The following is a 68,217-nucleotide window of genomic DNA, read 5'->3' as shown; positions in this document are numbered from 1 at the left end:
TAATTTGAAGAGGTTAAGGAGTGCAACTTTATCAAGTTTGTTGAACTCTTGTATGAATCTTGAGAAATATCTTGAACATGATGTGCTTTTGGACATCGGTGGAGATGATTTATGTTCATAGTTACAAGTTTTGAATATTTATTTACCAAATGAAGCAACAAGAGCAATTGAAGTGCTACACTATTTGAAGACATTGAATGTTTGTTTCTCAAATGCTTATATTGCTTACAAAAATGTTAATCATACCGGTTATAGTTGCATTTGTGGAAAGAAGTTTCTCGAAATTGAAGTTGATCAAAACCTATCTCCGATCAACTATGTCACAAGAAAAATTAAACGGGTTGGCTATGTTATCAATAGAAAAAGAAATGGTTGAGCAGCTAAGTTATTCAAATTTGATTGATGTTTTTGCCTTTAAAACTACAGGACGAATAGTATTTAACTAATTGTTTGAAATTTTTGGTTTGATGATTTATAATATAAATCGTTTCTATAATATATTTCGTTGTTGTTTTAATGTTAGTTTTTTAAATTAGCAATGAGTCGCTTAATACAATTTTGAATTTTGTCGCTGGGGAGCCTAATTTTCATCGTTCGCCTCAGGGCTCATCAAATACAGGACCGGCTCTGCCTTCAGGTAGTTCCTCTTTTATACCTATTGCTTCTCTAGAAGGAAATCTAATTACCCATATAAAGTTAACATTACAAAGCTCTAATCCGAGCACCTTCTCTTCAATCTGCTCCTTGGAACTTTCACTACCAAAGGAAATAAACACAGTCAAGAACTGATTTTTCTTGCTTAGCCACTGCATGATCTCTGAATAATCTTCTTCACTGTTACAAGATCATTTGAACTTTGAAGTTCCCGAAAGAAAATCTGCATCTTTAATTTTTGACTGAAACTTCCTATTCATTCTTTCATAGTTCTGTAGATATATTGCCTCATTTGGGAAAGTACATTTCAACATTTGAACTCATGATGGTAAAAAATACATTGTTGCTCCTTCAGTGGAAAATGCACTGCAAGAATACCTAGTGAAGGAGCAATTGTGTCTGACCATGGTTGGAAACAAAAAATCATATAATAGCAAATCAAGTTGCAGAGTACTGATAATGTCTGAAAGCTGGAGCTTGACATTTGAAAGGCCTCCAGGAGCTTTATCGAAAGATCAAGCCACGATGTTAAATGGAGTTGTGCTAGTTGTATTGACATGTCTGTGAAAGTTTCTTGGTTAATTCAAGAAACGGAAATATATTACCATGAGTCCAACCGTAACATCTGAATTCTTAGATGACTAGGTAGTCCCTCATTGAACGGAAATATGAAATCCCTTACTCTCTAGTCTCTACACTCTCATTCCCTCTGTGAAGAAAACTGAAAAAGGCAGACCAGTTATTCAAAAACTCAAGAAAGACCCACATATAAAAGGAGATGTAGTTCACATGCGTTAATTACTTAATTAATCAATCAATGTTTAATTTGTTTTCTCTGTGATTGAAATGGCTGACTTTTACAATTTATGTGCTTCACGACTTTTTTTATTTCTAATGACAGCTAGCTCCATCAGTATGTAGTGATTTTCCCTGCAAAAAGGTTAGCGTACTTGGTGCGATCCAATCCCTTATAAATCCATCATCTATCCCATATTTAATTGATATGGGACTTTGTTAGCACTTTCCCATCAACCTCGTTCGAACGAAGTACCATTACCAATATATAGTGACGCAAGAGGAGAGGAAGAAAATATGTTTTTTGGCAAAGTACGACTTTAGGCTTAAACGGAAAAACATGTTTAAAAGGACAGCCATTACTCACAGCTGGATCAGGTGGGTGAATCAGCCCTTTGATCTGGAATATAAAAGGAGTTGAGCCTCAACAATTACGGCTAACTCTCAACTATTCACTCTCTCTGTCACTGATTGCACGATTCATGCTAGCCCTATATATCTTGTTATGCATGATGCTCTTTCCAACTTGAAATATGATCATGCGTGAAACTAACACTATGAAGCTGCGAAACCGTCTAAAATTCCATCTGCTCTTCATAGGCTGTGATTTATAAGCTAGATTCAATTTTTCATTAAAAGCATGACACGTGCACCAAGACTTTTTTGCACACTTAGCAATTTCTTTTGGTGCAGGATGGGGGAAAAAATCAATAGCATAATAAATTGCATCTATACTTTGTCTGGTAAAATGCAATATAAATATAGCACAACAGAGATTATTCATTTTGCTTGTTGAAAATGATTCACTTATTCTAGGATAAGCCAAGATAAGTATCACAGCTTCTGCTTAAACTTGACGCAAAGCTGAAATAGTTGCTCTGAAGTTTCATTTAAGGCTGCTGCTTCTTCTTCTTTCATCTTATTTCTCAATTCATTAGCCTTCGACCTCATGCCTTCTCCCGTCTTCTCCACAATCACCTTATGTATTGAGTTTGCCACTCCTTCTCTATTGAATTGTCCAATGTCATCTCTTGGAACCTCCACACAGACACCAGCCTCGACCAATAGCCTAGAATTTAGAGGCTGATCATATTTCAAAGGAATGGCTATTACAGGTACACCAAAATAAATACTTTCCATTATAGAACTCCAACCACAATGACTCAAGAAACCGCCAGTACTGGGATGTGCCAAAATTTTAGCCTGCGGAGCCCATCCCTGCACAATCACACCCTTTCCTTGCACCCTCTCAAGGAATCCCTCTGGTAGTGCTTCTTTTAGACCAGTTGCCTCTCCTCCAGGAAATCTAATTACCCATATAAAGTTAACATCACAAAGCTCTAACCCTTGTGCCATCTCTTCCATCTGCTCCCTGGACAAGTAGTTTTCACTGCCCAAAGAGATAAACACAGTCGAGAACTGATTTTTCTTGCTTAGCCACTGCATGATCTCTGAATAGTCTTCTTCACTGTCAGTTTGCGTAACAAGTGGTCCAACACTTACCATTTTTCTCTGGCAGAAGACAGATAATAAATCGAGATACTTCCCCTCAATTCCCCAGCAGCTCTTTATCAAAACAATTTCACAAGATCGTTTGAAGCTACCGAAAGGGAAGTCTTCACCTGCTTCTTCAATTTTGTGTAGAACTTCCAGATTTATTCTTTCATAATTATGTAAATAAATTGTCTGATAAGGGAAAGTAGCATTCCCATATGTCCGGTAATGATAGTAAAAAGACATCGTTGCTGCTCCTGAAGAGGCAAAATAAACGGCAGGAATACCTAGTGATGAAGCGAGTGTTGCAGCCCATGGTTGGAAGAAATCATATATGACTAAGTCAGGCTTTACAGTTTTGATGATCTCTGCAAAGCTAGAGCGTGACAATTGGAAAGCCTCATGGAGTTTTGGCATAAGATCAGACGGCACGTTTTTGGTTGTGTGGTAATGGGGAGGAAGTTCAGGCCACGAGGGTAAATGGAGTTCGACTAGTTGTACAGAGAAATCACAGGAATTATTTTCAATGGATTTACTGATAGAAGTTAGATTGATTGATGTGGAACAGAAATATATTTGGAAGTTTTTCTGTGATAGTTTCTTAGCTAGCTCAAAATAGGGGAATATATGACCATGAGCCAACCATGGGAACATTAGAATTCTAATTAGACTGGTTTGTTGCGTCTCCATGAATGAAGGCTGCAGAATCTCAAGAATTCAGAAAAAGGGATGTTATGGGTTATAGATGTAGATGATAAAATTCTCCACTGTTATTGATCATTAAGTAGAAAGAGTCGAAAAAATCAAGAAAGATAGGTTCGTATTTTGTTGACGAGTGATTTGGTGGTATCACAAGACATTTCTTGTTGGTGAGTGGGTTATTTGAAGTCTCGAAGGTCCATTTCAGAGAATAACAAAACATCAATTTCAAATATAAGCATAAACTGGCAGATTCCAACGAAGAAAAAACAATCCCTTTCACAATTTTGTCCAAGCCAAACTCATGATTGATTTACATAATAATTATTTTATGTTTCTTTATTGATTTTCATAAGCATTATTATTATTATTTTTTATTTTTTTTATTTTTTTATGTTTCTTGGCTGTTTTTATTCATAAATGTACATAAGGTAAAGACAAGATTGGAGATTGTAGTGGTTTGCTTCTTAGGTTTTGCAGGAAAATTTATTTATGCAACTACATCTTGTTTGAACTAAACCACGCATGCACGTATAGATTGATTGCCACCGGAAACGTTGGGCAGAATAGGGAGTTTCACAAGCACAGACACACTGATGAATTCTCCATCTTAGGAATCCATCTATAGAATAAGAGGTGCTTTTGTTGGGTTTTTGATAACCAATAAATTCGGGGTTATGATATTAACGTGGGTTAATATTATTTCATAGACATAAGTCGATGAATGAAATAAGTCTATCAAGTCCATGAGCTACACCCGACCCAATTATATTCTCTCTTAGATAGTTTGAATCTTAACCCCTTTACTTCTTTAAAGGTTCTGTTTGGTTTTTGATACTCAATAAATTCCGGGCTATGATATTAACGTGGGTTAATATTATTTCATAGGCATAGGCCGATGAATGAAATAAGTCCAACAACCAAGTCCATGAGCTACACCCGACCCAATTGTATTTCCTTATGGAAGACTTGAATCTTGACCCGTTTACCCTTTAATGGCTCAACTTAAAGCCTAACCCTAAAGTATTTATTTGGTTATAACCCTAGCCACTTTCTAATGATGATTGTGTGATTTTGAGAGAATATGAAGTGAATCTCGGCTGCCCCCTTTGTGTGAGAAAAAAGGTGTCTAGAAGTGTCCAGAACGCTTGTATAATGTGTGTAATTGGTGATTCCTTCATAGTATACCTTTGTGGTGTCTTCTCCTAACCTTTGTGGCCACAAATCATCATCCTTTCTTGTCCTACGTGGATAAGATTGAATAGCAACCAAGGTGAATCAATTGATTGTGGTTTGGAGCCAATTGAATTGGTTGTTGGTTGAAAAATGTGCGTTGGACTGAGCCCGAAAATCATCGATTTGAAGATCTTTCAAGAGTGTTTCCGCAACAATTGGTATCAGAGCTTGTGTTGTTGATAAATCTGTGATTTTTGGGGCTAAAATGGGCTGGAAGTGATTAGAAACGGATCTGGAAATCAGAGGCAGAAACTATCCAGTTTTTCAAATTTCTGTCGGATCTGTTCTGGCATTTTCTGGTGAAACCAAAAGGAGTTTGGCGAAACGGGCACCACCGGTGGACTGTGCAGGCAGAGAAGAAGCTAGAAGGGTGACAGGTCGCCGGCGCGTGAGAACTCTGGCTAGGCGCGTGTGAGAGCGTGAGACGGAATCTGGCGATGGTGTCTTCAGACAGAATGTTGCTGGAGATGAAACGGAGCCTGCAATGTTGGATTTCAGTTTGGAGCAATATAGTGAAAGTTGGACGATTTTGCCCTTAGACGTTCGGGTGCCGGTTGCTGTTTTCGTGTTGCTGTGGTTGCTGGTGACTTTAGGATGAATAGTGATAGCTCCGAAGTGGTGAATTCGCGTCTCTCGATATTTACGGACCTTCAGATATGGTCCGCTCGGTATCGTATTCTTTGCTTTTTATAATTACAGTTGAAATAAATGTGTAGAGTAATTTATTTTTTACATTAGAGGTCATCGTGTGGGGTGACATTAGGTTTGGGGTTTCCATGAAGGGGTAACCATTGCCTATTGCTAGATCTAGGAATTATTTGTTAATTATTTGCCTTAAATTCTTTGTGAATTTGTTGTCAATTTTTCTACATTATTAGAATTGCATATGGCCTTAGGAAATGTTATTGAACTATTCTATGTGAATTATGTTCATACTTTACTTGTGGTCATTATTTGACATTGGTGGCAAATGTAGGTCTAAGGTAAGTGCGAAAAATAACATATATTTTAACTGTAGTAAAATTTGGATATAGTTGAAAGATATTGTTCTAGGATGATAATAAAAGGAAAGATAAGGATAGAGACAAGGCAAATGTGACTTTAGGGTCGAGTAGTGATCCTAGTGAGGTTTATTGAGAGAATAAACCTAGTTCTTGCATTGCATCTATGTGTAATCTTTTCTGCATGTATATGATCACTTAATTATGTTGCAATGTTGATGTTACACTTTCAATATGTTTGATGTGTGTAATTGTATGAATTAGAGTAACTTATTACCTTGTGTAATATGTTTACATGCATAGTGGGTTAAGTTTTGTGGCGTACTCTATTTGCTCTGTGAGTGCTGTGACAGTGTGGTAGTGAGAAGAAAGTTGAGCAGCTGTTTCTCTCCTTTATCTTTGTAAGCCTGTATGGTTTTGTGAGATTATGTGAGGCGGCCATGTTAGGGTTACCTTCTTTATCTTTGTGAGCTTCATTTGTGAGTATTGTGAAGTAACCGACTCTTTCTTCGATTTTTCTTTGTGAGTGCCACCTTCGCTATTTTCTTTGTGGATTTTTGGAGCTTTGGTGATTGGAGAACCTTTGTGGTCACCGAAAGGTGTTGTTTTGCCACAGTAAGTTTGTGATACATTAGCAGTAAGTTGGATGTCTTTTGATAAGGTGGAGTATAGATGCCTAGGGGTACATGGTGGTTTGTACCGGGGATGTGGAGTGTGACATTTGGATCACGAGTGAAGATATGATCAAATGTGTAGAATCCTTTATCTGTGAAAGAGACCCTGATCAGGTGGAGTGTGAGCGAGACACTTCTATCACTTCTATAAGGTGGAGTCCCATTATCCACGTAGGTTGGGAGAAGTGATATGGTGATAGAGGATTATCCCGAGAGCTTAGGATCTATTGTGACTTGCTAGTTAGACATGAGTTGAGTGATCTGTTTAGTGAGCATGATGGGTGATGAGAGGAGATATGTGTTCTCGAGGTGTGAGCAACACGGAATGGGATAGGATAAGTGTGGTGAGATCTTTTCTTAGGGTCATTTATGCATGTGTTGCATATGTGGTTAACCGTGGTTTGATTGACTCCAAGTTAATCTATGGTTCTATGTGAACGTGTTTATGAAAAGATCTATATATGTTATCCTATAGTATATCATCATCACATGTGTATTTGCTCTTGATGGTTTACTGTTAAATACTTGCTTCTACTTGGGTTTTTTGACCTTAGCCCCAATGACTACATGGAGCAGGTATGGTATGTGTTTCAAGTTGGAAACACGAGGTAAGGTCTGTGATCCAATTTTATTGGTTACCTTGATTATGCAAGTGCTAATTGTGTGTTTTGACTGCTTGCAGATTTATTGGGCATCAAGGTGGAGATTTGTTGGGTTTTTTATACCAATAAATCCCGGGATATGATGTTAACGTGGGTTAATATTATTTTATAGACATAGGCCGATGAATGAAATAAGTCTAACAACCAAGTCCATGAGCTACACCCGGCCCAATTGTATTTCCTTATGGATGGCTTGAATCTTGGCCCGTTTACCCCTTTAATGACCCAACTTAAAGCCTAACCATAAAGTATTTATTTGGTTATAACTCTAGCCACTTTCTAATGATGATTGTGTGATTTTGAGATAAGATGAAGTGAATCCCGGCTGCCCCCCTTTGTGTGAGAAAAAAGGTGTCCAGAACTCTTGTATAACGTGTGCAATTGGTGGTTCCTTCATAGTATACCTTTGTGGTGTCTTCTCCTAGCCTTTATGGCCACAAATCATCATCCTTTCTTGTCCTACGTGGGTAAGATTGAATAGCAACTAAGGTGAATCAATTGGTTGTGGTTTGGAGCCGATTGGATTGGTTGTCGGTTGAGAAAGTTGCGTTGGACTGAGCCCGAAAATCACCGATTTGAAGATCTTTCAAGAGAGCTTTCGCAAGAGGTTCAACTTAAAGCCTAACCCTAAAGTACATATATGGCTATAACCCTAGCCACATTTTGTGATGTTTTATGTGGTTTTGTGAGAGAAATCAAGGAATCTCGGCTGTCCCTTTTGTGTGTGAAAAAAAGCCCTCTAGAAGTGCCCAAAACGCTTGTTTAACGTGTGCAATTGGTGGTTCCTTCATAGTATACCTTTGTGATGTCTTATCCTAACCTTTGTGGCCACAAATCATCATCTTTTCTTATCCTACGTGGGTAAGATTGGATAGCAATTGAGGTGAATTAGATTGTTTGTGGTTTGGAACCGATTAAATTAGTTTTTGGTTGAAAAATGTACATTGGATTGAGCCCGAAAATCACCGATTTGAAGATTTTTCAAGAAAGCTTCCGCAATATTTGGTATTAGAGCTTCAAGGTGGTGGTCTTGGCTCGTGAAACATACCAAAAAGGTCCAAAAATCGCAGCAGAAATCAGATTGAAGAAGTTATCCTAAAACAGTTAAAATCAACCTCCGTTTTTCGCATTTTCTGATCAATCCAAAAGGAGTTTTGGGAAACGGAGACCACTAGCGTGACGTGCAAGTGGAGGCGAACCCTGCAGGGTGGCGCATAAAGCCCACGCTTAGAGAGTCTCCCAAGTCGAGATTGTCTCTTTAGGCAGTTTGTTTCTCACATTATTTTTGACATTTTTCGTGTTGAAAGTTTTCTATTTCAGGGTCTGTAGTAGAATCTGGACAGCGTTGTTCTTCGGACATTCGAAATTCGATCGTGGTTCGTTGGTTGCTTGTAATACCTTAATTTAATAAAATAATAAAAAGATAAAAACTATAAACAATTAAAAGAAAACGGCAGGTGGTGGATATATATATATCCACCACCAAAGTCTTGCAAAACCCAAGACCCCATTTCATTTCACAATTCAGAGAAAGAAAAAACGAGAGCGGGGAAAGAAAAAGAAAGAGAAAAGAGAAAGGAAAAAAAAATAGAAAAATTTCTCCAACGTGTTAGGAATTAAATGCTCTATACTATTATGCTTGAATTCCTCAATTATGTAAGGTAAGTAAAAAGTTACTTATTGTTAAGTTATGTTTAATTTTATAGTTGTTAGATTATTAGATTAAATTCAGTTTTATTGAAGGGGTTAAGTATAATAAACTATGAAATTGAGAAAAATGAAAGAAAAATTAGTTTTAGTAATTAAAGAGACTTTAGAAATCGCCTAAACGTGAAATAATTAAATTTGAGTATCGCCTATTTAATTATTGAAATCACTGAAAATAGTTAATTGTTGATTTAAAAATTATATTATGTTCCAGGCGGCGATATGGACATCACGACACTTTACCGACCGAGTTAATTTTGGCGTATATAACTGTGAGTGGAAAAATATATATATAGTTTTAAAGTATTTATAAATTAAATATATTATCAAAGTGTGTACATTTATATGCAATTATGTATTCGATTATATGATTATTATGAAAATCTCTTTTATTATGATACATGTGGAATCTCAAAGATTATTTATTGCACATTTATTGTTTGGTATGCGAGAAATGTGATATTGAGATTGACCAAAAAAGTACTCATGATTATATACTTCTTCTAGTTTACAGAGGGGCATTGGCCATGTTCTATCCTACACGGAGGGGTCCTGACCGGATATTGGTCTTGACCGTGTACATATAGTTCACAGAGGGGTCTTGACCGTGTTCTAGAATTGATTATGAGAGGTCTTTGAAACCTACTTTCATTTACGGAGGGGGCCAAATGCCCGTGGTGAAAGTTCCTAGTTTCATGGGCGGATCATAGATTTCAGTCAGATGGTACATTTTTGGTAGATTTTTCAGGATATTGGATATGATAAGATTATCGTACAGTTATCAATTGATGTTTATGGATTGAATTTGAGAGGATATTTTATGATTCTATGTGAATGTCTCACGTTTGGCTATAACTATATGATGCTATCTTGTGAATTATTCAATGATATGAATTCGATTTTCGATTAAAATATAAAATAGAAAAAAGTATATATTTTTGAACTTCTTCACTCACTGAACTATCAATTCATATTTTCCCACATTTTTCTTATCAGGCAACAGTTCAGTTTCTAGGCATCTTTTGGAGTTGAACCTTTGATTTTGGAGTCAGAGCCACACGACAGAGATTGTTAGTATGACTCACTTTGTAGAGCATGTAGTCAGTATTTTGGGACGCATGTTCATATTTAGATGTGATTTTGCATCACTTGTAAATGATTAGGGGGCTCACTATGTATTTTGTATCTACATGTATATCTCATTTTATTTCTTGGTAAAAGTTGAGATTTCGACTTATCTTTATTGTGTTGTGCTATAGTTTGGAATTTGTGTGAAACTGATCACAGGTTGGTTAATCCTATTTACAGGGGAGATAACGTCGAAATTTCGTTAGAAAAATGATATATAAAAAGTGATATATTGTATTTGTAGTAGTCTTAATGGTGGATCCGACTTTTAATTGGTATCTATCATCGGTGCATGCCACGTCCGGACCTAGTGATGTTACACGGGGCGAGGTGTGTCAGTTTGGTATCAGAGCATGCATTAGAGTCCATAGGTTTGCATTGTATATACATACATTCTAATGTTTAGCATATCATGCATAACTGTAAGTGAGTCATGCCTCGTGGTGGCAAAACTCGAAGGCTCCAAGATATGTTGCCCCTGTCTCACATTGCTCCTCATAGAAATGAACCTAGAGAGTTCGAGAGGGTAGAAAAATCAGTTCACCAGCCTCTTGAACAACGAGGACAGGGAAATGTGATTGGAACCAATCCTATGGCTGTTGAAAGAATTGCGATTGCTGTTGCATCTGCTATGCATAATACTGACAGAGATTTTAGTATTGAGAGGGCTACAAAATTAGGGGCTAAAGTTTTCACTGGCACAGTTGATCCTGCAGTTGCACAGGCATGGATGACTAAGATAGAGACAGTATTTGATGTTATGGGTTGCTCAGATGATCGGAAGTTGTGTCTTGCCACTTTCTTGTTAGAGGAGTGTGCATATGATTGGTGGCAATCGGTACGGAGCACATATCTAGAACCTTCCATCATCACTTGGACAGATTTTCGTCATATCTTTTACGATGCCTATTACCCTCGATCCTATAAAGATGTAAAGTAGGAGGAATTTCTGAAACTAGTACAAGGCCAGATGACTATTGTAGAATATCAGGTGAAATTTATTAAACTTTCAAAGTATGCCCAAGTTCTGGTAAGTAACGAAATGGATAAATGTAGACGATTTGAAAATAGGTTAAGGGAAGAAATTCGGTTAGTAGTAATAGCTGCAGGTTGGAATGAATTTGGTAAATTGGTGGAATCAGCCTTGAGAGTAGAAAAGAGCATTTCTAATAGGCCAAGTGGTAGAGAACAAACAATGTTCAGAGCAAGCAGTAGTCAGACAATGGCAAGTGCTTCTAGCTATAGACCACCACGGAGGGACAGTAGAGGATTTCGACCTGGTGTGTCCAATTCAGGTCAATCCAAATCTCAATTCCGAGGAAGTCAGGGTCCTAGATTCAGTTCCAGTACTGTACAGCAGCCATTGGCCAATCGTAATTATACTCAAGGTTCTTTCCAGAGATCATTTACTCCGAGATAAGGAGAGAGTTCTACTAGTGTCAGATTTTCTTCTTGCCAGTTATGTGGAAGATCTCATCCTGGAGAGTGTTTAAAGTTCAAGGGAGTTGGTGTTTGTTATCACTGTGGCCAAGAAGGACATTTGAAAAGGAACGACCCAGTTGTATTCCAAGAGAGTGGCATGGCACAGAGGATGTTTCCATAGGAGAGTGCTGGTAGTACAAGACAGAATCAGACTCAAAGAGATGATTCAGCTAACAGAGCGGGTGCAAACAATGTGGCCCAGTCTAATATCGCAAGCGGTAGTGGTACAAAATCAAAAGGGCAGGCAGGATGACCGAAGACCCAGGGCAAAGTTTTTGCTATTACTCAGCAGGCAGCAGAGAAGTCGTCAGATGTTATCATGGGTATGTTGTCTATTTTTGATAAAAATACTCGTATTTTGATTGATCCTGGATCTACACATTCTTTTATGTCATTTGCATTTGCTTTATGTGAGAATCAAAGGTCAGAACCTCTAGGCAGTTGTTTGGTAGTGAATACACCAGTAGGAGAATCACTATTAGCAAATAATAAATATCGAGATTGTGGGATTAAGGTAAAGGAGAACGAGTTGAAGGCAAATTTAATACCTCTAGACATACATGATTTCGATGTTATCTTGGGTATGGACCTTCTGGCAACAAATCAAGCTTCAGTTGATTGCTTTCGAAGGGAGGTTGTGTTTAGACAGCCAGGACAGCTTGAAGTTATATTCAATGGACAGCGCAGAATTTTACCGTGTTGTGTGATATCTGCTATTGACGCTAGAAGATTATTCAACAAATGCTGCCATGCATATTTGGCTCATGTGATTGATACGAGTGCTAGAAAATTAAAACTTGAAGACATCCCAGTGGTCAAAGACTTTCTTGATGTATTTCCAAAAGAATTACCGGGCTTACCACCAGACAGAGATATGGAGTTTACTATAGATCCGATTCCAAGAATTGTACCTATTTCACGGGCACCATATAGAATGGCACCAGCAGAATTGAAAGGATCAGTTGCAAGAGTTGGTAGACAAGGGTTTCATTAGACCTAGTGTATATCCGTGGGGAGCACCAATTTTGTTTGTGAAAAATGAATTTTGATGATTTGTTTGATCAGCTTCAAGGTGCTGCATTATTTTCAAAGATTGATTTGCGTTCTGGATATCATCAACTTAAAATCAGGGACAGTAATGTGCCAAAAACTACTTTTAGGACAATGTATGGTCATTTTGAATTTCTTGTGATGCCATTTGGGCAGACCAACGCACCAGTAGCATTTATGGATATGATGAATAGAGTGTTTCTCCTGTATTTAGACAGATTTGTGATTTTATTCATTAATGATATTCTAGTGTACTCTCGAAATCATGATGAGCAGAAAGAGCAACTCAGAATCATTTTTCAGATGCTACGTGATAAGCAATTGTACGCTAAACTCGGTAAATGTGAATTTTGGCTTGATAAAGTTATATTTTTGGGATATGTCATATCAGCAGAGGGAATTTATGTTGTCCAGCAGAAATTTGAGGCTGTGATAAAATGGGAAAGGCCTACTAATGTGACAAAAATACGACGTTTTCTTGGTTTAGCAGGTTATTCTAAAATTGCTCTTCCTTTGAGCAATTTGACTAGAAAGAATGCTAAATTTGTTTGGAATAAAGATTGTGAAAGAAGTTTCCTCGAATTAGAGAATCGATTAGTGTCAGCTCCATTTCTTACCTTTCTATCTCTCGGTGAAGAGTTTGTGATATATAATGATGCTTCACGCCAGGGTCTTGGTTGTGTTTTGATGCAGACTAGGAAAGTTATAGTGTATGCTTCCAGGCAGTTGAAGAAACATGAACTGAGTTATCCTACACATGACTTAGAGCTAGCTGCAGTTATCCTAGCCTTTAAATTTTAGAGACATTACTTGTATGGCGAGAAATACCAGATATATATAGATCATAAAAGTTTAAAGTATATTTTCGACCAAAAAGAGTTAAACTTGAGGCAAAGAAGATGGTTAGAGCTAATAAAAGATTACGACTGCAAGATTGATTATCATCCAGGGAAGGCTAATGTAGCTGCTGATGCTCTCAGTCAGAAAATATCAAGTCCTATGACCCAGACTAATGCAGTATGTTCACTTTGTTTGGTGAGTTCAGAGCTTCACACGTCCAATTATTAGTTACCAATCTAGGAGCATTGTTTTCCAATTTTCAAGTGAGGCCTACTTTGATTAACACAGTTAGAGAAGCTCAAACTCAAGACCCATTATTGAGCAAAATGAAAGAAGAAGTTAGTAAAGGTAAGCATACAGATTATACCATTCGAGATAACAGAGCTTTAGTTATGGAAAACAGATTATGTGTTCCAGATGATTCGAAATTGAAAGTAGAAATTCTAGAAGAGGCACATAGTTCAGCTTACGCGATGCATCCAGGTAGTACAAAAATGTATCATGTACTCAAAGAACATTATTGGTGGCATGGAATGAAGAGAGAAATAGCTGAGTTTTTATCTAGAAGTCTCATTTGCCAGTAAAATCAGATCATCAGAAAACAGCAGGGTTGTTACAAACGTTGCCTATTCCTGAGTGAAAATGGGAACACATTACTATGGATTTTCTATTTGGACTTCCACGGACTCAGAGTGGACATGACGGCATATGGGTCATTGTAGACAGATTGACAAAAACTACCAAATTTTTGCCTATTAAAGTTACCTACTCGCTAGGTAAATTGGCAAAAATATATGTTAATGAGATAATCAGTTTGTATAGGGCACTAGTATCTATTGTTTCAGATAGAGATTCTCGTTTCATTTCTAAATTTTGGCCCAGTTTGCAGAAAGCTATGGGTACTAAACTTCATTTCAGTACAGCTTTTCATCCACAAACAAATGGTCAGGCAAAAAGAACTATTCAGACTTTGGAAGATATGTTACGAGCTTGTGTACTACAGTTCAAAAGGAATTGGGATACTCATATTCCTTTGATGGAGTTTGCTTACAATAACAGTTATCATTCGAGTATAGAAATAGCTCCTTTTGAAGCGTTGTATGATAGGAAATGCAGAACTCCAGTATGTTGGGATGAAGTTGGCAAAAGAAAGTTACTGGGTCCCGAATATATCCAGATTACTACTGAGAAAGTAAAGATAATTAAAGAAAAGTTAAAGACGGCCCAAGATAGGCAGAAGAACTATGCAGATAAACGTAGAAAAAACCTTGAATTTGATGTTGGGGATAGAGTTTTCCTGCGATTGTCGTCATGGAAAGGTGTTATCAGATTTGGTAAACAAGGTAAATTGAGTCCGAGGTATATTAGCCCATATGAGATTGTTGAGTGCATCGGTCTAGTTGCGTGTCGATTGGCTTTGTGAACAGAATTGTCCAGAATTCATGATCTATTTCATGTTTCTATGCTTCGTAAGTATATTCCAGATCCGTCTCATGTTTTGGAATCACGACCAGTAGAGCTGAAGGAAAATCTTACCTATGAAGAAGAACCAATTCAGATATTGGACAGGAAGGAACATGTCTTGCTTAGTAAGACTATTCCCTTGGTTAAAGTCTTATGGAGAAATCATGCTGTAGAAGAAGCGACATGGGAAAGTGAAGAGCAGATACATTCTCTATATCCACGACTTTATCATACTTGATCAACCGAATTTCGAGGACGAAATTCTTTTAAAGGGGTGAGTTTTGTAATACCTTAATTTAGTAAACAAATAAAAATAAACAATTAAAAGAAAACGACAGGCGGTATATATAACCCAATTCCACCCAAAACCAAATTAATAACATATAACATACACAACACACACACAAAAGGTACAGAGAAAGAGAGAAAGAGAAGAGAGAAAAGAGAGTGCTCTATACTATTAGACTTGAATTCCTCAATTTTGAAAGGTAAGTAAAAAGTTACTTGTTGTTAAGTTATGTCTAATTTTATAGTTGTTAGATTAAATTCAATTTTATTGAAGGAGTTAAGTGTAATAAACTATGAAATTGAGAAAAATGAAAGAAAATTAGTTTTAGTAATTAAAGAGACTTTAAAAATCACCTAAACGTAAAATAATTAAGTTTGGGTATCGCCTATTTAATTATTGAAATCACTTAAAATAGTTAATTATTGATTTAAAAATTATTTTATGTTTCAGGTGGCGATACGGACATCGGGACAATTTACCAATCGAGTTGATTTTGGTGTATATAGTTTTGTGAGTGAAAAAATATAAATATTTTTAAAGTATTTATAAATCAAGTCTATTATCAAAGTGTGTGCATTTATCTGCAATTATGTGTTCGATTATACGATTATTATGAAAATCTTTTTTATTATGATACATGTAGAATCTCAAAGATTATTTATAACACATTTATTGTTTGGTATGTGAGACATGTGATATTGAGATCGACCAGAAAAGTACCCATGATTATATATTTCTTCTAGTTCACATAGGGACCTTGGCCATGTTCTATCCTACACAGAGGGGTCTTGATCGTGTACATATAGTTCACAAAGGGGCATTGACCGTGTTCTAAAATTAATTATGAAAAGTCTTTGAGATCGACTTTCGTTCACGGAGTGGGCCAAAGGCCTGTGGCGAAAGTTCCTAACTCGAGGAGTGGATTATAGATTTCAGTCAGATGGTACATTTTTTGGTGGATTTTTCAGGATATTGGATATGATGAGATTATAGTACAGTTATCAGTTAATGTTTATGGCTTGAATTTGAGAGGATATTTTATGACGCTATGTGAATGTCTCACGTTTGGCTATGATTATATGATGTTATCTTGTGAATTATTCAGTGATATGAATTCGATTTTCGATAAAAATATAAAATAGAAAAAATATATTTATTTTTGAATTTCTCCACTCACTGAGCCATCAACTCATATATTTTTCCACATTTTTCTTATCAGGTAGCAGTTGAGTTTCTGAGTATCTTTTGTAGTTAAACCTTTGATTTTTGGAGCCAAAGCCACACGACAGAGGTTGTTACTATAACTCACTTTGTATAGCATGTAGTCAGTATTTTGGAACGCATATTCATGTCCAGATGTGATTTTGCATTACTTGTAAATGGTTAGAGGGCTCATTATGTATTTTGTATCTACATGTATATCTCATGTTATTTCTTGGCAAAAGTTGAGGTTTCGGCTTATCTTTATTGTGTTGTGCTATAGTTTGGGATTTATGTGAAATTGATCACGGGTTGGTTAATCCTATTTACAAGGGAGATAATGCCAAAATTTCGTTAGAAAAATGATGTATAAAAAGTGATATATTGTATTTGTAGTAGCCTTGATGGTGGATCCGACTTTTAGTTGGTATCTATTATCGGCGCATGCCACGTTCGGATCCAGTGGTGTTACATGGGGTGGTGTGTGTCATTGCTACAGTTGGTAGAGGCTTTAGGACGAATAGTGGTGGTCTTAAAGTGTTAAATTCGCGTGCCTCATAATTTAAGGGCTCAGATTGGTCCGCTCTGGTAGATTGGCTGAAACTTTTACATTATCGCACTATCAGATTATCGTGTGGGGTGATCATTAGGATTGAGAGTTGTCATTGCTTGGTAACCATTGCTTGTGCTAGAAAATTTAGGAATTATTTTCTCTATTTTGAAGTGTTGAACTTTGATTGCAAGTTGGTAGTTGATTTTGTGTTTTATCTGTCATATAGTCACTGTGTGAGACTTGTTGCTTGAAAAGTTGATTTATGTTTATATATCTTCGTGTTTGTATTAATTATCCCATTAGAATACCTGGACTTGACCCATTCAAACATTCCCTTGATCTAAGATCGTGAATCTTAGAAAACTCTAAGAATCTAAAACGGTGTATATTGCGACCTTAGGATTACTCTGTGAACTATTTGTGATTTGGTTGTTCTGTTTTTCTTAAAAATGTCTTCGCACTTTGAAATTGGAATTTTTAATGGAAAATGAGATTTTTCTATTTGGCAACAAAAGATGAAAGTATTTTGGTCCAACAAAAAGTTTCAAAAACCATAGATGACAAATTTTCTGTAAATTTAACAGAAGCACAAAAAGAAGAATATGATGAATTTGCATACACTTCAATTATTTCACATCTGTCTGACACTGTTTTGAGAAAAGTAGAAAAACTGGATTCTTCAAAATAACTTTGGAAAAAGTTGGATGAATTATATTTTTTTAAGTCTACTCCTAATAAACTGTACTTGTTTGAAAGATTTTTCAACTTTGAAATGGATCCTTCAAAGGATTTTGATGACAATCTAAATATCTTTAACAAGTTAGTTCAGGACATCGTTAATTGTGATGAAAAGGTATCAAACCTATAAGGCTATTATCTTGCTTAATTTCATGCCTGATTTTTATAGGGAAGTTAAGAACGCAATTAAATACGGTAGGGAAACCTTAACACTCGAGATTGTCATAAACTTACTTAAGAGTAAGGAGATGGAGATTAATGCTGAAAAAGAGGATAATGAGAGTGCCGAGTTACATATGTTGAGGAGTAGGATGAAGTTTAAGCAAATTAATTTGGGTAGAACTCAAGACGTAGTGATTCGAGTAGTGACTCGAGTGATGAGGGTAGTAAGAAAAAGGACAAGTCTAGTGGTAGAAGGTGTTACAATTTTGGTAAGTCTGTACCCTTTATTAGAGATTGTCCTAAAAAGAAAGATAAGCAAAAGGGTAATTTGAGAGGTGAAATGAATGTGGTTGAGGGGTCGAGTTATGACCTTAGTGAGGTTTATTGAAAATAAACATAGTTACTGCATATGCATCTGTGTGCGATCCTTTTTGCATGTGTGTGATTGTCTAAATTTTGTTGTATGATTATCTACTACATTTCAATGTTTGATATGTTCATTTGCATGAATTTGAGACAATAGGATTACTTTGTGTAATTGATTTCATGCATAGTAGGTTAGGATCCATTAGCAACGTGTTGTATGTCTTTTGGTGAGGTGGAGTGTAGATGCCTAGGAGTACATTGAGGTTTGTACCGGGGATGTGGAGTGTGACATTTGGATCATGAGTGATGTGATAAAATGTCTAGAATCATTTATCTATAAAGAGACCCTGATCAAGTGAAGTGTGGGAGAGGCACTTCTATCGCTTTTGTTAGGTGGAGACCCATTATCCACGTAGGTTGGGAGAAGTGATGAGGAGATAGAGGATTATCCCGTGGATTTAGGATCTATTGTGACCTACCAGTTAGACATGAGTTGGGTGATCCGTCTAGTGAGCTTGGTGGGCGATAAGAGGAGATACATGTTCTCGAGGTGTGAGCAACATGGAATGGGATATGATAAGTGTGGTGAGATCTTTTCGTAGGGTCATTTATGCATGCGTTACATATGTGATTGACCGTGGTTTGATTGACTCCAAGTTAATCTATGGTTCTATGCGAACGTATTTCTGAAAAGATCTATGTATGTTATCCTATAGTATATCGTCATCGCATGTGTATTTGCTCTTAATTGTTTACTGTTAAATATTTACTTCTACTTGGGTGTTTTTGACCTTAGCCCCAATGAGTACATGAAACAGGTAAAATATGTGTTTCGGGTTGGAAACACGAGGTAAGGTCTGTGATCTGATTTTATTGGCTACCTTGATTATGCAAATACTAACTATGTGTTTTGATAGCTTGCAGATTTATTGGGAATCAAGGTGGAGATTTGTTGGATTTTTGATATCCAATAAATCCCATGCTATGATGTTAACGTGAGTTAATATTATTTTATAGGCATAAGCCGATGAATGAAATAAGTCCAACAACCAAGTCTAGAACTACACCCAGCCCAATTACATTCCCTCTTGGATGGCTTGAATCTTGGCTCATTTACATTTTTAAAGGTCCAACTTAAAACTTAAGCCTAGAGTATATATATGGCTATAACCCTAGCCACTTTCTTGTGATGTTTTGTGTGGTTTTGTGAGAGAAATCAAGGAATCCCGGCTGCCCCCTTTGTGTGTGAAAAAAGGCCTCTATAAGTGTCTAAAACGCTTGTTTAACATGTGCAATTGGTGATTCCTTTATAGTATACCTTTGTGGTGTCTTCTCCTAGCCTTTGTGGTCACAAATTATCATCTTTTCTTGTCCTACGTGGACAAGATTGAATAACAACCAAGATGAATTAGATTGGTTGTGGTTTGAAGTCGATCGGATTGGTTGAGAAAGGTACGGTGGACTGAACCCAGAAATCAACGATTTGAAAATCTTTCAAGAAAGCTTCCACAACAGCTTTAATGGTAAAACTCACCACCTTAAATTATTCACGTCAGGATAAGAGTAAAGAACAAGAAGAAATATTTTTTCTTAACAAGCCAAACGGTAGAAATTCGTGTAAAAACAAGTAAATTCATTGTCTTCAAGGCTCACAATAGTGTGGCTGAAAAAGTTGAGACTTGGAACCCTCCAAGCATTGGCATTTTCCTAATTATTCTTCTAATCATCCTTACACCAAGCCTAATTTTCTGGCGTTCCAATGATCCTTTACCCAACTGCACACTTGCATATATAAATAAGAAAGAAGCTAAAATTAAAAGGAAAGAGGCCAAAAAGGTTGTTGAAGTTATGTTCTTTATTGATTTTAACAGCCTTATCTAATCCAAAACATGTCTGATATGAGAAGGAAAGTAAAATTTATGAATTTGGATAAAACCAACTTCGGATAATATAGTTGGCAAATTTATGCTTGGACCCATTAATAAACCTTTTTAGAAAAGGAATATCTACTGGTTTATCTTATAAAATAGTATTAGAATACTCATACTTCAAAGTTTAACCATCTGTTCATAAACTGCATATATTAACACCTTGGTGATGTGTTCACCTCAAAATATAAACTTATTGATGTATTAAACCACCATATGTTGTGATATTATACAAGAATCAATTGTAGACATCAAGATTCTTCAAAATAGAGAGTGAAATATGCTTCTACTTGATTATTAAGTGCCTTAAGGTAACATATAAAATGCTATGTGAATATTGACATGTTGATGTGAGTTATTTTAATATCCTGGAGTAAACTGAAAAAAATATAAGGATGACTCGCTTACAATGTATCGTGTTTCCATGTAATTTGTACAATGTGATTTTCAAAAGAATATATTGAAATGAGTATGAGAAAAACGATGTTGAATTTTATTTGTTAATAACAATGTTTAAGAGCAAATCATGTATAAATCCATTGATAAAATTATTATATGTTACGATCATTCATTAGTACAAAAAATGGTCATTGGTTGTATACAAGGTCGAATGGGCCACTGCAGGAGAATGCATAATGAAGGAGCTATTCAATGAATAGGTGGGAGCTCGACCTTAAGTAATTGTAGCTGTGAAATCAGTATTGAAATTCAACTTTTGCCAGTGGCAAAATAGAGAAATTACCTAGAGACTAGTCGAGAGAATGCAACCACGTATTGGCCAATATTATGGTATGTTACTTGCCACTTTATTGACTTTGAGCTCAAGTATACCACAATGACTCTGTACAAGCCAAAAGAAAATGAAGATAAAAATCATTCATATCATTTCATGCATCATTTCCACACTTGCATATTTCACTTATGTGTTGTTGATAAACTTATTCTCCAATTTATTTTCCTTTACAGATCAACACGACTATAGTTATGTGGAGTACTTCGAGGATAGCTGGGTGATGACTCGAGATGTACCTGGAATTTTATTGGACTGTTTGTATGGACACACGGTCTTATAACATTGATGAAATTCACCTTCTTACGTTGGAGTTATTATAATATATTAGTGTTAGCTACTGCACCACGACTTTTAATATAATTTCAGTTGACCTGTGTGTCATCTATGTAAAAGACAGCCACCAGTAGTAGATGAAGAAGTAAGAGAGAACCTTTAATCACTGTCTCTTTTGTTAAATACCAGTAGGAATAGGTAGTGGAGCAGCCATATTCTCCCTTTTGCTCTTTTGATTTGGAAAGGAAGAAGGTGTTGGTTGTTGTAACCTATGTTAAGGAAAAATATATGTAATGAACAAATAATCTTCACATGTTTCTACTATAACTTATGCATGGGATGCAGTAATCATTTTGTATTGTCATAGAACATATATCTAATGTTTAATGGAAACGACGACATTATTTCAAGTCCATTAACTCTTTCAAAACAGGCATACCAACGGGGAAACAATATTTAAAATCAAACAACATGCAGTTGAGAACATAAAATTTTTGCATAATTACAAATTTCTTTTGGTGCAAGATTGGGAAAAAAAATTTAATTTAGCACAATAAATTGCATGTATACTTTGTCTTGTGAATTACAATAAAAATATAGCACACAACGGAGATTATTCTATCTGCATGGTGAAATTGATTCAATTATACTATGATAAGTCAACATATCACTGCTTCTGCTTACCCTTGACACAAAGCTGAAATAGTTGCTCTGATGTTTCATTTATGGCTACATCTTCTTCATCTTTCATCTTATTTCTCAATTCGTTAGCCTTCGACCTCATGCCTTCTCCTGTCTTCTCCACAATCACCTTATGTATTGAGTTTGCCAAGCCTTCTCTCTTGAATTGACCACTGTCATCTCTTGGAACCTCTACACCGACACCAGCCTCGACCACCAGCCTAGCATGTAGAGGCTGATCATATTTCAAAGGCGTGGCTATTACAGGTACACCAAAATAAATACTTTCCATTATAGAATTCCATCCACAATGACTCAAGAAACACCGGTACTTGGATGTGCCAAAATTTTAGCCTGTGGAGCCCATCTCTGCACAATCATACCCCTCCCTTGCACCCTTTCAAGAAATTCCTCTGGTGGTGGTGCTTCATTTATACCAATCGCCTCTCCTACAGGTAATCTAATTACCCATATGAAGTTAACACCACAAATATCTAAGCCTTCTCCCAGCTCCTCAATCTGCTCCATGGACAAGAAGTTTTCACTACCGAAAGAGATAAACAAAGTTGAGAACTTATCTTTCTTGCTTAGCCACTGCATGATCCCTGAATAATCTTCTTCACTGTCAGGTTGCGTAACAAGTGGTCCAACAGCTATCATTTTTCTCTGTCACAAGAAAGATAATAAGTTAAGATACTTCCCCTCAATTCCCCAGCAGCTCTTCATCAAAACAATTTCACAAGATCGTTTGAAGCTACCAAAAGGAAAGTCTTCACCTGAATCTTCAATATTGAGTAGAACGTCTATAGTCATTCTTTCGTAATCCCGTAGATAGATTGCCTGATAAGGGAAAGTATCATTCCCATAAGTAGTGGAATGTTGGTAAAAAGAATTTGCCGCTGCTCCTGAAGTGGCAAAATAAACTGCAGGAATACCTGGTGATGAAGCAAGTGTGGCAGCCCATGGTTGGAATAAATCATATATGACCAAGTCAGGCATTATGGTTTTGATGACCTCTGCAAAGCTGGAGCGTGACAATTGGAAAGCCTCATGGAGCTTCGGCATAAGATCTGGAGGCACGTTTCTGGTTGTTTGGTAACTGGGAGGAAGTTCAGGCCATGAGGGTAAATGGAGTTCGACTAGTTGTACTGAGAAATCGCCGGAGTTATTTTCAGTGGATTTACTGATTGAAGTTAGATTGATTGCTGTAGAACAGAGATACATGTGGAAGTTTTTCTGTGATAGTTTCTTGGCTAGCTCAAGACGGGAATATATGACCATGAGCCAACCATAGGAACATAAGAATTTTGCTTTGATACTCTCCACCTGTAGAAATCTATCTATAGAATAAGAGGTGCTTTAATGATAAAACTCACCACCTTAAAGAATCCACACAAGGATAAGAGTAAAGAACAAGAAGAAATATCTTTTCTCAACAAGCCAAATATTCATATAAAAACACAATCATATTCATTGTCTTCAAGGCTCCCAACAGTGCGGCTTAAATATTTCACACTTGGAACAACCCTCCAAGTATAGGCATTTTCCTAATTATTCTTCTACCACTTTCAAAATCAAATTAAACAAATGAATTGTAAGTGATAAATTCGTGCATAATGACCTGATAAACAATTGAACTTCTTTGGAACTCTCTTAGAAGATTTAAAACAAAAACTTCTTCAATTTGAGAGTAGAATAGGTCGTTGACCGGTCATAAGAATAACAATTTCTATAGGATTGTCAAAATTGAGATCCGCAAAGTGCTTTGGAATCTTAACTTGATAACATTTCCAATGGTATCTTATTGCGTAGAAAATATATTTGCATCATTCCCAGAGATCACTTGAAATTGATCAAAATTCTGCACCTTGGAAATAGTTAGTACTTTGATGAGAGAAATATGAGTTCTGTTTTTCAATGGAAAATGCTAGAGGAACATAGCAGTTGACATAATGGAGGACAGAGTGATGTGGAAAATAAGGAATAAAGGAAAAAACGAAAAGAAATTATTGTAATTCCATGTCACTGCTCTCATTTTCATTATAATTCTGTGTCACTATTCTTCATTTTGTATACTGGAAGTGGTATTAACATTGTAATTGGGCTTTTGTTGCAAGTAAAGGAAATTTCAAAGTTGGGGATGAAACTATGTTTGTGGATTTCGATAATGAGAATGTTATGGACAATATCAAGTTACCGGGTGAGGGAATGTTAGGAGGAGGGGGTGCAATTGTGAGGGAATGTTATGGATATATGATTTCGTATTCAATCCTACTGATATTTTCCGAAAATAATATATGTCTGTTGTAATATGTATATTGTATTTTCCGAAAATATCTCTATAAAAACTGATATTTTGCATCTCTACGTTCTAGAAGACAAGAATAGGCTGACATTTCAATTTTTTATTTTTATTTTTAAAATATTACAAGGGCCCGATAGTTAACTGCCAAATTTGAAAACATAATATTTTATATTGTGGCAAAGAAAATAAATTCATGGAAGAAAAATAAAATATGTAGTACCAAACCCTTTGTTGAGCCCCTTTTGTCTCCATACCCAACCATTTTCTTAGGAGGAGTTAGAATTACAGGGGTCTTACTGATCCCTCACAAAGGTGGGGTCGATTTTTTTTATTTTTATTTTTTTCCATTTTTTATGATGTTGGGGCCGCGTGATCCCATGTGAGGGGTCGGTAAGACCCATGTAAAACAAAGCCTTGTCTATATTATTTGGCCTGTCCAATAAAAATGTACTAAAATATACCCTTTATTTCTCTGAGCTGAGATGTTCAAGAAAATTGCACAATATCATGATTCTTCGTACAAATCTGCCATAGCTGATCCGCTGCTTCATTTATGGCTTCTTCTTCCTCCATTTTCATTTTCTGGCTCAATTCCATAGCTTTAGTCCTTAAACTTTCCCCACTACTCTTCTCCAAAACCGCCGCTTTTATAGCCTTTGCCACCTCTTCCGCCCTAAACCGTCCGTCGTCATCTCTCACGACCTCGACAGCTGCACCAGCCTCGACCACCATTCTAGCATTTATAGGCTGATCAAGTTTCAAAGGCATGGCTATTAGTGGAACCCCAGAATAAATGGTTTCAATGACAGAACTCCACCCACAGTGGCTCATAAAACCACCAATACTTGAATGTGCCAAGATTTCTGCCTGTGGAGCCCATCCCTGCAGAATTTTCCCCCGCTCTTTCACCCTTTCAAGGAATCCCTCCGGCAAGAATTCGTCAACTCTTACTTCATTTCCAGCAGGAAATCTAATAACCCATATAAAGTTTACATTGATTAACTCTAACCCTACTGCAATTTCTTCCATCTGCTCCTTGGACAAGTAATTTTCACTGCCAAAGGAAATGTACACAGTAGAAAACTGATCTTTTGTACTCAGCCATTTCTTGATTTCTGAATTTTCCTCTTCGTTTTTAGTATCTGTAACAAGAGGGCCTACAGGAACTATTTTTCTGTGGCACAAGATCGAGAGATAATCAATGTATTTTTCCTCTATTCCTTTACAGGTCTTGACCAAAACAATGTCACGAGATTGTTTGAATATCCCAAATGCAAAACCTTCGTCTGCATCTTTAACTTTTATTGATTCTCCTAGAGCTTTCAGATCCTTTCGTTCGTAATCCCGAGAATATATTGCAGGATAAGGGAAATTAGTAGCATTCCCATGTGTATGAATATGATGAAAAAATGAAAACTGTGTTGCTCCAGAAATAGAAAAGAGAACGGCAGGAACACCTGTTGAAACATGATTTAAATAAATAAATTCATCCCTCAGGGATTTAACGCGATAATATAGGAGACATAAGTTCGGAATTTAAGTCTTGAAATTTAAGAGTTGCCGTCACTTGTGAGGCTTTTGATAGAAAAATATATTGATGAAGTTTTTAATAAAAAATTTTAACAGATTTTAGTAACGTTGGATCCCATAAAGTGTGGCTAAAATTGAAGTTTGACCCTTTAAATAAATTGATAAATTAATTTCTTTTATCAAACAATCACTAAATGTCATGTGTTCTTGAGCTAACATAACTAAATAATTAAAATTTGTGCTCTTATGTTAATCCTTTAGGGGATGTGGTTCATGAGCAATATAGGTCCTCAGTCAGTTTTATTGTCCACCATTTATGAAAATTGTGAATACATCAAGCATTTGATGAGAATAAGTAAATATGTCATTCATGCACACGAGGGAACACGTTGAAGACATGATTTAAATAAATTTTTCTTTCCCATAGCTTCGTAAATTTTATATTAAGTGATTTAACATTTATATTATCATAAATAAGTTCTAAATTTAAATCTGCCATCGTCTATTTATGAAAATTGTACATGTACCATTTGATGAAAAATTTAATCTTTATGTAGACATGATTTAACTTTATCCCAAACTGCTTTAAGTTTTGGAGAGGGAGACTAAACCTAGTTATGATTGGCATACAGGTAGGAACGACACCTCACATGGGGATTGGTGGGTAAATTTTTTTTATATTATTTATTCATGTGGGTCATACTTTGTGAAATTTCTGTGAACATTCTTTAAATTAATTTTATGTACACCAATCATTTATTGCCTATACCTGCCCCCCAAGCCCAATCTCTTTTGTAGGATATGAAAATGAAATTAATGGATACTTTTTTTCCAATGGATTTTTTTTTTTTTTTTTAATACTGGACTCATACAGTATTTGAAAAAAAAAAAAAAAAAAAAGAAGGTTTTTTCACCTGCTCCGCCCTGGTTTTAGATGAACCTACCTTGTGATGAAGCAAGTCTGGCAGCCCAGGGCTGGAACCCGTCGTATATCAGCAAGTCAGGCTTCAAGTTGCTGATGATGCTGGAGAAGCTTGAACTTGACATCTGAAAAGCCTGCATAAGTGTTGGCATAAGATCTGGTGGGACATTTTTGGTTGTATGATATTGTGGAGGAAGTTCAGGTAGTGAAGGTAAATGGAGTTCTACAAATTCTACTGACAAATCAGATAATTTTTTCTGCAAACTGTTCTTGATTGAATCAATATTGATGGGTGTGGTACAAAAGCTTATTGTGAAGTTTTTCTTTGAGAGTAATTTCTTTGATAATTCAAGAAAGGGGAAAATATGTCCATGAGCTAACCATGGGAACATAAGAATTCTGAAACTTGTCTGTTTTGACTCCATGAATGAAACCCTCCTCTCAAGAACTCAAAGAAAATGGAGAGGTCAAGACAGAAATGAATTGGAATAGACGGTGGCCAATTTTTTTATTTTAGTCCGTGAACTACACTGAATAGCATTCAACGTAAGTACAGAATATAATATGTATATGTGTGGTGTATTTTCGAATTAATTGTTTCAATGGTTATCGAATTTAGGTTCATGTGTTTGATTGGTCACTGAAGTTTAAAATATAGAGTTTTGATCACTGAACTTAAGTCCAAATCTTTGATTGCTTACTAAAATTTAAAATGTTGAGTTTTAATCACTAACTTTGGAAAATGCTATACATTACCTACTAGCATAAATGTTAAATTTTAAAAAATATCGAGTTTACAGTGAGTAATGTACGACATTTTTCAAAATTCAGTGATCAAAACTCGACATTTTACACTTTAGTTAGCAATCGAATGCATGGACCTAAGTTCAGTGACTAAAACTCGATATTTTAAATTTAAGTGATCAATCAAATATATAAACATAAGTTCAATGACAATTGGAACAATTAACTCTGTATTTTCCAAAAATATCACTGTTAAAGGCTGATATTTTCTATATTTGGGTTCTAGAAGACAAGAATAGGCTGATATTTCAATTTTTTTTTTTTTTAATATTTAAAATATTACATGGGCCGGATAGTTAACTGCCAAGTTTGAATTCCACAGCCAGCGCACAATCGAAGGAGGTTAGTCCATGGGTTGGATTTACCCAATCTCCAGCTTGTAATTGAACAGACTTAGCGAGTTTAAACTGACTCATTTAGTTGACACATCAAGGAAAACAATTCTTGATATTGTTGCTATCAAAAACATAATATTTTATTCATGAATGAAAAATCAAATATATAGTACCAAATCCTTTGTTGAGCCTCTTTTGTCTCCATAGCCAACCATTTTCATAGGAAGTGTTAGAATGTGCTGTATATATTGTTTGATCTGTCCAATAAAAATGTACTAAAATATACCCTTTATTTATCTGAACTGTATTGTTCAAGAAAATTGCACAATATCGGGATTTTTCATACAAATCTGCCATAGCTGATCTGCTGCTTCATTTATGGCTGCTTCTTCCTCCATTTTCATTTTCTGGCTCAATTCCATAGCTTTAGTCCTTAAACCTTCCCCACTACTCTTCTCCAAAACAGCCGTCTTTACAGCCTTGGCCACCTCTTCTGCCCTAAACCGCCCGTCGTCATCTCTCATGACCTCGACAGCTGCACCAGCCTCGACCACCATTCTAGCATTTATAGGCTGATCGAGTTTCAAAGGCATGGCTATTAGTGGAACCCCAAAATAAATGGTTTCAATGACAGAACTCCACCCACAATGGCTCATAAAACCGCCAATACTTGAATGTGACAAGATTTCTGCCTGTGGTGCCCATCCCTGCAGAATTTTCCCCCTCTCTTTCGCCCTTTCAAGGAATCCCTCCGGCAAGTATTCGTCGACTCTTATGTCATTTCCAGCAGGAAATCTAACAACCCATATAAAGTTTACATTGATTAACTCTAACCCTACTGCTATTTCTTCCATCTGTTCCTTGGACAAGTAATTTTCACTGCCAAAGGAAATATACACAGTAGAAAACTGATCTTTTGTACTCAGCCATTTCTTGATTTCTGAATTTTCCTCTTCGTTTTTAGTATCTGTAACAAGAGGGCCTACAGGAACTATTTTTCTGTGGCACAAGATTGAAAGATAATCAATGTATTTTTCCTCTATTCCTTTACAGGTCTTGACCAAAACAATGTCACGAGATTGTTTGAATATCCCAAATGCAAAACCTTCATCTGCATCTTTAACTTTTATTGATTCTCCTTGAGCTTTCAGATCCTTTAGTTCGTAATCCCAAGAATATATTGCAGGATAAGGGAAATTAGTAGCATTCCCATATGTATGCATATGATGGAAAAATGATAACTGTGTTGCTCCAGAAATAGAAAAGAGAACGGCAGGAATACCTGTTGAAACATGATTTAAACAACTTTGTATATATCCTCTCTAATTTAATCTCTCAGAAGAAATCGTTCAATGTGGAATTGAATCATACGTATCAATTCTAAAACTCTCTATAATCTTGATGAGATGGTTTTCAACATAGTGACAAAAAGTCTTGGCACTAAATTTCTTGAACCAAGCACGCGTCAAGCTTCTAACGAGAAAATGAATATGAAATGCATATAAGGGATGTGTTTATGAACATGATTTAAATTGTCTTTTCCATGATATTGTAAACTTTAACCTGGGGTAAATTAACATAATATCATAAATAAATTCCGAGTTCAAATCTACGGCCACTTATTTATGAAAATTGTACTAGAATCATTTGATGAAAAATGAATCTAGTACAAGTGAGGTGACATATGTTAGACATGATTTAACTTTATTCCTAACTGCTATAAGTTTTAGACGAACGTACCTTGTGATGAAGCAAGTTTGGGAGCCCAGGGTTGGAACCCATCATATATCAGTAAGTCAGGCTTCAAGTTGCTGATGATGCTGGAGAAGCTTGAACTTGACAACTGAAAAGCCTGCATAAGGGTTGGCATAAGATTTGGTGGGACATTTTTGGTTGTGTGATATTGTGGTGGAAGTTCAGGCAGTGATGGTAAATGAAGTTCAACAAATTCTATTGAAAAATCTGATAAATCTTTCTGCAAACTGTTCTTCATTGAATCAATATTGACGGGTGTCGAACAAAAGTATATTTTGAAATTTTTCTTCGAAAGTAATTTCTTGGATAATTCAAGAAAAGGAAAAATATGTCCATGTGCTAACCATGGGAACATAAGAATTCTGAAACTTCTTTGGTTTGTCTCCATGAATGAAACCTTTATCTCTTGCTATTTGATTACAATAATGGAAGCTGAAGGGGAGACTCTCAAGGTGAAAATGGCTTAGGTGTGAAGACAAACAAATTGATAATATAAATAACAGAATTGGAAGCCGGCAAATTTATCCCTTGGACAGTTGGGCTACAATGCAATGTGCATGTATAGGTTATATCGTGGTTAAAGAATAATCCATACTTCTAATATCAAATCAGCATCGAGCTCCCAATTTATGAATTTTTAAATTAAAAGAAGATTTATCTAACTCTGTCAAATTTGATAGATTGCACGGATTTGAAACCTTAATCATTCACACCTTAAACATCAAACCCGTGTAGAGCTTGTGAAAATTCCTATCCAGAATGGACCATGTTGTGCCCAGCTCTAAGGGGAAAGTCACCCAAGAGAAAGAACCTTGAGCTATCTATTCAACTCTGACTATAGGTAGCATGGGCAGTAGGCCTAAGGTCCCGATAACTAAGGACCTCCATAATATTAATGCTTTTAATTTATATATAGATAAACTCAGAAAGTTTGTGGGTTGAACCATTTAATCTAAAAGTTTAAACTATTATATAGTGCATGCTCTCTATATATCATTTAAATAATATCTACAACACGTACTGTCATGTTTAAATTAGATTCATTTTTCCATTAAAGTCTTACTCTGCATATGTTTGCAAAAGTTTCGAATGGTGGACCAAATATAGAAGGTTTGAGATCCCAATGCACTTTTGTGAAAGAATTGGGACCACATCTAAAAAAAAATTCTATCTTATATCTAATTGTTATTTTGCTTTCTAATATATTAAGAAAATCTAACTTTTTGCAAGTGTGACAGTCATGTTCCCAACATTCCATTGATGACCCTAGTTTAAAGTGTGCATGGTATCTCGTTTAATATGTAAATAGATGTCTCGGCCATGTGAGTATGGTGTTAAAAGATTGAAGACATGAGTGCCACAAATAAAAGATTCAGCAATGGGTTATATTAATGAAGGTTCTTTGTTGTACGTTAGAATCATTAATGCGTTTGTTTTCATGTGCTTTGTATTATTTTCGTTTAGCTTTTGGATTACATTTTTTATGAAGAGATGTCAACTAACCTCTGGTTGATGCATGGCTACCTAACAACGTTGACAAAATGCCCAACTACCACATAAACGTGCTCCTCCACAAAGAAGTAATCTCATTTTGCTACTAAGAACAATAAGGCATTGTAGAAAACTCATTTGTAAAATACAAAAATATCAACATAATGGTGCTCCACAATTTATCCGCACAAATATTTATAGAGGTTCGGCGTTTAAAATGTTCTCTAAGTGATGAAGATTTTCTTCCAACGTCCGGCAACTAATCGTCCAGGTGCCGTTTTATTTTCGGGCAAAATTTCCTCTTCACGTAAGAGACGGGGAGAGGAAAGGATTTTAAATTTGGGGTCGAAGTTAATATATAGTGATGAAAGGGTTTGCTTTATCGGGGTAAATTATTCCAATTCCTTAAATTTTGTTGAGTGGAAAGAGAGTAAACAAATAAAACTTGAAATGGAGAGAGCAAGATCAAATGGGAGAAAAATACATAAACATCAAGATCAAAGAACAAAAGCTAGGGATTAAAGACTTTTGAGGTTGAAAAAGATTCTTGATACAAGATTCAATTCTTTCTATGATCAAGATTTCAAATGCCGGTTATGAACTTTATATCTTTTATTTTTCTTCCATCATCCTGAGTAGCTAAATTTATTACATGGAACGAAGACAATTGCTCGAGTGCTAGGATCCCAATTGATCTATCAAAACCCTCTCGATCTTATCTTATTCAATACAAACAAGCACAAAGAAGTCGATCAAAAGAAGGCGACCAACCGAGACTCTATTGTAATTTGAAAAGATTACAGCATATTTAAGTTCCCTTTTTTTTCCCCTTCTAATTTGGCCGGCATCCATAGATTCAAAGATTTGGACATTTTTTCAGAAATCCAAAAATGTTTATTTATTCCAATATCCTCAAGTTGAATTCCATAATATGAGAAACGATTGTATTGAACAAAGACCAAAATAGCCGTTCCTATTTTATTATAACACTGGTCGTTGACGCGTGCGTTGCACGAATGTTGTATTTATTGTGTTTTTATTAATGTAAAAATTGTAGATAAACCCTTGGAATTAGAGGAAGATTTTGGATGGTAATTGAAGATGATATTGTAAGCTTTTCAACGGTATCAAAATTCGGCGGTATCGATGGTTGGAAGTGACCAAAAAGTTGCCGCAAAAATAGCTCAAAAAATTGAAAAAATATTTTTGAACTTCAATGACCGTTTCTGAAAGTTTTTAAACTTTAGTGACCGTTTTTTAAAGTGTCCCAAAACTTAAGTAACCATTACTGAAAGTTTTAAACTGCAGTAACCGTTTTGTAACTTTCTCCTAAGATCAATGACCGTTTGTGAAATTAACCCTTTAAACTAGTAAATAAGTGAGAACTATGAAATTAATTATTTTCTAATTGCTATATCATGATTCTTTTAAAAAAATTTCAAACAACAAATCTGTACTTAGTGAAGAATTAAATGAGTCAGCAAACCAATCACGAGAGTGTGCTTGCAAACTAAAATGCTCTCCGCATAGCATGGAGAGTTCGCTTGAACTCTTACATTGTGTGCGAAGATTCAGCTTCAAATACTATTTAGTTATTTATTTTTTTAGTTTACCATATTTTTTCAATTGAAGTATTTAACTATGTACTTATTTGACTAACCACCTTGAAGATAACATCAATGAGCTAAAATAGCAATATAATCACAAACAAGAAATATATGTTATTTACCTTTCAACAACAGAAAATAAAAAACCAAACATCATTAAAAATTCAAAATCAAAACTCGCCAACTTTTAGAGAAAAAAAAATGGGGTTGAAAATTTTAGAATAGAAGAAATATAAATAGATATTGCGTGAAGAAGTAGGAAAATGCTAGCTCCAAAAAAAAAAAATGCTCTCCCCGCTTGAACTCTCCGCACACTGTGAGAGTTCAATGCAATGTGGAACTCTCACAGTGTGCGGAGAGTTCAAGCGGGGAGAGCATTTTTTTTTTTTTTTGCCTAAAAAAGTAAGAAAAATGTTAGCTTCAAAAAAACATAAATAAATAAAATAAAATGCTCTCCACACAATGCGGAGGGTTGGCCTGAATGCGGAACTCTGCACCTTGTGATTGTAAGCTTCTTAAAGAAGATATACCTCTTAATTCTATTCACTCTTGCAGCCTTGATTATGTTAAAAATTTACTTATATAAAAGTAAAATAAATAATCAAAATAAACATGTTGCACAAACGTATAAAAATAAACAACGAGACCTATAATGGATCCTGATATGGTGGCAAGAACAACATTGGAAAGAATAAACCACCTAAAAAATGACAAAAATATCACTACTTGGACTCTTAAAACTGGTTATTGTAATTTAAAATGAACAAGCGAGTTAATATCTAATCCTCACCATTGAATCATTTTCTCAAAAGTAAATACTTGTCCAAGTTGAGATGAGAAAATTTCGAACATAGGAGCAGAAAACTAGCTGCATCAAATGAAATTAATTTTTTTATCAGACTCTACACTAAGGGATTATGAAATAAAGTTAAACATAGCATCTTGACATCCAAATACGCATAACAATAATAAAAAACGAACTAAGCCCTATTTGGTTAGGTTAAAAAAGTAGATTAAAATCTCTGAGTTTTCCACTCATCTGTACTAAAACTGGCATTCCTAACACAATTTCGTCGATTTTCCTCTCCAAACTAGTTGGAGAGTTTGGAACTCAGTTTGAATTCGAACTCTTCAAATAGTTTGGAGAGCTCTATTAAAAGTTTGGAGAGTTCAATACTAATGAATTTAAAAAATAAATAAATAAATAAATCTATGTCTCTCCAAACTCTCCAAACAGCTTGGAGGGTTTGGAGCTCTCTAAACTATTTGGAGAGGTTGATACTAATGGATTAAAAAAATTAAAAAAAAAAATCTCTATCTCTCCAAACTGTTTGGAGAGTTTGATACTAATGGATTATTAAAAAAATAAAAAATAAAAATTGTGTGCCTCTCCAAGTTGTTTTGGAGAGTTTGGAGAGTGGAGCGTGTGCGGAGTTACTCTGTACTGTGCGAAACAACTCCACACTTTGTGTGTGCACAATTCGCAGCAAATTTTTTATTTATTTATTTTTTTTTTTGCTAGCATCTACAATAAAAGTAGCAAAACTAAATGCTCGATTTGAACTGTTCGAAAAGTTTGTCCAAACTCTCCTAACAATTTGAAGAGTTCGAGACTTTGACCAATCTCTCCAAACCATTCGAAGAGTTTGGAGAATTCTCCAAACTGTTTGGAGAGTTTAGAGAAACTCTCCAAACTGTTCGAAGAGTCTCGGAAAGTCTTGAAAATTTTGACCAAACTCTTCAAACTGTTTGGACTTTGGAGCCAAACTTTGGAGAGCTTGGAGAACATAATATTTTTTTTCTTTTTTTAATACGATAGAGAGTTTGTCCAAACTCTTCAGAGAGTTTAGAGAACATCATATTACTATTATTTTTACAATAGACTCTCCAAACTCTCTGAAGAGTTTGGAAAAGATCGTAACATTTTTTTTTTTTTTTTTTACCATAAACTCATTTTGAAAATAGTGAAAGCCAAACTCTCCGTAAAGTTTGGCTTAGAAATATCATCTGGGAATTTACCGATGCATTATTTGAAGAGAATTTGCAATAGTTAAAAAATAAGGAGAGTTCAAAACACCAAGAGATGACAACGTGAAATTTTGTCATAAAGCCACAACTTAAAGTTCATTTCTAGTAAAAGAAGGCTTCCTAAATTTCTTTGCAACTCATACTCCAAACAATTTATAACTACAATAACAAAATGATATCCAAAACATCTATCTCAATTCTATTCACTCTTGCAGCCTTGATTATGTTAAAAATTTACTTATATAAAAGTAAAATAAATAATCAAAATAAACATGTTGCACAAACGTATAAAAATAAACAACGAGACCTATAATGGATCCTGATATGGTGGCAAGAACAACATTGGAAAGAATAAACCACCTAAAAAATGACAAAAATATCACTACTTGGACTCTTAAAACTGGTTATTGTAATTTAAAATGAACAAGCGAGTTAATATCTAATCCTCACCATTGAATCATTTTCTCAAAAGTAATTGCTTGTCCAAGTTGAGATGAGAGAATTTCGAACATGGGAGTAGAAAACCAGATGCATCAAATGAAATTAATTTTTTTATCAGACTCTACACTAAGGGATTATGAAATAAAGTTAAACATAGCATCTTGACATCCAAATACGCATAACAATAATAAACAACGAACTAAGCCCTATTTGGTTAGGTTAAAAAAGTAGATTAAAATCTCTGAGTTTTCCACTCATCTGTACTAAAACTGGCATTCCTAACACAATTTCGTCGATTTTCCTCTCCAAACTAGTTGGAGAGTTTGGAACTCAGTTTGAATTCGAACTCTTCAAATAGTTTGGAGAGCTCTATTAAAAGTTTGGAGAGTTCAATACTAATGAATTTAAAAAATAAATAAATAAATAAATCTATGTCTCTCCAAACTCTCCAAACAGCTTGGAGGGTTTGGAGCTCTCTAAACTATTTGGAGAGGTTGATACTAATGGATTAAAAAAATTAAAAAAAAATCTCTATCTCTCCAAACTGTTTGGAGAGTTTGATACTAATGGATTATTAAAAAAATAAAAAATAAAAATTGTGTGCCTCTCCAAGTTGTTTTGGAGAGTTTGGAGAGTGGAGCGTGTGCGGAGTTACTCTGTACTGTGCGAAACAACTCCACACTTTGTGTGTGCACAATTCGCAGCAAATTTTTTATTTATTTATTTTTTTTTTTGCTAGCATCTACAATAAAAGTAGCAAAACTAAATGCTCGATTTGAACTGTTCGAAAAGTTTGTCCAAACTCTCCTAACAATTTGAAGAGTTCGAGACTTTGACCAATCTCTCCAAACCATTCGAAGAGTTTGGAGAATTCTCCAAACTGTTTGGAGAGTTTAGAGAAACTCTCCAAACTGTTCGAAGAGTCTCGGAAAGTCTTGAAAATTTTGACCAAACTCTTCAAACTGTTTGGACTTTGGAGCCAAACTTTGGAGAGCTTGGAGAACATAATATTTTTTTTCTTTTTTTAATACGATAGAGAGTTTGTCCAAACTCTTCAGAGAGTTTAGAGAACATCATATTACTATTATTTTTACAATAGACTCTCCAAACTCTCTGAAGAGTTTGGAAAAGATCGTAACATTTTTTTTTTTTTTTTTTACCATAAACTCATTTTGAAAATAGTGAAAGCCAAACTCTCCGTAAAGTTTGGCTTAGAAATATCATCTGGGAATTTACCGATGCATTATTTGAAGAGAATTTGCAATAGTTAAAAAATAAGGAGAGTTCAAAACACCAAGAGATGACAACGTGAAATTTTGTCATAAAGCCACAACTTAAAGTTCATTTCTAGTAAAAGAAGGCTTCCTAAATTTCTTTGCAACTCATACTCCAAACAATTTATAACTACAATAACAAAATGATATCCAAAACATCTATCTCAATTAGTAATTTTTTATAAAAGAAGACATGAAATAAATAAATGAATAGAGAACAGAATCACTTACCACTGCACAAGTCAAGCCCAAGCAAACAATACTTCATCGGATGCTTCTGGTAACAGTAATAAATGCACAAAACTGCCATTACAACAAAAAAATTAACAAATAAAACCAATCAAATCCATAAATCGGAAACCCACTTTGAATATTTGAAACAATCTACAAAAGAAATAATATTCATATAGAGCAATAATTAGAAAAATATTTGAGGGTATAAATATGAAAACGTGACCAAATCGCATCCAGGTGAAAGAGTGCCGATCCAAACTGCAAAAGAATGAAGAATGGTGGTGTAGTCATTGTTTGATTTTCTCGATGGTTTTCTTTCACCTCCATCAAATCAAGTCAAAAGAAAAGCAGAGGAATGGTCATTGGAGGAAAAAAATGGAAACGGTATGATATTAGGTATGCTATCAACCGAAAACAATAAAAAAGAGAAGCGTACAAAAAATGACACAATTTTCTTCTCTTGCACAGTAAGTTCGGATTAGTTTACTGTTCATTTAACAGTAGCACCTTGTTCCCATTTTTAAGAGAAGTTAGATAAACGATATTGTTCCTCTTCTCCGGTCATCAAAAAATGTTACAACACTGTTGGAAATATTAACTACAAGGCCTTGAGAAATTCCCACGAGCAAGATGAGATAACGGCTCATGAACTCTATGAAATAAAACAAAATTAAAGCAAAATTTCATTGACAAGATTCAAAAATAGGAAACGGAAAGATGAATATTTGAATAGTATTACGCTAATAGGCCTCAAAGCTCGACAAATAATTGACAGTTCGTCAAGTGTTTTTAATGCTTCAAAGGAATCCTGCAGCCAGAAACATTCCAACGTGCAAAACAAGTGAGGAACTGATTTCAAGAGAAAACAGCTTCTTTCCCTGTCAAGTTCTTCATATTAACATTCGCATCCACACCCAAGCTCGATAATGCATTGATCATAGCAGGAATATCATTTTGTAATGCAGCAGCCAATGCCTGAACAAGACAACAAAAGGAAAAATTATGCAGCAATCTTCGCCAAAGTACTCCAAATAAATAAATATGTAATCCTTGACTAATGCAAGCAGAATGCTAGACTAATTCACAAGGTACAAAGGCCAGTGAAAGCACATAACTCGCTAGTTTTATATTTTTATCCTATGCCATAGTGTAAGCATAAGACAATTATGTGATATATATATCTTAAAAATGAATGTCATAATACACCAGATAATGAACAAGAAGAGAAAACGTAATCAGAATCTTGTTCAGCTCAATTTGATCCTCTGCCCCCAAAACCAACCCAAAAAGGAAGAGAAGCAAAATTAATGCATGGATATGATTACATTCCGCGGAAAAACAGTTGAAGTCATCAAATTAGATTTGTTTACCTGTCTGCTCTCTTCTTTTTGATGCTTTAAGACTTCCGAAGTCCACTCACTATCTAGCTTTTGAAGTTCAACCAAGATACCAGGCCTTTTCGCATCAGACAAATTCTGGAAACACATTCGATACTTTATATTTCAGCAATCCCATCTAGATCAGGTGAAAATTAGTAAGGAACCATTGAGATCAAGCATAATAACATGTTTAAGTCTGACAGCCATGCCAAAACTTTCCCCAACGATCACAAACTTTACAAACCAGGATATTAAGGAATTGTTTGATACAGCTTTGTATACAAAGTTAACGAAATGTATGGCTGAAAAATTAATAAAAGTTGTGGGTTACATGAAATGTGTAATTAAAATTAAATGTTGATTTTAACCTCACTTTTTACGAACTTTTTAAGCTTTCAAAAACAAACACTAAAGATATTAGGCTTCAGTTTCAGAAGAAAAGATGTATTCAGTCCTTGAATCTAGATTGACGACTTGGAACTCTCCATTCAGAACAAGTCCATGCTAAATTTAACAGGCACCCTCCAACTTGTTCTAAAGCACTTCAGAAAGGTACAGCATTTGGTTTTAACTTACATTCTCTCAAAAACTACAACATTTCTAAAAATACAAGTGACCTGATTCTAAAAATACAAGTGACCTGATTAAGTATTTGAATGATTGCAGCAGCATTTTCAGGCTTGCTTTCAAGGAGGAAACCCTGCAGATGAGTTAAAAGTCAATACCAACAAAAGGATCAGAAACAAGAAAAATTGTGTTTAAAGCACCTATTGCCAACATTATAATGAACTATATACCTGTAAAATTATAATGAACTAATAGGTACAGAATAAAAGGTATGTCTAAATGAAGAGATTGGGGGAGTTGATTCTCTATTATGGTAAATTTTGATTGGGGAGTTAAACTAGACCTATTAGAAAATAATTAAGCTAAGTTATATGCACAAAATTAGATACAGGAGCACGGCTAAGCTGCAAAAACTGTCCCTAGTAAGACTAGGAGTAGCAGCTAAGTTGGTTATCTGGCAAGCTCCAAAGAGAGAGAACAACAGATAATTTATACATTTTTTACACTCAAAGAATTGTGATATTTCAAAAGGAGAGGTTTCATAGTAAAATCATTTTTCACTATTATGAATGTTGCATTTTGTATTCTCGTGATATAGAGAACTTCAGAGATGAATACTGTCCATCATAACATATACCTAAATATACTGCTTAACACTAAATTGTTGAAAGATGAACCATGTTAAGGATGATAAAGTAATCTTACATAAGGATTCATTCCCAGATAATATCTAATAGTTAGTTTGTTCAATTTTCAATTATAGTACATGTATACCCATAAAGGGAGGAGGGACGGATAGGGAGCAAATTTCAAAACAATATGCGGCCACCATATGAATTACCTTAGCACAGGAAAACCCAGTAGCAAGGCTATGCTGTTTCATAAGTTCTGATCTCCACTTCTCAATTTTCCACAAGGAAACAGAATCTCCTGCAAATAAGGAAAATAAGGTAAGTTTGAAATGCATTAACCATTTATGGGTTTATGCTAACCAAAAGATCAAAAGCATGAATTTGTGAGTATTGAATAAAGTGGACAATAATATTCCACAGTCATCATATAGGGGCAAAAAAATACACTTAATTTTTTGTTTTGATGGTAGCAAAAAAGATACTTTATAAGACCTTTCCTGGCAGCAAATTCCATCCACATGTCAAAGGAAGTCTGTCTAAGTCTTACTCCTGATGTGACAAAACGTTTTCCATATTTAGAGATCAGATCCCACCTGTCTGTGTCATAACAAATGCTGCAATAAGCAAAATCCAGTAAGAAGAATAGAAAATTTCAATCAAGAGGGTGTTATAGAATTTTGGTGAACAGTACAGAAGAAATTGAACTTCCATGAGAACAGAAAATCAAAAGACAAGTGCCAAACAATTAATACACCTTGAAAGTGGTTAGTCTTTTTGTGGGTAATCCAACAAAAACATTCTCCACCCACATATGCTTTCATAACATTCAACACTAAAGAAAGAAAATGTACAAAAACAAATGTGCGGCCTTGTTTTCACCATATACTCAGCCTAACAGCATCACAAGAAACATTTTGTTTTCACTTATAGGGGAGGAAGAAACATAAGAGATGTGTCCGCGTTTAAATCTCTAGCAGTTTAAAGTACACAATCATGCCATTAGGCCTTATTACACCATTTGGATCAACATAATCAGGATATACCTTAAAAGGATTGTGGTACAGACCCTTGAAATGAAATATATGAATGGTACACATGCTGTTCAAGAACTTATTATACTCAATATTACTCGCCAATGAGATACACCAGGGTATGTTTTACATGCATCATGGTGAATATGGTCGGGCAGTCTCTCAGCGTAAGACACGAGAAATAAGGTTCAAAGATCTTGTGTAAAACCAAAGGCTATTTTTGTAAGAAGGGGAAGGAGTGAGGATATGAGAAGAGCAAAGAGCAGGCAGGAGAAAGGAGGGTGGTGGGTGGCGTTATCACAAATTCAGCTTAACCATGTTAAATCTGTAACCAGATAACGGGATAGTATATATTAGTTTTATATCTTGGTATCTTAGTGAAAACAAAAGTATGACAACTTGACAATGACAGACTACATAAGAATGATCATCAACATAAGCAGCAGCAGTTGGAAATATTTTTAAGAAAATGGAAGCATAATTTATGACCTGAAAACTAAATCTGCCGTGCCAGGCTGCAATGGTAACTCGTTCTTCTTCACAAGTTTCATTACTTCTACCATGAGTTTGACATCACGGTGTTGTTTAGCATGCAACTGCAGCCACATAACAATTATTTGTTTGCAGATGTGACACACGTACAATAATAAAAACATAGATATCATGAACCTCACAGAGAAGGTGATTTCTTAAGTACCAACAGATGATGGGCAGATCCAATATCAGGAGTCAATCCATATAAATTATGCTTCCACAATGCTTTCTTTCCTGTGCATATACCATAGCTTAAAACACACTCAATTATTGACAAGAACAACAGTATGATCACCGGAGCAGAAAAAGAAAGTTGACTCCCTTGTGAGCCAACCGTGAATTTAAACACGTGTTACTAGAGCAGATCTAGATTTTCAATCCATTATACTTCACCATAGTCAACCACGATAAAACTTCAATTTGACTTTGGACTTGTTTCCTTTCAAATAAACAAGGCATGAATGAGACACATGATAAAATTCAAATGAACGATCTTTTATTATGTTCAATGATGCCATTCAGAAGCAGAATGAGCGTACTTACAGTGCGGAAAACGTGTTCTCATCATTGATGTGTGAAATCAAAAATTGCTTACAGAGTTTACTCAGATGCTAGAAACACATCAGGTATTAAACTACATTTCATCATGGCAATTTAAGTTCACATCAATAAAGAAGATCTTTCATCAGATCTATATGGGTTTTATGGATGAAGCAATGCATCAGAAAAGAGCCAAGAAGACAACAATGTACAAACGAGAGATCACTACTGCAATTTTCAGTATCTAAAAGTTATAAGAGAAGCCCATCGGACCTAAAATATACATGGTAGGCCCCCCATTCAATTTACTTATTCTAGAAGGCCCAAGAAGGATGGACTGCCAGCTAGGAAAACTAAAATCCGTTAGAAGGGAAATCTGTTAGGAAAGTCTGTTAAGAGTTAGGCCATAAATAATTGTAGAAGAATAGCCACAAAGCAGGCAATATTGAGAGAGTAGTGGAGTAATGTCTTGTTTCCAGCCTTCTACAGGCTTTGTTATCATTTTAATTTCTGTAATCGTTCTTCTTTTCAATTGAAGGGGTGTTGATTCATAATTTGAACTTGTTCTTTCCAGTTGGTATCCTATTAGTTGGGTATCCTACCAGTTGGTATCAGAGCTCGTCGTTCCAAATAGCTCAAAATAAAAAATAATAATAATAATAATAATAATTAATAAAAAAAACAGAAGGCAGAGTAGAATTAATGGAGAAAGAGATGGAGAACGTGAAACTAGAGCTGTAGCGACTTCCGGTGTTGGAGAGCTCATTCGAGCAACTATCCCAGAATGTAGTTAAAATGCTACAATCCATGGAGGAGATGAGGAAAACTGTGGCAGCACTGCTCAATGCAAAATCAGGATTGAACAAAAGCTTTGAAGGAGGGGCGTCTGGGAGTATAAAGGGAGGGACGATACCTCCTAACATGCACCAAGGGTCGATGGGAGACCAACGCACCATGGATCGAGGAAAATGGCCAAAAGAATCAGGACCAACCAGTAAAGAGAGAGAGACAATGACCATAGAACAAGAGAAGGATGGTGACGACTGGCGAAGGGTGAAGAAACTCGAAATGCCCATTTTCAATGGGGAGAATCCCGACGGGTGGCTATTCAGCGCAGAAAGATACTTCGATGTGAACGGGCAGACAAAAAAAGAGAGGATGGGAGCGATCGGAGTGAGCTTGGAAGGAGATGCTCTGTCATGGTTGCAATGGATGGAGGCGAGGAACCCATTTTGAAATTGGCAGCAATTTAAGCAAGAACTTCTACTTCGATTCAGACCAACACAGGATGGCAATCTATGTGAGAAATTTCTAGCCATAAATCAAATCGGAACAGTAGCCGAATACAGATGCACGTTTGAAGTCTTGGCGGCTCCGTTGAAGGGGATCTTTGATGAGGTGTTAGAGAGTATATTTGTGAATGGGCTGCAACCTGAAATAAGAGCCAAGGTCCGTCTGTTGGGCCCAAAAGGACTGGGCCAAATCATGGAAATAGCCCAAAAAGTTGAAGACCGAAACTGGATTGTTAAAAAGGGAAAGAGCCCACAGCCCCAAGAAATTATAAGCTCAACCTAACAACCTTCAGGCCAAACCCATTTCCCACAAAGGCAATGACGGTGGAGGAAAGGATCGCGAGCAGGAGGGAAGTTCTGGTGAAGCGAATGACTCACACCGAATGGAAGATGAGGCGAGAGAAAGGGTTATGTTTCAGATGTGAGGAAAAGTATACGACTGGACACCAATGCAAAAATTGAGAGTTGAGGATACTATTGATACAAGAAAACGCAGATGAAGGAGAATCATATTTCGAAATTTCGGTAGGGGAGAATCCATTGGAGGTGGCGAACGTGGTGGAGCTGTGGCTCAATTCAGTAACGGGCTTAACTAATCCGGGGACCACGAAGCTAAGGGACGTCGTCAAGAAACGCGAGGTAATTGTGTTGATTGATTGTGGGGCAACTCACAATTTTATAGCTCTAAAATTGGTCCAGGAATTGGGGCTTCCTACCACAGCTACGACCCATAATGGAGTTATCATGGGAACAGTGAATTAGTTAAGGGAAGGGGATATGCAAAGGGATAGTGCTGGAAATGCAAGGATTGACTATCGTTGAGGACTTCCTACCCTTGGAACTAAGCAACACAAATGTCATGTTAGGGATGCAGTGGTTAGCTAGCTTGGAAAGTATGGAGGTTAACTGGAAATCGGTAACCATGCGATTCCGAATGGGTGATACAATGATGATAATTAAGGGCGATCAAAGGCTAAATAAATTAGGGGTCTCTCTTAGGGAAATGATGAAGGCCTTGCAAAACGAAGGCCACGGGATTTTGGTAGAGGTGGAGGAGCCAAGGAGTGATGACGACAGGGAAAAGGAAAGGGTACCGGAGGAAGTGTTGAAACTTTTACAAAAACATAAGTAGTAGGGCTACCTCCAATCCATAACTTGGACCATGCAATTCCTCTCAAGGAAAGGGTGGAGCCCATTAGTGTCAGACCATATAGGTATCCCCACATCCAAAAAAATGAAATCGAAAGATTGGTGGGAAAGATGTTGGCTGCAGGGCTAATTCAACCCAGTGTTAGCCCATTTTCCAGCCTCGTGTTACTCGTCAAAAAGAAAGATGGCAGCCGACAGTTCTATGTGGATTACAGGGCACTGAATAAGGCGACTATTCAGATAAATTCCCAATTCTAGTCATCAACGAGCTGTTGGATGAGCTTCATGGAGCCACAGTATTTTCAAAAATAGATCTTAAGTCAGGGTATCACCAGATTCGGGTGCGGAAAGAAGATGTGCATAAAACAGCTTTTAGAACCCACGAGGGGCAATGCCCCAGCTACATTTCAATCATAAATGAATGACACGTTCAAGAGGTACCTAAGGAAATTTGTATTAGTCTTCTTCGACGATATTTTAATCTACAGCAAAGACTTAGTGGCTCGTGAACAGCACCTGGACACGGTCTTCACTGCCCTATAGATGCACTAGTTGTACGCTAATGCCAAGAAATGTTTCTTTGCCCAACAACAGATCGAGTACTTGGGTCACTTAGTTTCAGCAACTGGAGCAGCAACAGATCGGGTTAAGGTGGAAGCCATAGTTAGTGGCCGACTCCGCGTAATATCGGAGATCTTCAGGAATTTTTGGGGCTAACAGGATATTACCGAAGGTTCGTGGCAGGAAATGGTGCTATTTCTTGGCCGCTCACACAACAACTTGAAAAAGATGCATTCGACTGGAACGAGGAGGCAGAGGCAGCATTCCAAAGGTTAAAGTTAGCAATGACCACAGTTCCAGTTTTGGCTGTACCTGATTTCTCTAAACCTTTCATCACTGAGACCGATGCTTCAGGACATAGGATAGAGGCAGTCATCGTGCAAAATCAGCAACCCATTGTGTACTTCAGTCAAGTGTTATCAGCAAAGTCACAGCAAAAATCCATTTATGAGAGGGAGTTGATGGCAGTGGTCTTGGCTATTCAAAAATGGAGGCACTATGTGTTGGGAAGGAAATTCATTGTTCGTACTGATCAACGCAGCCTAAAGTATCTACTGGAACAGCGAGTCATTCTGGGGGAATTTCAGCGATGGGTCACCAAACTGATAGGCTATGACTTTGAGATACAATACCGACCAGGAGTGGAGAATAAAGCTACCGACGCCTTATACCGCATTCCCATTCAGCTGGAACTTGCGGCCCTTACATTTCCAGTGCTCGTGGATGAACAACAGATCAGTGCACAAGTCAACAATGATCCCATGCTCTCAAAAATCAAGAAGTACAAGAGGATTCAGATGCACATCCATGGTTTTCAATCGACCAAGAAAGGCTGCTTTTCAGAGGATGACTCGTACTTCGACATTGATTCCTACACTGCTTCACAGTAGCTTAGTGGGAGGCCACTCCGGATTCCTTTGAACATACAAAAGGCTTACCAATAACCTTTATTGTACAGGAACGAAGAAAGACATCAAGAAGTTTGTAGATGAGTGTCCAATATGTCAACAAAATAAAAGTATCACTCTCTCCCCTGCTGGACTGCTTCAGCCCCTGCCAATTCCGCACCAGATTTGGGACAATATCTCAATGGACTTTGTGGAAGGACTACCTAAATCAGGTGGGTATGACTCGCTGCTGCTGGTGGTAGACCGCTTAAGCAAATACGCGCATTTCCTGCACCTAAAACACCCTCACTGCATTTGGGGTAGCAACAGTTTTTGTCAAAGAAATTGTGCAACTTCACGGCATTCCCAGCTCTGTAGTTTCAGATTGAGACAAAGTATTCTTAAGTCACTTCTGGACAGAACTCTTCCGATTGCAAGGAACCTATCTCTGGCGAAGCACAACCTACCATCCACAAACCAATGGGCAAATAGAAGTTGTGAACAGATGTGTGGAAGCCTACTTGAGGTGCTTCGCCTACGCAAACCTTAAACATGGAGTAGTTGGTTACCTTGGGCAGAATATTAGTATAACACAACTCCTTTCCGAGCCGTTTATGGGAGGGACCCTCCTCCCTTGATCCGCTATGGCAACCAGAGAACACTCGTGAACTCGGTGGAGCAGCAACTCAAGGACAGAGACATTGTTCTTAAAGTCCCACCTCCTTCGTGCTCAGGACAAAATGAAAGTAGCTGCAAATAGTAACCGACGGGATGTCCAATTTGCAGTAGGAGATTTAGTCTATGTGAAGCTCCGGCCGTATCGACTCCGATCATTAGCCAGGAAACTGAATGAAAAATTAGGACCAAAGTAATTTGGTCCATATGATGTGATGAAGCGCATTGGGCCCGTGGCCTATCAATTAAAGTTACCCCCTAAGGCAACAATACATCCCGTTTTCCATGCGTCACAACTAAAAAAATCAATTGGGTCGATAGAAGCCTGTCAGCTGATTCCTCCCCACCTTGATGCAAACCTCGAATGGATAGTAGAACCCGACCAAGTCTTGGGAGTACGTCAAGCTCCCCTGGGCGAGCCCCCAGGTCAGGAAGTATTAATACAATGGAAGGACCTTCCAACCTCTGATGCTTCTTGGGAATCGGTCAACTCAATTCTGCAGCACTTCCCAAATTTTCACTTTGAGGACAGGGTGTCTTGCGAACCCAGGGGTATTGATGGGCCCCCCATTCAATTTACTTATTCTAGAAGGCCCAAGAAGGATAGAGTGCCAGTTAGGAAAACTAAAATCCGTTAAAAGGGAAATCTGTTAGGAAAGTCTATTAGAGTTAGGCTATAAATAATTGTAGAAAAATAGCCACAAAGCAAGCAATATTGAGAGCGTAGTGGAGTAGTGTCTTGTTTCCAGCCTTCTACAGGCTTTATTATCAATTTAATTTCTGTAATCGTTCTTCTTTTCAATCGAAGGGGTGTTGATTCATAATTTGAACTTTTCTTTCCAGTTGGTATCCTATGAGCAAGCTGTGTCTAACTGGTACATTTACCTAAGAGAAAAGCAAGTTAAATACAATGTAGTACGAAGTTAACATGTTGAGTTTCATAGTGCACAAATGATAGAAATTCCATTTTTAATTTGCACATCCATATTCAAGTATCCAGTTCACACTTTTTCATCAACTAATCTACTACTGCAAACAAGAAGGGGTATGATATATCTTAATACCAAAATCAATAGCTCCTACACGTGCACATGCTTTCGTAACTTCCCTGCAAAGGGCACTGTTAAAATTGTCGGGTATCCGAAGATTGGAGAGTCTCTGAAATCCATAAGAAAAATAATAATCTACCAGGAATTGAAAATAAAAGGAAGCCAGCTACTATAAAGCATAAAACAAGTAAACACTGACAAGTAAACGAAGTCTCTGCAAAATATCAAACAGAAGCTTAATATCCTCGTGGTTGGAACATTTTTCCAAGAGTGACCACAACCAAGCATTTGGAGGAGCAGTTCTTTTCTCTGCCACACAATTCAGCATCTTATCATATACTTCCTTTGCAGTGCCTGCATGTGAAACAACACGAAAGGCATATTCTCACCACAGAAACTTCAAAATTCTATTTGACAACTTCAACACCAGAAAAAGTAAATAACCACCTGCAGAATCATTTTCAACCGCACTGACTTCCGTAGAATATGGTGCAGAGGTCAGCACTATATGTGTTGGAATTCGCGTTATAGATTCTTGACAATATGATTCCATCGGTAAACAATTCCCATGGAGAGTCCCTGCATATTTATAAATTCCTAGACAATCATATTAACTGCATTGTATAATTTACAGATCACAGTCAGAAAATAATCAATGTCCACTATGAGAACATGTGCGAGGCAATCATGTTCACACACACAATTGCCAGCAAGCAAACTAATTCGCACATAATCCTTACGCTTGTTTAGGTGTGCCTCTGAGCGACAAAAAATCAAAATCTTCTTTCCCCTCACGGTAACAAGTATTGTTTTTCTGATATTTGGAAGGACTTAAAATTGCAGAAACAAAACAAAATGAAAAAAATAAATAATAATAATAATAATAATAATAACTAATCAGCTAAGAAAAAAATGATTTCTCTCTTTATTTTTTGTTTAGAATTCAAAATTTTCTATTTGAATTTGTATTTTCTGATTTCATATGATACGTGATTGATAACCAGTCAGCTAAAATAAACCCAGCTATTTTTTCTTCTCTTAACATTGAAAATCTTCCATCAATACAATTCCGAATCTTCCAATCTAATTTTCTGAAATAAAAAATGTGTACTGAAAGGGTACCTGAGGAGGTGAAGTGAAAGCGCCGGCATAGAGCGGGGGACCTGAGTTCAGAACCATTTTCAGCGGCTTGAGACAAGTTGACTCCTTCCGGTGAGTTAAAGGAACACGGCGACAGGTTTTTCAAAACCCTAATTACCCGCCGAGATTTTGATATTACTCCGGTTGCTTGCATTTTCTCGTCCACTTGGAGAGGGAGACGAAGTTGTTGCTGTTTCGGTAAATTAGACAAACAAGGCCTTAATTACTTGCCCTTCTATTTTTATTGGGCCAGATTTTCTTGGCCCAGAACTAGCAGAGGATATGACTCACATGAGTATCTCCAGCCCAGTCCAAAATTGAATTCTTTTTCAATTAATTTGAATATTAATTTATTTTAACAATTTTTTTTTAATGATCGTAGGTGTCCAGGCCAACATACGCGCACCTCGACTAATTTTACGAAATCGCATTTTCTCGTCCACTTGGAGAGGGAGACGAAGTTGTTGCTGTTTCGGTAAATTAGACAAACAAGGCCTTAATTACTTGCCCTTCTATTTTTATTGGGCCAGATTTTCTTGGCCCAGAACTAGCAGAGGATATGACTCACATGAGTATCTCCAGCCCAGTCCAAAATTGAATTCTTTTTCAATTAATTTGAATATTAATTTATTTTAACAATTTTTTTTTTAATGATCGTAGGTGTCCAGGCCAACATACGCGCACCTCGACTAATTTTACGAAATTCTGAAGTTTACAGCCGAATATTCACCTCAACGGCTCTGAGAGGATTCGAACTGTTGATTATTGGGAAGCAAATTCAAGGTCTAATCACTGAGTTACCTCTCATGATTAATTTATTTTAACAATTAAGCCTAATTGTAATTTTATTTTCCTTTTAACATTTTTAAAATAAAAGGAGACAGTAGTTGCAGGCAAACTTACGAAGCAACATTAGAAGGGGTATGTTAACAGGCGATTCTATGCATCTAGGATTCATATTAGGGCTCTTCTCCTACGGATAGAAATTTCTTTTGAATAAGCTAATAGTTGATTTTCATATTTCTCGATCAAATAATAAGATTGGTCAAAGAAGTAGTGAGGAGGGTCAAGTTTGAGTTGAAGATTGATTGATGTGTATGAGTAGTGAAACTAAAGAAAATTGTGTTATAAGTTAATGAAATGTTTTTTTTTTTTTGGTTTTTTTCTACTTACTTATTTGTAAAAGCTTATAACCTCATTGTGATTTGTAGAATATAAGATCCTGTCTGGTAGAAATTATCTCCCCACTAGAATCAATTTTCCAGTCACACCATAAGGGCCCATTGTCAGCCGGTTACTTGCGTGGTCTTGCAATAGAAAATTAGAGTGATAATTTTACCCTCCCACAAATCGGTTAGTATGAAGTCGTTTTCTCTTTCCTTAATTGAACACAAAGTTTGACCAAGTAAATACTCTAACAGCCTTTATTGTTTACACGTTTTTTGAAGCCACAATAGTGTGCGCATGGGCCCATCAATCAAGTGCAAGAAGGAAAAATTCGTCCAACACTTGTGACAATCACCAACATTTTTAAATTGGCTATAATTGAAAATACTTTCGAGAAAATTAACTGTACGAAGGTTTGTACGGTTGTAATACTTTTGACGTAAATTGTAAAATGAAGGAACTTCAACTAATATCGAAAACACATAACTCTTATTTTTTTCGTTTTCGAATCCTACAAGCATGACAACAAACGGAGATACAAACAAGTGGAAAATTAATGTACTACATTATTGTACGTGGACAGCGTTATTATAGGAACACATGTTCACTGATTTTGAGCCAAATAATTGCGAAAACAAGCTCATTCATTTCATTGCATTTCTGGAGCATTAAATTCAGTAATAGCTTGTTCCTGTTCGTCCGAAAGTTCTACCTCCGTCGTATCGAGATCCATCTCCACTATTGTAAACGCTTCGTCCACAACTCCAGCCCGTCGAAGAAAGTTGTGTATGCCCGTTGTAGCTATGACAACAGCTGTCTGCACTTTGAAATTGTAACTTAGCATACGATCAAGTATTTTCTACATACCAAATGCACGCTCGATGACATTTATGTAAGATGAATGCTTGAAGTTAAATTTCTCACGCGCGTTGTGAAAGTTTCGCCTACAAACAATCTGATCATCGAAAAACTGCTGAAAATGATACAATATATCTAAACCCTTATACAGAGCCATGTACCCAGGTCTATGGGCGAATTCCAAGTCGACGAGATAATATTTTTGTGGGGCATGATGCGGGAAATCAATTTTAGGACTATGTACGAACCGAGCCAACATGCGTGGTTCCCGTCCACCCTGCATGCACAAATGTGAAACAATTGCCAGAACATTCTGTGTTGAAATGCCCTTGCATCCGATGAAATTGACTTGTTCGTCCAGTGGCAAGACAGCTTTGACGTACATTCCGTCAATCGTACCTATGCAATTCTCGAACAATGGATGATTGTTCAAATTTGGTAGTAATGCTCCGCACTGTGATTGTAGTTTGGGTCAGGTCTGATGAGACATAAACCCAATTCACATGCGGCTCCAAGTACAACTTTAATGTAGTGTTCAATAGTTTCCAAAGAATGATTGTATAGCGTTCGAACCTATCTGTAGCCTTTTTCGTGCGCTAATATACACAGAAACAACCTAACTTCTTCATACACATCAACTTGCTAGCTACTACGTAGTCCGTATTCGTCACGAAATATATGCGTGAACGTACGTAGCATGGCGGGGTACATCCTGAATTCTGCATAACACCGTTCGGGATTACATTGCATAGCATCCAGCATAAACATGTGTTCATTCCTCGCAACAGGAATCTTCTTATTCGACGTCTCTGTTCGCGAAGTAGGTTGCTGCATCTACTTCTGACATTCGACAGTATCGATTCCACTGGACAATGTCCTCTTCAAGATCTTGCAGAAATTTCTCTTCCCCGATAACGCATTCACCATCAGAAGACGATAGAAGCACACAGTTGAAATCAAAGATATGCCTCACGTCCTTTGAGTTGAAGTTGAAGAAAAAGAATACCCCAATTGCATTCCTTGGAAGTTAATTTTATAGAATGGGAGAGATTGGTTGGAAGGTCTCTTTTATAGAGGTGTTGCTCCACAAAAGGCTGTCATCGTAGTAACACATGAACTTGTTGCCAATTAAAAAAAAATCTTGAATCAATTGATAGATAGTGTATGATTTGAAGGTGCTTTAGCATGATTCTTGCAAAAAGGTAATGTACAATTACCATGCCAACAACTGGAGTGACGGGGCAATAGGGCTGAATAAAAATTTTGAAAATGCAACGAAATCTGAAGTACAGATATGGATGCATAATAGCAGTAGTAATAGTACAGTCCAATAGTGTTCGCATACACATGCCTCATACGAAAACATAAAAAAAAATGAAAACAAATATATAAAGGGTCTACGTAATACGGTTGTAACGGGAAACACAACATTTCGTTTCACATTTTTCACTTCGGGTGGGTCGTCATGTACTCCTGCCAGCTCCACTTGACCCAATCAAATTTGTCATTCGCGTCTTCCTGTATTGCAATTACCTCCCTATTTCACCTCAGTGACAGGAACGATAACATCCAGAAGTACATATAAGTTTTTTTTCGAGTCGACCTGTCAACAACAACTCCGTCATGAGTGTATTTGCAGTCGGCATAGCAGGACCAACCAAGCTGTCGATTTTAGCTGCTAGTGCTTCACTGGTAGAGGCAGCCTGTTGAACATATTCAGATAAATTCGTCGCGACTATTTTTGCTATCTTCTCCTTTTTGATCTTCGTACCAGACGTACGTTTGTCCTTGCTTCGTGGCCTCAAGCCATCCATGGTGGACCCAGCCTTATCCGTTCTCTCACTCTCATCACTTAATCCGCTGCTCTCCTCGCTAAGTGGATGAATGTAGTGCAGGTCTTCGTGTCCATTATCTTCAAAAACGACGACCCTGTCTGCATATCTTCGACAGTGTGACCGCATACTTATCGCTGTCGTAGGCGTTCCCGAATAACACCTTGTAGTTGTACACCTTTCTGCAATCTTTGTCTCTGAACTCTCTGTAGTCCTTGTTTTCCTATTGACATGCAGAAGAAGTAGAACGTCGGAAAGGTTCAAAGCAACCACGGGTTCGATATAGCATAAAATAACACGTAGAGATTGCACAACTACACAGATTCCAAATGAAACATCAAAAAGGGGACTGATCCCACACCCATATAAATCAAGAGAAATGTTTACCATGTTGCAATCATTAATCCTCACATTTATAAGTATATGTTAACATTATAAATTGATCTATTCCATGTGATCGTATCATACCCCAAACTGAAGCCAAATGAGCCAGCTACCCTTGATAAGAGAATAAAAAATAACAGCAATAACGCAAACATTTATCTTCATAGTTTTAGATCCAAGCTGATAGGTCAATTTATAAAATAAAATAAAATGAAAAGCCAATTCCAACATATCACAATTAATCAACACATCCAGAAACCAACAAACAAATTCTTCTGTATCAATTCCCAGAAAAGAAATATGCGGAAAAACCTTTAAAATAAACACGCAAAAATACATATACATACTCACTAACATTTAGCTAGTTTGCCTATACTACCCTCTTTCTTAAAAATGATAGCAATAGTTGTTCATTCAAGGAATATAATCAATGGCCAAATCGGAAGCCGAAGTTAATTTAAATAATGGGTCGGCTAGTCCCTTTTTCGAATTTATGCCACGAAATTTGTAATTACCTGTTGTTGTACACTGTTAATATGAAATTGGCGATTTGATGTTGTTGGCCAAATTGTGAAAAATAATAATAATGATTCACAGACCATGCTTATTTTAGCTTGTAAACGATACGGTAAATTGCAGTGTACCTTAATCTTTCGCTCCCACCACTCGCTCGAGGCAGCAAATGTTCCCGTTGCGAATATATACTCGACACCGGTGCCGTTCAGTAGCTCTTATAGACGTCTATGCTTCTGCCGAAGACCATCCCAATGATTCTTAAGCTGTCGCTTCGTCCAACAATGACTGAAGTTAGAGTTGAACAAATGGATGACTTGGTCCCATCCGTGTTTCATGAAGCACTTTTCGTTACGATGCCCATCTGCAATCATCGTCTCGGACGCGGCAATGAAAATTGGTTCTCTTGTGGATTCCATTGGGCATTCTTGCGCGTTGGTGCTTAGGTCGTTCTTGGATGAGTATTGAAGGTAGACGAATGTACGGGAGTACCCATCTGCAACAACAAACGAATCACATTATATTGGCAAATAAATTGGAGACAGTCAGAACCTATATGCTCTGCCGATACAACAAAAATGATGAACCTTCGTCACTTACTGAGGAGACATATGGATCCATGGTGTAAGCGACCAAGCGGTGATCGACGGATGGGTGCAGTCGACATCTACCTTGTACAAACAATTATCCCCGTCGACCAGGAGAAATACAACAATTCAAAAGGAGAAGTCAACTATGTACTGTCGGAATCGCTAATTGACGGAGCAAAAAAATTGCGATTGGATCTGGAACTAATTCGTCGACTGGTTGTGAGGAAAGAAATATGCATTTTCTGATGAGTCTGTGGAAAGAGAAGGGAGAGAGGAAGGTGTTGGTGGTTGGGCATTCAATGAGGAGGGTAATGTTGGAAAAAGGAAAGTAAAATGCCTGTTGTTGGTCTACAAATTTGTCAGCTTTTTTCCATTAAACAATTGTCCAACGGACCATTTTTTGATTCTCAACTGTCCAAATTTTGCTATTTAGCATGCCCAGACAACCCCTAAATTTCGATCACACTTTTATTATAATTCACTTACTATTTATATATTTCGTGATATTCATCAATTATTTTCATTAAATTCTCATTTTTATTTTTCCCATACAAGCACTTCATTAGCTATATCTTTATTAATAATAATGTTCTTTTTATGCTGATTTTAGTTTGACTTTATGATTTTGTGCTTGTTTAACAAAATTTTGTAAAAAAGTCATCAATTTTTTAATTAGTCAAATTTCAATTTTAACCATACATTATGAACTTTTATCAATTTTTTAATCACATATCACACCAATTGTTTATGATAATATGCTTGAACTGTTACAATGGTCTCCAATGGTTGGAANGTTTAGAACTACGGGTCATACCGTGCCAGTCAACGAAGATTCCGAATAGATAAGTTCATGCCACCACGTTTTTTAGCCTACCAGGAACGAACCAATTAAAAAAGGCGGTCTAATACGATCATCCGCATAATTAAACTTTTTTTTGCAATGGAAAAAGAGCAGTTAAATACTAATTAAAACTCCCAGTGAATTCATAAGAAGCCCGAACACACAAGCATAAAGAAGTTACATACTTATTTCTTGGTTTGTAACCTCTGTTAAACCAATTTTAAAATGCAACTACATCAGCCTCGTCCGCTTGCTTGTCATGCTTGTTAAATACAATAACACCATCTGAATGCTTACTTTGTTTTCCAGCATTAATAACATATAGGGACCGCAGAATCCGTTTGGGTCTAGGAGCTCTCTAAATTAGAAGGTCTGATGTTAATGCTGAAGGAGGATAACCCTACATGCTGGAAAATAATGAATCTGTTCAAAGAAAGCATTTTTATATATTTGTGCAGACAATTTCGTAAAAATAGCTGAATGTTGTGACCTATACAGAAATATGAGTGACGTGCAATTTGTGGCCGAGTATATAGTATATTAACACGTGCACGTGACTATTATATCTGTGACATGTGCCAAACTTGTTGTGTTAACATGTTAGTTGTGACATATGTTTGTGACCATGCAAAAATACGTATGCCTAAAGATCTCATAATACCACCTGCTCCTTAGTTATAGTGGTCGTCGTCACGCCAACTTGCTCCTCAACACCAGTCTCCTTCACCACACCAGCTATAATAGAGTCAACCTGTTGCAATACTTCCTTGGATTTGAACATCTCATCCATACTGACAATATTTGAAATGATTGGTGTGGAATCAATTCCCGGATTGAAAGATGGGGTCGGGGGAAAGTACGGATATTCAATGTTATCAGCGGGGTCTATCTTGCCCTTACCTTTCTTGTCCATTGTTTGTTCAACGTTGGTAACCTGATATAATACAATATAAATTGGCAATGTGATATACAGACAACATAAAAGAATTGAACATAGATGATTATGTACCCTATCCTATAAGTCTGCAACTCTAGTACTCTGCCCTTCACTTTTGTCCATAGTTTTTTAGCATATCGCATCCATCATACTCGATATCAGCGCAGTCACAGAATCAGACAAAAACATCATGCTTGAACGTATGTCAGCTATGTCCGAATGAATGTTACCTTGCATACAAATAATTTGATCTACCTTACTGTTCTTGTCCCTCTTCAATGATGTTAACTGTGACTTCACATCATTGAGCTGCACTGTCAAATTAATATTCTTACTCTAGAGTTCAGAAACTTGGGCACTCAACTCCTTTCTTAACTAGTCAACAACCCGTAACGAATCAGTGCAAATGCATTCAATAAGAATTATGACCTATGTGATGTATTATTATTCACACCTTGTATCTTTCACATATATATACAATGAACTTACATCCGGTTCAGCATCGGCACGTGTTTCCTGCAGCTTGATTGGAATATTCGTCTCAAGTCCTTCTGGCTCTGTCGAAAAATATTCATGTGTTGTGCGCTCTTCAATTGATGGGTGGAAATACCGTGATGTCTTCTGCCTATTAGGTGGTGTATCGAGGAAATCAACGTCGTCGTCGGACTCAACATCACTACAATGACCTTTTCGTCCATCTGTAATTATTAACAAATTTGGGGTGGACATATGAGACTGCACAGCAGTATTCGTGCCTTCATGGTCTGGATCTTGAGAGCAAAAGTCGCTTGGTCTACGTGGTTAAATTGGTTTGTTGTATGGAACACCACTCATGTATGGAGCTGCCAGCTCACACTCAGATGGGGTAATGTCACGGACTTCAATCTGCAACCATGATATAATTCAGTAACATATTAGTCAACTATCTATAAACTGACTATCAGGGATTGTGACCTAAACATATAGTTGCTGAACCAATATGCATGTCATATAGTTTGTGGCGGCTAACACTTGTGAAATATAAGAAGACTGTGGCTTGTGACCTATGGACGTAGTTTGTGACCTGCGCACACAGGTCCCATACTCTGCAACTATGTGTCTTAACAACTCAGTATTTTGTGACCAACACATACAATTTGTGACCTGCGAACATGTGAAATGTTGTGAACTGCTAACACTTGTGAAATATAACAAGTCTGTGGCCTGTGACTTGTGCACGTAGTTTGTGACTTGCTCACATAGGTCCCATATGCTGCATCTATGTGCCTTGACAACTCGGAGTTCTGTGACCTACGCATATAATTTGTGACATGCGAACAAGTGAACCATAACAACTGTGTGTCTTATAACTAGTGATCTATAACTACAATAGTAGTGAGCTACATATAAAAAAAACGTTTACACACTTACATCGGAATGGGAGAAGACCTCTTCGTCCAATTTGATTGCAGAAGGTTGTTTATGTGATGCCCAATTCATAATGTGAGGGTGCCGGTTTCCCATCCTATTGGTCACAGGTCCATTGAGGCTCGAAATGCACTCATAAATCCAAACTTGAAACGCAACAAAAAAACCCTTCAGTCTGTAGTGAGAATTTATATGTCCCAAACTCTCTTTCAAAGATTTCATAGACATCTTAAATAAGTCCTTACCTTATGGAAACCTCTCCATCGCAACAAAATCTTCTATCGAAAAAAATAAATAATTTTCAACAACATTCATGTAGGATGTAGAGAAAAGGAATGGCGTAATGAAATATAGAATGCCGATACTCACAACATCATGATCATCTACATCCGATAAATTCAAAAACACATCACGCACATCATTGTTTGTTACTAGTTTCAAATCCCTAAAATATTTTTCCTTCATTCTAAAAGGGAAATTCTCAAGCCTTCTTCTAATGTCCTTGCCATTACATCTAAGCCCTGTGACCAAACAAAACTCACACAATGAGAACCACAAATATCTATTTGCAATCTTAAACCACATCTCTTTATGATTGGGCTGATTAACCTCCCTTAGCAAAAAGTAGTGTATGAGTTGGGGCTACACAACAATTTTCAGGCAATCCATATAATATGAAAAACACGTGTCTGCCAAGATAACCTTCTTTTCGTCAGTGAATTTTGATTTGAAATTTGTCAAAACATTCTTTGTCACGTTTGTGATAATTTTACCTGGGAACCATTGATCTTCGGGGATAATATAATTTCATTCCTGCAAAACATTAACGGCAAAGTGTAAATATATTTCAATGATCTTGTTAATGTATGTATGTATACCAGATGTAAGAACGAATTCAAATCCACGTCACAAGTTGTTCATGGGGCACACAGAGGTCACATTCACTTCACAATGTACACACAATCGTCCACCAGAAAATCAAAAAGCAAATTATAGTTTACAGTGTCGACACAAACTATGCGGAAGTTCAAAAACCACCTGCACATCACAGTCACACAACAACTTGTCACAAATCAAATTTGACACAAACCACATTCATACAAAGTTCACAAACCAAATTGTTTATAACCCACCAATTACCGTTTCAAGATCACTCAACAACCATCCCTATGCTAAGTTCGCACACAGCAGTCACACACCACAATCAATTACGCCAAAACAACGTTCACACAACCCAGACACAAGCCAAATCACCGATTAATCGAACAATGGTCACAAATTTTTACACAATCATTCATCGAACACAGAGTTCACCGAACGTATCCCACCGAACGTATCCCTATGCCTTTCGAAATCACTCATGAAAATCAGAAAAACCAATTACCCATTTCCTGAGAAGGTTCTCAGAACACTCACATTCTTCGTTCGTCATCTCAGGATTTTGTCGTGAATCTCATTTCGAACCGTTTGTCTTCTGGAGGCAGATGAACCGCCTTTCTCCGGTTGTGACCGCTGATCAGAACTTCTCGTTTTCGCCATTCTCTTTCGTTGCCTGTGATAGTGAATGGTGGTGATGTGGGGTTTCGTTTCCTGTGATAATGAATAGCCATGATATGGGGTTTCGTTGCCTAGACATAAGAGGGCGGTTTCTATTGTTTGGGTATGTATCAATTTAGTAGGTTGATCGTGGGAGATTGTGCATTGCTGTTAGGCGATTTTCAAAAGATATTGTTGTCTTATTTGAAAATATTCTCTCTCTAATTTTAACATAAAGAACAGGAATAATTATAATTAATAAATATATAAAAAATGTGAATAATTAAAAAATTACAACCTGATTTCTAAATTAAAGAACTTAAACCTTTATAAATGAAAATTGATCTTAAAATACCATTATGGTCATAATTTCCTCGATATGCAAAACCGTTGGTCGAAGCCCGTGAGAAAAGTTCCCAAACTCCCGAACCAAATGGGCTCATTCAAAAAGCCCAATGCAGGAAAGCCCTTTGACCTTTGCACGTGGCATAAATCTATAAACTCCCAAGTCACATCGGACTGTACACGTAAGACATCAAACAAGTATTTATATACATGATGTGTATGTGTGTGGAAGCTATTGAAGCCCTTGTTTGATTTTCATTAAATTACATTATATTACATTCTACTTTTTCTCTCTCCTATTTTCAACCACACAATCTTCCATAAAATAATATTACACGTAAATCGAAAATTTTTCTTTCTTTTTCAACCACTCATTTTTCAAAAAACACTATTCTATACATTAAATTTTCCCCGTAATGGGGGCCAAACAGGGGCGAAATGTTTTGGTGAATCCTCCTTCTCCAGGCCACAATCCAATTTCATCCTAGCAAGTTTCTTTGGGAGGCGATGGGGAAACCCTCAAGAGCAAAGGACTCATCGGACGAGTCGATGTCCGGTTCCTCGCCGGAGGAGGAGGCGATCAACGATCAAATCAACGAGGAGGAAGATGAAGAGGAGCTAGAGGCCGTGGCACGAACAGCCGACGAGTTTGAGGACGATGATACTGACACTACCAACGCCGCTCAGGAAGAAGAGGATGACGTCAACGAGGTCGGATTAAGTGAATATTATTATTTTAGTTTCTTTTCTCTCTGTTCATTTTTACTTTTTGTTTTGTACTGGTGGATTACGGTGGAGAGTGAAGAAGATCGGTTCTTTTCTTCTCACTGAGTGGTTTAGTTAGGATTTTAGGTCATATGGAATGCGTGATTTGGTAATTTGTAAAATTTGGTGGAAATGTTGTGTTATATGACTTTATCTTGCTAGGGTTTCGCAGGTCACAGTTGAGAATGTTGAATTTTTTTGGATGAAAAAGTTTTTAATTGTTGCATCGTGCCTAGACTAATATTTTGTGCTGTTTAGTATTGACGACTTTAAATTAGTTAAAGAAAGGATAATAAAATAATAATAAATAACTTCTTATTTATTTTTGAGGGTAGTCGCCAGTAGTTTTTGATCCAATTTGATGTGCCTTGACTTTGAGTGATTTGGAAAGCATAGTGAAATTTATTGCATTGCAATTTTGTGTTAATAGGTGGTGTGCTATTTTGCAGGAAGATAATGTCATGTCAAATGAAGTTGGCAAACGTGAAAGAGAGAGGCTGAAAGCAATGCAGAAATTGAAAAAGCAGAAAATTCAAGAAATCCTGGATGCACAGAATGCTGCTATTGATGCAGACATGGTAAATTATCTGAAAAAAGAATTGTGTAACGTGGTCTTTAGAATGAGTTGTAGACACATGTTCATGCTAATGTTGTTTCATTTTGAGACAGAACAACAAAGGAAAGGGTCGTCTGAAGTATCTCTTGCAGCAGACAGAACTATTTGCCCACTTTGCCAAGGGAGATCTTTCTGAATCTCAGAAGAAGGAAAAAGGAAAGTGAGTGATACTCCTTTTTTATTGTTCTTTCGCTGTCACTGCATGGCTGAGTATTCAAGTTTCTGTTTTGATCCTTTCTGCTTACAGGATGGCCGCATTTGTCATTAATTGATTCATTAAGGTTAAAGCACGTGACAAGTTAATGGACCCTCCTAGTTTGTCTATTTGGATAACTTGTGTTATTATAAAACAAGCTTCTTTAAATTTCCCTGCGATATATTGATTAACTTGTAAATTGTGAATTAAAGCTTCTTTCTCCAATTTATCACATTTATCTTATTTGGAGAAAAAAAGATTTGCTTATTTGACTGAGTGTTTTCTGTTAAGTTTTGCAAGTTATTCTGTTAATAATTGGCTTATGATAGTACTTATCTAAACAAGCGTAGTTGTAATATGATACCATTATGGTTTATTTGACACAGTGTCTATTAACCAAATAGTGTATTATATTATGTATGCTGTAATCGGACCTAGCGACTTCATTTTGTATTTCGTAGGGGTCGCCACGCTTCAAAGCTAACTGAAGAAGAAGAAGATGAAGAATATCTGAAGGAAGAAGAAGATGGTCTATCTGGCACAGGAAATACAAGGCTGGTGGCTCAACCCTCGTGTAAGACCTTTTGCTAACCTTCTTTCTTTTAGCTGCCTTCTTATCCTTTGGGATGACAGTATTGAAGTGGGACTTGTTGGTTGTAATTAAAGTACAATTGTTTATAACTGATTACACTGTTTTGCTATGGTTAAACTTTTTTAACGTATGAATTGTTTTGGGTCTGTCTTGAAGGTGCTTTTCTCTAAGATGTTCTACATATTTTATAGCATGGTTTTCCAATTTAGTACATTACTGCTTTAATTCAGAAGTGCATATGTTATGATGTAGCAGCTATAATTTTTGCTTATTGGTGTTGCAGGCATTCAAGGAAAGATGAGGGATTACCAACTTGCTGGTTTGAATTGGCTTATACGACTGTATGAGAATGGCATTAACGGGATTCTTGCTGATGAAATGGTACCAGTTGAAACTTGTGATTTGTAATCATAGCTGCAATAATTTATATAATGATGATGTTCGTTTTTGAACATCAGGGGCTTGGTAAAACACTGCAAACCATATCCTTGCTGGGCTACTTGCAAGAATTTAGAGGAATTACTGGCCCTCACATGGTTAAAATCAATTATTTAGCATGTGAATATGGCAATAGAACCATAGAAACGAATTTTTTACAAATTCTGTGATTCGTGAACAGTTAAATCGTCCAAAGTGAAATCGTGACCTGAGTGCATTGAACATTTAAAGGTGTTTGATAACCTGTAAAGTGTGACCTGTGACCTGTGGTCAAGAAACATAGTCTCGCATTTCTGACACTGTAATGTGAACTATGACCTACGATAATTGACTAGTGATCAGTGACTTCAAGCAATAAAGTTGTGACCTGCTAAACATAATCTGTGACCTATGCAGACCTATGTCTTTTGAACTAGAAACGACATTTGTGACCTGTGCAGATGAGACCTACGACCTGTGGTCGACAAACAAAGCTAAACAATTATGACCTGGTTACCGTGACCTATGTAATTTGACCTGTGAAGGGCAGTTGTGACCTGTGCAGATGTGATATGTGACCTGTGGGTTTTTAAACAAAGTTACACAATTGTAACCTATCTATTGTGACTTGTGACTCGTGTATTGGGACTCGTGACCTGTGATCAACAACTGTGTCTCGAGTGTTCGACATATGAACCGTAAAAAAAACGTTGACATATAAACTAATCAAAAACTTTGACAAGCGCATGATTATATGCAATGTGGCTGTTTAGAACTACGGGTCATACCGTGCCAGTCAACGAAGATTCCGAATAGATAAGTTCATGCCACCACGTTTTTTAGCCTACCAAGAACGAACCAATTAAAAAAGGCGGTCTAATACGATCATCCGCATCATTAAACTTTTTTTTGCAATGGAAAAAGAGCAGTTAAATACTAATTAAAACTCCCAGTGAATTCATAAGAAGCCCGAACACACAAGCACAAAGAAGTTACATACTTATTTCTTGGTTTGTAACCTCTGTTAAACCAATTTTAAAATGCAACTACATCAGCCTCGTCCGCTTGCTTGTCATGCTTGTTAAATACAATAACACCATCTGAATGCTTACTTTGTTTTCCAGCATTAGTAACATATAGGGACCGCAGAATCCGTTTGGGTCTAGGAGCTCTCTAAATTAGAAGGTCTGATGTTAATGCTGAAGGAGGATAACCCTACATGCTGGAAAATAATGAATCTGTTCAAAGAAAGCATTTTTATATATTTGTGCAGACAATTTCGTAAAAATAGTTGAATGTTGTGACCTATACAGAAATATGAGTGACGTGCAATTTGTGGCCGAGTATATAGTATATTAACACGTGCACGTGACTATTATATCTGTGACATGTGCCAAACTTGTTGTGTTAACATGTTAGTTGTGACATATGTTTGTGACCATGCAAAAATACGTATGCCTAAAGATCTCATAATACCACCTGCTCCTTAGTTATAGTGGTCGTCGTCACGCCAACTTGCTCCTCAACACCAGTCTCCTTCACCACACCAGCTATAATAGAGTCAACCTGTTGCAATACTTCCTTGGATTTGAACATCTCATCCATACTGACAATATTTGAAATGATTGGTGTGGAATCAATTCCCGGATTGAAAGATGGGGTCGGGGGAAAGTACGGATATTCAATGTTATCAGCGGGGTCTATCTTGCCCTTACCTTTCTTGTCCATTGTTTGTTCAACGTTGGTAACCTGATATAATACAATATAAATTGGCAATGTGATATACAGACAACATAAAAGAATTGAACATAGATGATTATGTACCCTATCCTATAAGTCTGCAACTCTAGTACTCTGCCCTTTACTTTTGTCCATAGTTTTTTAGCATATCACATCCATCATACTCGATATCAGCGCAGTCACAGAATCAGACAAAAACATCATGCTTGAACGTATGTCAGCTATGTCCGAATGAATGTTACCTTGCATACAAATAATTTGATCTACCTTACTGTTCTTGTCCCTCTTCAATGATGTTAACTGTGACTTCACATCATTGAGCTGCACTGTTAAATTAATATTCTTACTCTAGAGTTCAGAAACTTGGGCACTCAACTCCTTTCTTAACTAGTCAACAACCCGTAACGAATCAGTGCAAATGCATTCAATAAGAATTATGACCTATGTGATGTATTATTATTCACACCTTGAATCTTTCACATATATATACAATGAACTTACATCCGGTTCAGCATCGGCACGTGTTTCATGCAGCTTGATTGGAATATTCGTCTCAAGTCCTTCTGGCTCTGTCGAAAAATATTCATGTGTTGTGCGCTCTTCAATTGATGGGTGGAAATACCGTGATGTCTTCTGCCTATTAGGTGGTGTATCGAGGAAATCAACGTCGTCGTCGGACTCAACATCACTACAATGACCTTTTCGTCCATCTGTAATTATTAACAAATTTGGGGTGGACATATGAGACTGCACAGCAGTATTCGTGCCTTCATGGTCTGGATCTTGAGAGCAAAAGTCGCTTGGTCTACGTGGTTAAATTGGTTTGTTGTATGGAACACCACTCATGTATGGAGCTGCCAGCTCACACTCAGATGGGGTAATGTCACGGACTTCAATCTGCAACCATGATATAATTCAGTAACATATTAGTCAACTATCTATAAACTGACTATCAGGGATTGTGACCTAAACATATAGTTGCTGAACCAATATGCATGTCATATAGTTTGTGGCGGCTAACACTTGTGAAATATAAGAAGACTGTGGCTTGTGACCTATGGACGTAGTTTGTGACCTGCGCACACAGGTCCCATACTCTGCAACTATGTGTCTTAACAACTCAGTATTTTGTGACCAACACATACAATTTGTGACCTGCGAACATGTGAAATGTTGTGAACTGCTAACACTTGTGAAATATAACAAGTCTGTGGCCTGTGACTTGTGCACGTAGTTTGTGACTTGCTCACATAGGTCCCATATGCTGCATCTATGTGCCTTGACAACTCGGAGTTCTGTGACCTACGCATATAATTTGTGACATGCGAACAAGTGAACCATAACAACTGTGTGTCTTATAACTAGTGATCTATAACTACAATAGTAGTGAGCTACATATAAAAAAAACGTTTACACACTTACATCGGAATGGGAGAAGACCTCTTCGTCCAATTTGATTGCAGAAGGTTGTTTATGTGATGCCCAATTCATAATGTGAGGGTGCCGGTTTCCCATCCTATTGGTCACAGGTCCATTGAGGCTCGAAATGCACTCATAAATCCAAACTTGAAACGCAACAAAAAAACCCTTCAGTCTGTAGTGAGAATTTATATGTCCCAAACTCTCTTTCAAAGATTTCATAGACATCTTAAATAAGTCCTTACCTTATGGAAACCTCTCCATCGCAACAAAATCTTCTATCGAAAAAAATAAATAATTTTCAACAACATTCATGTAGGATGTAGAGAAAAGGAATGGCGTAATGAAATATAGAATGCCGATACTCACAACATCATGATCATCTACATCCGATAAATTCAAAAACACATCACGCACATCATTGTTTGTTACTAGTTTCAAATCCCTAAAATATTTTTCCTTCATTCTAAAAGGGAAATTCTCAAGCCTTCTTCTAATGTCCTTGCCATTACATCTAAGCCCTGTGACCAAACAAAACTCACACAATGAGAACCACAAATATCTATTTGCAACCTTAAACCACATCTCTTTATGATTGGGCTGATTAACCTCCCTTAGCAAAAAGTAGTGTATGAGTTGGGGCTACACAACAATTTTCAGGCAATCCTTATAATATGAAAAACACGTGTCTGCCAAGATAACCTTCTTTTCGTCAGTGAATTTTGATTTGAAATTTGTCAAAACATTCTTTGTCACGTTTGTGATAATTTTACCTGGGAACCATTGATCTTCAGGGATAATATAATTTCATTCCTGCAAAACATTAACGGCAAAGTGTAAATATATTTCAATGATCTTGTTAATGTATGTATGTATACCAGATGTAAGAACGAATTCAAATCCATGTCACAAGTTGTTCATGGGGCACACAGAGGTCACATTCACTTCACAATGTACACACAATCGTCCACTAGAAAATCAAAAAGCAAATTATAGTTTACAGTGTCGATCACAAACTATGCGGAAGTTCAAAAACCACCTGCACATCACAGTCACACAACAACTTGTCGCAAATCAAATTTGACACAAACCACATTCATACAAAGTTCACAAACCAAATTGTTTATAATCCACCAATTACCGTTTCAAGATCACTCAACAACCATCCCTATGCTAAGTTCGCACACAGCAGTCACACACCACAATCAATTACGCCAAAACAACGTTCACACAACCCAGACACAAGCCAAATCACCGATTAATCGAACAATGGTCACAAATTTTTACACAATCATTCATCGAACACAGAGTTCACCGAACGTATCCCACCGAACGTATCCCTATGCCTTTCGAAATCACTCATGAAAATCAGAAAAACCAATTACCCATTTCCTGAGAAGGTTCTCAGAACACTCACATTCTTCGTTCGTCATCTCAGGATTTTGTCGTGAATCTCATTTCGAACCGTTTGTCTTCTGGAGGCAGATGAACCGCCTTTCTCCGGTTGTGACCGCTGATCAGAACTTCTCGTTTTCGCCATTCTCTTTCGTTGCCTGTGATAGTGAATGGTGGTGATGTGGGGTTTCGTTTCCTGTGATAATGAATAGCCATGATATGGGGTTTCGTTGCCTAGACATAAGAGGGCGGTTTCTATTGTTTGGGTATGTATCAATTTAGTAGGTTGATCGTGGGAGATTGTGCATTGCTGTTAGGCGATTTTCAAAAGATATTGTTGTCTTATTTGAAAATATTCTCTCTCTAATTTTAACATAAAGAACAGGAATAATTATAATTAATAAATATATAAAAAATGTTAATAATTAAAAAATTACAACCTGATTTCTAAATTAAAGAACTTAAACCTTTATAAATGAAAATTGATCTTAAAATACCATTATGGTCGTAATTTCCTCGATATGCAAAACCGTTGGTCGAAGCCCCTGAGAAAAGTTCCCAAACTCCCGAACCAAATGGGCTCATTCAAAAAGCCCAATGCAGGAAAGCCCTTTGACCTTTGCACGTGGCATAAATCTATAAACTCCCAAGTCACATCGGACCGTACACGTAAGACATCAAACAAGTATTTATATACATGTGTGTGTATGTGTGTGGAAGCTATTGAAATGTTTTGGTGAATCCTCCTTCTCCAGGCCACAATCCAATTTCATCCTAGCAAGTTTCTTTGGGAGGCGATGGGGAAACCCTCAAGAGCAAAGGACTCATCGGACGAGTCGATGTCCGGTTCCTCGCCGGAGGAGGAGGCGATCAACGATCAAATCAACGAGGAGGAAGATGAAGAGGAGCTAGAGGCCGTGGCACGAACAGCCGACGAGTTTGAGGACGATGATACTGACACTACCAACGCCGCTCAGGAAGAAGAGGATGACGTCAACGAGGTCGGATTAAGTGAATATTATTATTTTAGTTTCTTTTCTCTCTGTTCATTTTTACTTTTTGTTTTGTACTGGTGGATTACGGTGGAGAGTGAAGAAGATCGGTTCTTTTCTTCTCACTGAGTGGTTTAGTTAGGATTTTAGGTCATATGGAATGCGTGATTTGGTAATTTGTAAAATTTGGTGGAAATGTTGTGTTATATGACTTTATCTTGCTAGGGTTTCGCAGGTCACAGTTGAGAATGTTGAATTTTTTTGGATGAAAAAGTTTTTAATTGTTGCATCGTGCCTAGACTAATATTTTGTGCTGTTTAGTATTGACGACTTTAAATTAGTTAAAGAAAGGATAATAAAATAATAATAAATAACTTCTTATTTATTTTTGAGGGTAGTCGCCAGTAGTTTTTGATCCAATTTGATGTGCCTTGACTTTGAGTGATTTGGAAAGCATAGTGAAATTTATTGCATTGCAATTTTGTGTTAATAGGTGGTGTGCTATTTTGCAGGAAGATAATGTCATGTCAAATGAAGTTGGCAAACGTGAAAGAGAGAGGCTGAAAGCAATGCAGAAATTGAAAAAGCAGAAAATTCAAGAAATCCTGGATGCACAGAATGCTGCTATTGATGCAGACATGGTAAATTATCTGAAAAAAGAATTGTGTAACGTGGTCTTTAGAATGAGTTGTAGACACATGTTCATGCTAATGTTGTTTCATTTTGAGACAGAACAACAAAGGAAAGGGTCGTCTGAAGTATCTCTTGCAGCAGACAGAACTATTTGCCCACTTTGCCAAGGGAGATCTTTCTGAATCTCAGAAGAAGGAAAAAGGAAAGTGAGTGATACTCCTTTTTTATTGTTCTTTCGCTGTCACTGCATGGCTGAGTATTCAAGTTTCTGTTTTGATCCTTTCTGCTTACAGGATGGCCGCATTTGTCATTAATTGATTCATTAAGGTTAAAGCACGTGACAAGTTAATGGACCCTCCTAGTTTGTCTATTTGGATAACTTGTGTTATTATAAAACAAGCTTCTTTAAATTTCCCTGCGATATATTGATTAACTTGTAAATTGTGAATTAAAGCTTCTTTCTCCAATTTATCACATTTATCTTATTTGGAGAAAAAAAGATTTGCTTATTTGACTGAGTGTTTTCTGTTAAGTTTTGCAAGTTATTCTGTTAATAATTGGCTTATGATAGTACTTATCTAAACAAGCGTAGTTGTAATATGATACCATTATGGTTTATTTGACACAGTGTCTATTAACCAAATAGTGTATTATATTATGTATGCTGTAATCGGACCTAGCGACTTCATTTTGTATTTCGTAGGGGTCGCCACGCTTCAAAGCTAACTGAAGAAGAAGAAGATGAAGAATATCTGAAGGAAGAAGAAGATGGTCTATCTGGCACAGGAAATACAAGGCTGGTGGCTCAACCCTCGTGTAAGACCTTTTGCTAACCTTCTTTCTTTTAGCTGCCTTCTTATCCTTTGGGATGACAGTATTGAAGTGGGACTTGTTGGTTGTAATTAAAGTACAATTGTTTATAACTGATTACACTGTTTTGCTATGGTTAAACTTTTTTAACGTATGAATTGTTTTGGGTCTGTCTTGAAGGTGCTTTTCTCTAAGATGTTC

The 68,217-nt window shown here is 36.7% G+C and overlaps 7 protein-coding genes across 19 annotated transcripts in view; 2 read left to right on the top strand and 5 right to left on the bottom strand.

The window, feature by feature from the left end:
- Nucleotides 1-1,354: 1,354 nt before the first annotated feature.
- Nucleotides 1,355-3,597, bottom strand: LOC111382132 (beta-D-glucosyl crocetin beta-1,6-glucosyltransferase-like). Its single transcript, XM_023006006.1, has 4 exons — nucleotides 2,288-3,597; nucleotides 1,976-2,189; nucleotides 1,817-1,849; nucleotides 1,355-1,375 (listed from the first exon to the last, which is right to left on the bottom strand). Exons 1-4 carry the CDS (start codon nucleotides 3,595-3,597, stop codon nucleotides 1,355-1,357), a joined length of 1,578 nt encoding a protein of 525 aa, XP_022861774.1.
- Nucleotides 3,598-7,661: 4,064 nt separating this feature from the next.
- Nucleotides 7,662-17,051, top strand: LOC111382169. 4 transcript variants are annotated; one of them, XR_002700466.1, is made up of 4 exons: nucleotides 9,067-9,194; nucleotides 9,919-9,992; nucleotides 15,626-15,685; nucleotides 16,395-17,051. XR_002700466.1 is itself a non-coding variant. In XM_023006060.1 (3 exons), the coding sequence occupies exon 3, from the start codon at nucleotides 11,852-11,854 to the stop codon at nucleotides 12,524-12,526; it is 675 nt and encodes a 224-aa protein (XP_022861828.1). In that variant the 5' UTR covers nucleotides 7,662-8,591; nucleotides 9,137-9,194; nucleotides 9,919-11,851; the 3' UTR covers nucleotides 12,527-12,578. The 4 variants fall into 4 exon arrangements, 3 of the variants coding, with proteins under 3 accessions (XP_022861828.1, XP_022861827.1, XP_022861829.1); XM_023006060.1 differs by lacking the exons at nucleotides 15,626-15,685; nucleotides 16,395-17,051 and adding an exon at nucleotides 7,662-8,591 and having other exon boundaries at nucleotides 9,137-9,194; nucleotides 9,919-12,578; XM_023006059.1 differs by lacking the exons at nucleotides 15,626-15,685; nucleotides 16,395-17,051 and having other exon boundaries at nucleotides 9,919-12,578.
- Nucleotides 17,052-21,665: 4,614 nt separating this feature from the next.
- Nucleotides 21,666-23,181, bottom strand: LOC111382177 (flavanone 7-O-glucoside 2''-O-beta-L-rhamnosyltransferase-like). 2 transcript variants are annotated; one of them, XM_023006070.1, is made up of 2 exons: nucleotides 22,628-23,181; nucleotides 21,666-22,535 (listed from the first exon to the last, which is right to left on the bottom strand). In XM_023006070.1, the coding sequence occupies exons 1-2, from the start codon at nucleotides 23,148-23,150 to the stop codon at nucleotides 22,495-22,497; spliced, it is 564 nt and encodes a 187-aa protein (XP_022861838.1). In that variant the 5' UTR covers nucleotides 23,151-23,181; the 3' UTR covers nucleotides 21,666-22,494. The 2 variants fall into 2 exon arrangements, with proteins under 2 accessions (XP_022861838.1, XP_022861839.1); XM_023006071.1 differs by having other exon boundaries at nucleotides 22,646-23,181.
- On the bottom strand, nucleotides 22,628-27,172 carry LOC111382175 (beta-D-glucosyl crocetin beta-1,6-glucosyltransferase-like). Of its 5 annotated transcripts, none has more exons than XR_002700469.1 (4): nucleotides 26,649-27,172; nucleotides 24,636-25,631; nucleotides 22,805-23,205; nucleotides 22,628-22,709 (listed from the first exon to the last, which is right to left on the bottom strand). XR_002700469.1 is itself a non-coding variant. In XM_023006066.1 (3 exons), the coding sequence occupies exons 1-2, from the start codon at nucleotides 27,049-27,051 to the stop codon at nucleotides 24,661-24,663; spliced, it is 1,374 nt and encodes a 457-aa protein (XP_022861834.1). In that variant the 5' UTR covers nucleotides 27,052-27,172; the 3' UTR covers nucleotides 22,628-23,195; nucleotides 24,636-24,660. The 5 variants fall into 5 exon arrangements, 3 of the variants coding, with proteins under 3 accessions (XP_022861834.1, XP_022861836.1, XP_022861835.1); XR_002700468.1 differs by having other exon boundaries at nucleotides 22,805-23,195; XM_023006066.1 differs by having other exon boundaries at nucleotides 22,628-23,195.
- An 868-nt stretch (nucleotides 27,173-28,040) lies between these two features.
- On the bottom strand, nucleotides 28,041-30,114 carry LOC111382176 (beta-D-glucosyl crocetin beta-1,6-glucosyltransferase-like). Its single transcript, XM_023006069.1, has 2 exons — nucleotides 29,506-30,114; nucleotides 28,041-29,047 (listed from the first exon to the last, which is right to left on the bottom strand). Exons 1-2 carry the CDS (start codon nucleotides 29,906-29,908, stop codon nucleotides 28,077-28,079), a joined length of 1,374 nt encoding a protein of 457 aa, XP_022861837.1. The 5' UTR covers nucleotides 29,909-30,114; the 3' UTR covers nucleotides 28,041-28,076.
- A 7,011-nt stretch (nucleotides 30,115-37,125) lies between these two features.
- Nucleotides 37,126-48,236, bottom strand: LOC111382142. Its single transcript, XM_023006021.1, has 11 exons — nucleotides 48,014-48,236; nucleotides 47,339-47,470; nucleotides 47,091-47,245; nucleotides 46,907-47,000; nucleotides 40,902-40,972; nucleotides 40,694-40,800; nucleotides 39,666-39,787; nucleotides 39,383-39,471; nucleotides 38,615-38,674; nucleotides 37,966-38,070; nucleotides 37,126-37,570 (listed from the first exon to the last, which is right to left on the bottom strand). Exons 1-11 carry the CDS (start codon nucleotides 48,183-48,185, stop codon nucleotides 37,451-37,453), a joined length of 1,227 nt encoding a protein of 408 aa, XP_022861789.1. The 5' UTR covers nucleotides 48,186-48,236; the 3' UTR covers nucleotides 37,126-37,450.
- A 10,604-nt stretch (nucleotides 48,237-58,840) lies between these two features.
- Nucleotides 58,841-68,217, top strand: part of LOC111382163 (ISWI chromatin-remodeling complex ATPase CHR11-like) — a 16,159-nt gene continuing 6,782 nt past the window's right edge. For 2 of the 5 annotated variants that reach the window (XM_023006054.1, XM_023006051.1), the window contains exons 1-4: nucleotides 66,295-66,582; nucleotides 67,086-67,214; nucleotides 67,306-67,412; nucleotides 67,910-68,022. In XM_023006054.1, the coding sequence (XP_022861822.1) occupies nucleotides 66,379-66,582; nucleotides 67,086-67,214; nucleotides 67,306-67,412; nucleotides 67,910-68,022 (553 nt within the window). In that variant the 5' untranslated portion in view covers nucleotides 66,295-66,378. Of the gene's footprint in view, nucleotides 59,153-59,655; nucleotides 59,785-59,875; nucleotides 59,983-60,479; nucleotides 60,593-60,893; nucleotides 60,992-61,068; nucleotides 61,144-66,294; nucleotides 66,583-67,085; nucleotides 67,215-67,305; nucleotides 67,413-67,909; nucleotides 68,023-68,217 lie in introns of those variants that run through there. The other 3 variants (XM_023006053.1, XM_023006055.1, XM_023006052.1) reach the window with 2 other exon arrangements.

Source organism: Olea europaea, unplaced genomic scaffold, assembly GCF_002742605.1.
Source record: "Olea europaea var. sylvestris unplaced genomic scaffold, O_europaea_v1 scaffold244, whole genome shotgun sequence".
NCBI classification, from domain to species: Eukaryota; Viridiplantae; Streptophyta; class Magnoliopsida; order Lamiales; family Oleaceae; genus Olea; species Olea europaea.
The sequence above is the reverse complement of the archived record's forward strand: the minus strand, read 5'-3'. Positions and strand labels throughout refer to the sequence as shown.

Coding starts and splice junctions, on each gene's coding strand:
- LOC111382132 (XM_023006006.1), bottom strand. CDS start 3,597: ATGTTCCCATGGTTGGCTCATGGTCATATATTCCCCTATTTTGAGCTA. Junction 2,190..2,287: donor GTCAAGTTTAAGCAGAAGCT/GTGATACTTATC, acceptor GCATTTTACCAG/ACAAAGTATAGATGCAATTT. Junction 1,850..1,975: donor CACGCATGATCATATTTCAA/GTTGGAAAGAGC, acceptor TTTATATTCCAG/ATCAAAGGGCTGATTCACCC.
- LOC111382169 (XM_023006060.1), top strand. CDS start 11,852: ATGGGTATGTTGTCTATTTTTGATAAAAATACTCGTATTTTGATTGAT.
- LOC111382177 (XM_023006070.1), bottom strand. CDS start 23,150: ATGGTCATATATTCCCGTCTTGAGCTAGCCAAGAAACTATCACAGAAA. Junction 22,536..22,627: donor AGGTGAAGACTTTCCTTTTG/GTAGCTTCAAAC, acceptor TTCTTGTGACAG/AGAAAAATGATAGCTGTTGG.
- LOC111382175 (XM_023006066.1), bottom strand. CDS start 27,051: ATGGAGTCAAAACAGACAAGTTTCAGAATTCTTATGTTCCCATGGTTA. Junction 25,632..26,648: donor CAGACTTGCTTCATCACAAG/GTAGGTTCATCT, acceptor ATGTTTCAACAG/GTGTTCCTGCCGTTCTCTTT.
- LOC111382176 (XM_023006069.1), bottom strand. CDS start 29,908: ATGGAGACAAACCAAAGAAGTTTCAGAATTCTTATGTTCCCATGGTTA. Junction 29,048..29,505: donor CAAACTTGCTTCATCACAAG/GTACGTTCGTCT, acceptor ATGTTTCAACAG/GTATTCCTGCCGTTCTCTTT.
- LOC111382142 (XM_023006021.1), bottom strand. CDS start 48,185: ATGCAAGCAACCGGAGTAATATCAAAATCTCGGCGGGTAATTAGGGTT. Junction 47,246..47,338: donor GGTTGAAAATGATTCTGCAG/GTGGTTATTTAC, acceptor TTTCACATGCAG/GCACTGCAAAGGAAGTATAT. Junction 38,071..38,614: donor TCATTCAAATACTTAATCAG/GTCACTTGTATT, acceptor ATGTGTTTCCAG/AATTTGTCTGATGCGAAAAG.